Here is a 72,089-nt window from a genome sequence, read left to right as displayed (position 1 = left end):
GCAGAGGGATAGAGATGGAAAGGATGTGCAGCAGGTTAGAGTGATTAAAAATAGAGATGGAATGTGTTAACAGGTGACAGGAGGGTGAGGGAAAGATGGAATGAGTAATTTGAGGAACTGATGAATGAGGAAATGGCAGGGAGAGAAGAGTAGTAGAGGCAAATATTGTTGAGCAGGAAGTAGAAAGGATTAGCAAGGGTGAAGTTAGGAGAGCTTTGAAGAGGATGAAGAGAGGAAAGGCGGTTGGTCCGGATGACATACCAGTGGAGGTATGGACGTGTCTAGGAGAGATGGCAGTAGAGTTTTTAACTAGGTTGTTCAGCGAGGTCTTAGAGAGTGAGAGGATGTCTGAGGAATGGAGGAGAAATGTTTTGGTGCCGATTTTTAAGAACAAGGGAGATGTGCAGAGTTGTGGAAACTACAGAGGTATTAAGCTGATGAGCCATTTAATGAAGTTGTGGGAAAGAGTCGTGGAAGCAAGGCTAAGGGGAGAAGTGAGCATTTGTGAGCAGCAGTATGGTTTCATGCCAAGAAAGAGCACTACAGATGCGATATTTGCTTTGAGAAGGTTGATTGAGAAGTACAGAGAGGGTCAGAAAGAGCTGCATTGTGTCTTTGTAGATTTAGAGAAAGCGTATAACAGGGTGCCAAGAAAGGAGCTGTGGTATTGTATGAGGAGGTCTGGGGTGGCAGAGAAGTATGTTAGAGTGGTGCAGGATATGTATGAGAGCAGTAGGACAGTGGTAAGGTGTGCGGTAGGTGTGACAGGAGTTCACGGTGAAGGTGGGACTGCATCAAGGATCGGCTCTGAGCCCCTTCTTGTTTGCGGTGGTGATGGACAGGCTGACAGATGAGGTAAGACAGGAATCTCCATGGACTATGATGTTTGCGGATGATATTGTGATCTGTAGTGAGAGCAGGGAGCAGGTGGAGGAAAGTCTAGAGAGGTGGGGGTTTGCTCTGGATAGAAGAGGAATGAAGGTTAGTCGCAGCAAGACAGAATACATGTGTGTGAATGAGAGGGATCCAAGTGAAACAGTGAGGTTACAGGGAGAAGAGGTAAAGAAGGTGCAGGATTTTAAGTACTTGGGGTCAACAGTCCAGAGTAATGGCATGTGGAAAAGAGGTGAAGAAGCGTGTGCAGGCAGGTTGGAATGGGTGGAGAAAAGTGTCAGGTCTGTTGTGTGATAAAAGAGTACCAGCAAGAATGAAAGGAAAGGTGTACAGGGCAGTAGTGAGACCAGCGATGTTGTATGGTTTGGAGACAGTTGCACTGAGGAAAAGACAGGAGGAAGAGTTAGAGGTAGCAGAGCTGAAGATGTTGAGGTTCTCTTTGGGAGTGACGAGGATGGATAGGATCAGGAATGAGTACATCAGAGGGACAGCACATGTGAGATGTTTTGGAGACAAAGTTAGAGAGGCCAGGTTGAGATGGTTTGGACATGTTCAGAGGAGGGAGAGTGAATATATTTGTAAAAGGATGCTGAGGTTAGAGCTGCCAGGCAGGAGGCCTAGAGGAAGACCAAAGAGGAGGTTTATTGATGTAGTGAAGGAGGACATGAAGGTAGTTGGTCTGAGAGAAGAGGATGCAGGGGATAGGGCTAGATGGAGGCAGATGATTCGCTGTGGCGACCCCTGAAGGGAACAGCCGAAAGGAAAAGAAGAAACTAAAGCATGTCATCCAACTGTATTTTGTTCCATCATTTGTGCAAAATAGCAGTGTAGGCTTCAGCCTAATGTTCTAATAATTTAAGCCTTTTCTAACAGTGACTGTATGATGTAAATAACTTTAAGAAACTTATACACAACTATTACAAAAGATACTGATGCTCAATCAGGTAACATTATACAGTATATTAAGAATGCAGTGTATGTAAATGATCAAACAGAATGATCGTGTGAGTTGAGCCTTGAATGTTTCATTGCATTTCTTCCAGAGCACAACACCTGTAGCCAAAACAAAGGAAAAACAACAGAATTAACTCCTTATATGAGCATTAAAATGTTTACACAAATCACGGAACCTCTAACCATAAAGATACTTACTGTAATATCTAAGCTATGTAAAGTGTCTTGTGTCTGAACAGAGGCATCTGCATATGAGACACATATGAGTAAAGAGCAAATAACACAGTTCCTATAAACATGCACACAACAATGCCAAGGATGTGCATTGAGTACAGAGAATCAGCAAGTTAAAGCAAGTCATATTTTATAAGTCTAGTGAGTGAAGTTATACGACCCATTTACCATGGTTTTATTACAGGAGCCATAGTTTAACCATGGTATATGTACTACAGCTATGCTAATACAACAGGTAAATATACTGTATATAGCATATTATACAGTGAAAGTGTAATAACCATTTCGTTTTTGGCAGATTGATTACCACTTGCGTTGTCTGTTGGCCTGTAGAATACATGTAGTAGCCATTCATACTGCTTAAAAACCACCGCATTTATTGATCTCTAAGTTCTTTAACTTGAGCAAACATGTTAATATACATTTTAGTTAACAAACAGAAACAAAACACAGGTTTAATTGTAAAAACAATCACCTAGACACTAGTGTTGTCACGGTACCAAAATGTCAGTAGTCTGTACCAATACCAGTAAAATTCCACAGTTCTTGGTACCAAAGCAAAACACAAGTACATGCTAATTGAAACACAATTTTATTAATAAAGCTCATTATTAATATAAATGTATAGAAAGCAATGCCATTTGTATACATGAAGTATACAAGTTAATTGTTGTTGAAACGGTTGTGTGCTCACAAACATCCTCCTCAGTCTGCTGCTGTATAAGACAAATAGAATAAACTTCAGTAAGTCAACTGACTGAACAAACATGCATATGCAATATTAAAACAAACCTCAGTTTTTATACCGCATTTACACAAGATTACTTACATTAGGGTAACTGTATATTAAAATAATAAATGCAACAGATATATTTTTCTTTAGTTTAAATGTGGCTTTTTAAACCTAATAGAGTTATCTATCCAAGACATACACATTGCTAGTCATACAGTTAGTATGCTAGTTTTCTAGCACATAGATTGCAGATAGGCCTATATAAAATAGGTACTGTAAACCCCATCCTGTCCTCCCATTAATTTTACCCCATTACAGTTATAAAAGCATTAAATGGTTAATAAGGACACTTGACTGGATTAGCATTGGCGCTAACAAATTAACACGCAAACAGGGACGTTTGTTTTAACGTAACCTTTAATTTTTTAAATTTTTTAACGTAACCTTTGTTTTAACGTAAAGCTTGAACTTGTTAACTTAAATCCGGATGCTTCCTCGTTTCACCACAAAACTCTGTTCGTTTTCTTCGTGATATGACTTTAATCTGAAGTATTTCTGTGCGCATCTCTTGTGGATCGGAGCCGCGCTTATCCGCTCATCACGTCGTGTGACAGCGGTATGGATTCCTTTGCATTTTATGAAAGACTTCAAAAATTTCTCTTAAAAGGAGAAATTCCTGACTGTCCTACAGAGCGTCGGAAGGTGAACCGGGCGTCTTCGAATTTTATCATCAAAGGTAATTAAGTTGCGTTAAGCGATTTTATAATTAAAAGGAGAACTGACAATCTGTTACAACCTGGGTCATGTGCTTAATTTACAAAGTTATGTTTAAAATATCGAGCTACATTAACTGTACTTGTTAAATTCCCGTATAGAATAAGAAAACGATAGAAACCTTCACAGAGATGCTTATGGTTTACATTAAAATACTACTATGAACCATTAGCTTTTACCATTAAAACCATTACAAATGTCTTTCTTTGTAGTGTGATTTGGGCATTATTCCTGTAGGATTGAATTGTGTTATTAGTTACCATCTGCAAGATGACATTACACCAGCAGATCCCAACACACAGTAAAGACCCACAGAGACCATTATAGTTTCCATTACAACCAATACAATTTCCATTGCAATCATTACATTTATAATTATAAAATCAATTTATATATAAAATTGGTTAAATTTATGTGATGTTTTTATTGACCTTTATGGAGTTTAATTTTAGTCAGATATCAGATAATATGATATTTCTTTTAACTGCAACTTTTTCATGCTTTTTTTCTTCTTCAAACAGGCGACAGACTCTTCTACACCGGCCCAATTAAACAGTACATGCGGCTAGTTGTCCTGTCCGAGGAAGACAACCTGATGGTTTTGGAGATAAGACTTACAGAACCATATTTAGGTTTAGACTTAAGATAATTTACTGGCCTTGTTCCAGGCATGTTATTTGGTTACAGTTTCCAAAAGGAGCCTCGTTCTCAGGCTTCAAGTTTGTATAGAGCCTCGTTCACAGGCTTCAAGTTCATCAAAGAGCCTAGTTCTCAGGCTGCACACCTGATAATTTAATTGCACGTTATGTAATTTTGTGTTCTCTTTGGAATCCCAGACACATTGCAAGCTTCATTGACCCAGGATCCTGGACTGAAAAAACAGGAAGAGACCTTGAGGTATGTTTTAAATGATGGAATTGTGTCAAGCAAATGTATGTATATAACTAAACATGTTTATTCGACTGTGCTCTGGAATACTTGATTCTGATTGGCCAGTTGCAACATTCCAAGGTTTGATATTCCCAGATAACAAGCACACAAAACTAATAACACATGGTAACCCAGTCTTTATCACACTGTCAGGCTTTATTCTGCGATAACAACCTGCTGCCTGTACATCATCCCTTACCTAAAAATTGCAGTTGTTTTTTAAACTAACTGTGGATGCACTTTTCCTTTTCCAGTTTTTTCCTCAACAGTCCAGTGGGGATTCTTGTGGTGTCTACATGCTGATGGTAAGAATGTTTAATTTATCAAAGCTGTTAGATAATAAAACCAAAGTCTTACATTGTTATTTGTGTTTCACAGTATGCTCTCAGCATCTGCACATCATGTCCCTTAACATTCACAGAGGTAAGCTGGATTTTCACACAAGTATGTCATTGAACTACTGGGATGTGTAAAATTTTTTTGTGTGTTTGTGTGTTTTAGGAGGAGGTGCCATTGATTCGCCAGTGGTGGTGAATTAACCTCATGGAAAGATTTTGCCTAGAAGGGTATGATAGATTCTAAAGATATAATTCCAGTATCTTGGCTGTATTAAGTTAGCTAAAGCTATTACATAGAGTTCATATACATTTACATATATTTTCAAAGGCATGGACATAGGTTTGCATACTGGACCGAAGAAGCATCCCAACTCCTTCAGGGGATCGTTGAGCCTGTGTTTAGGGTGTCGAAATTCACCACCACCAAACTGTCACCCAGCAGAAGAGTTGTGGATGACAAGGACATTGATAAGATTAATGATTATACAGTAGTGGTTATACATGAAGCATTTGCATGATTGCTGAATAAATAGTATAACTGTTGTGCCATTTTACTATGTAAGGAATAAATGACTATAGGCCATTTAATTAGTCAACCAATTAGAATGAAGCATAAACTTCATTTACTTCAATAGGTGCAGCAGCCAACCATTGTCCGAGACCTAAATACAGCGTGGTACTGGGTACAGAATCACAGACACTTATTCCGTGGGGAGGTGACAGAGCCTGCCTTTTTGCAGATGAACAGGGGTGATCAACAAAATGCCATCAAGAACCTCTTGGGGGGTCAATTCTCTGAGGCGAAGGATGCCTTTTTGTTTATATTTCATTACCAAGAAGACATGGACACATTTTTGTCGTACTGTGTTGATGACCAAGGCCTAAAGGTCAATGCTATGTTCTACAAAGAGAAATGTAGTGTGCGAGTGTGTGTGCGTGAGTGAGTGTGTGTGCGAGAGTGTGTGTGCGAGAGTGCGTGTGCGAGAGTGAGAGTGTGCGCGAGAGTGAGAGTGTGTGCGAGAGTGAGAGTGTGCGCGTGAGTGAGAGTGAGTGCGTGCGAGAGAGAGAGCGTGAGAGAGTGTGCGCGTGAGTGAGAGTGTGCGCGTGAGTGAGTGAGAGAGCGTGTGTGAGTGAGAGTGTGCGCGTGAGTGAGTGAGAGAGCGTGTGTGAGTGAGGAATGGAACAAATGAATAAATAAATTGAAAGAATATATATATAACTGTATTCTGTGTGTTTCTTAAATGCAGTTAAATGTCTAGAACAGTTATGTAGAACCTATCTTTAGAAAATGAATAGAAAGAAAACACATCTGTATGAACATCTGTATTTTCCAAATTGTGTCTAGCAAATTTAAACAATTCAGTTTAATTTGACCATTTATTTAATTCAATTAAGTTAATTTGTGCCAAATTAACTGCACCTCTTCTCCCTGTAACCTCACTGTTTCACTTGGATCCCTCTCATTCACACACATGTATTCTGTCTTGCTGCGACTAACCTTCATTCCTCTTCTCTCCAGAGCAAACCTCCACCTCTCTAGACTTTCCTCCACCTGCTCCCTGCTCTCACTACAGATCACAATATCATCCGCAAACATCATAGTCCATGGAGATTCCTGTCTGACCTCATCTGTCAGCCTGTCCATCACCACCGCAAACAAGAAGGGGTTCAGAGCCGATCCTTGATGCAGTCCCACCTTCACCGTGAACTCCTCTGTCACACCAACCGCACACCTTACCACTGTCCTACTGCTCTCATACATATCCTGCACCACTCTAACATACTTCTCTGCCACTCCAGACCTCCTCATACAATACCACAGCTCCTTTCTTGGCACCCTGTCATACGCTTTCTCTAAATCTACAAAGACACAATGCAGCTCTTTCTGACCCTCTCTGTACTTCTCCATCAACCTTCTCAAAGCAAATATCGCATCTGTAGTGCTCTTTCTTGGCATGAAACCATACTGCTGCTCACAAATGCTCACTTCTCCCCTTAGCCTTGCTTCCACTACTCTTTCCCACAACTTCATTGTATGGCTCATCAGCTTAATACCTCGGTAGTTTCCACAACTCTGCACATCTCCCTTGTTCTTAAAAATCGGCACCAAAACATTTCTCCTCCATTCCTCAGGCATCCTCTCACTCTCTAAGACCTCGTTGAACAACCTAGTTAAAAACTCTACTGCCATCTCTCCTAGACACTTCCATACCTCCACTGGTATGTCATCCGGACCAACCGCCTTTCCTCTCTTCATCCTCTTCAAAGCTCTCCTAACTTCACCCTTGCTAATCCTTTCTACTTCCTGCTCAACAATAGTTGCCTCTACTACTCTTCTCTCCCTGCCATTTTCCTCATTCATCAGTTCCTCAAAGTACTCCTTCCATCTTTCCCTCACCCTCCTGTCACCTGTTAACACATTTCCATCTCTATCTTTAATCACTCTAACCTGCTGCACATCCTTTCCATCTCTATCCCTCTGCCTCGCCAACCGATACAAATCCCTCTCACCTTCCTTACTATCTAACCTTGCATACATATCCTCATAAGCTTTCTGTTTGGCCTTTGCAACCTCTATCTTAACCTCACGCTGCATCTCCCTATATTCCTGTCTACTTTCCTCCGTCCTCTCACTGTCCCACTTCTTCCTAGCTAACCTCTTCCTCTGGATACTCTCCTGAACTTCCTCATTCCACCACCAAGTCTCCTTGTCTTCTTTTCTCCTTCCAGATGATACACCTAGCACCTTCCTACCTGTCTCCCTGATCACTTTGGCTGTAGTAGTCCAGTCATCTGGAAGCACCTCCTGACCACCTAAAGCCTGTCTCAACTCTTCCCTGAAAACAACACGGCACTCTTCCTTTTCCAACTTCCACCACTTTGTCTTCTGCTCTGCCTTTGCTCTCTTCATCTTCCTCACCACCAGAGTCATCTTACACACCACCATCCTATGCTGTCTAGCTACACTCTCTCCTACCACTACTTTGCAATCGCTAATCTCCATCAGATTACAGCGTCTACATAAAATATAGTCCACCTGTGTGCTCCTGCCACCACTCTTATATGTCACCCTGTGTTCCTGCCTCTTCTGAAAGTACGTGTTCACCACAGCCATCTCCATACTTTTAGCAAAGTCTACCAACCTCTGTCCTTCTGGGTTCCTTTCCTGAAGACCAAACCTGCCCATCACTTCCTCATCCCCACTATTCCCTTCACCAACATGTCCATTAAAGTCTGCGCCTATCACCACTCTCTCACCTCTGGGAACACTCTGCATCACTTCCTCAAACTCGCTCCAGAATCTGTCTTTCTCCTCTTGCTCACAACCTACTTGTGGAGCATAAGCACTGACAACATTCAACATCACACCTTCAATTTCCAGCTTCAGACTCATCAACCTATCTGACACTCTCTTTACCTCCAGAACATTCTTCACACACTCCTCCTTCAGGATCACTCCTACTCCATTTCTCTTCCTGTCCGCACCATGATAAAACAGTTTAAACCCTGCTCCAATGCTTCTAGCCTTGCTCCCTTTCCACCTGGTCTCCTGGACACACAGAATGTCGACTTTCCTCCTCTGCATCATATCTACCAGCTCTCTGCCTTTACCTGTCAACGTACCAACATTCAAAGTCCCTACTTTCAGTCTGAAACTCCTGCCTTTCCTCTTCTCTCTCTGCCTACGGACACGCCTTCCTCCTCTAACACACCTTCCTCCTCTCCTTTGACCAACAGTAGCCCAATTTCCACCAGTGCCCTGTAGGTCAACGGCACCGATGGCGGTCGTTGTTAACCCGGGCCCCGACCGATCCGGTATGGAAGTCATGTTAGTGATTCGCATATTTGATTTGGCAAAAGTTTTATGTCGGATGCCCTTCCTGACACAACCCTCTCTATTTATCCGGGCTTGGGACCGGCACAAAAAGTACACTGGCTTGTGACCTCCTGTGGCTAGATTGTGATAAAGACTGGGTTACCATGTGTTATTAGTTTTGTGTGCTTGTTATCTGGGAATATCAAACCTTGGAATGTTGCAACTGGCCAATCAGAATCAAGTATTCCAGAGCACAGTGTAATAAACATGTTTAGTTATATACATACATTTGCTTGACACAATTCCATCTTTTAAAACATACCTCAAGGTCTCTTCCTGTTTTTTCAGTCCAGGATCCTGGGTCAATGAAGCTTGCAATGTGTCTGGGATTCCAAAGAGAACACAAAATTACATAACGTGCAATTAAATTATCAGGTGTGCAGCCTGAGAACTAGGCTCTTTGATGAACTTGAAGCGTGTGAACGAGGCTCTATACAAACTTGAAGCCTGAGAACGAGGCTCCTTTTGGAAACTGTAACCAAATAATATGCCTGGAACAAGGCCAGTAAATTATCTTAAGTCTCAACCTAAATATGGTTCTGTAAGTCTTATCTCCAAAACCATCAGGGCGAAGAGAATCAAGAAAAAGTATCTCCCTCTTAGCTACCAACATAACCTGCAAAGGGTATTTTGTTAATATCTATGAAAATAGAACTCACTAACCCTATCTGTTGAATTTAAATATTAGGGCTAAAAATATTATAAAAAGAAACTTAACACAGAGCAGATAATGATCAGCTTCATCTGGCTGCCTGCTCCAAGCTGGAAATACTACGGCATCCATGGACCCCACATTTTCCTATTAGTATTGGAACAAAACAATATGCATGCACAAAAACATACTTCTGTGCCTGTTCCCAAAAGAGTTTCTTGGTTGATGAGTCTATGATAGCAAAAAATAACTTACAGGCAAAACATGCACTGGGTACATATTTTTGTTCTTCCAGGTTGGAACAACATAAAGGTCCATAATGTGAACACTTTTTCCCTGGTGGAAAGAACATTTAAAGTTATTAAACATGCATGTATCAAATAAAAATCTTTTTAAAAGATATAATAGTAATACAGTACATGTCTTCGTGCAGCTTCTTCCACAATTTTAAGGCAAGCATTTCCAATCTGAAATTAATTGCAGAACAATTACATCCCTGTGAAATCTGTCATGTGTAACATTATGCATTATCGGAGTAACACAATAAAACATACGCACATTAGATTCCATAAACTGGCTTAAACCCAGGCTCCAGAAGTCTTCTCGTGTAAGGCAAATTTTGCCCTGCTTTACAATCAGTTCTCCTGGTGGACGATTTTCATCCAACACATACTTTAACTAAAAATGAAGAATGTTTGATATGATTAATTAATGGTTATGAAGAAACAATTCAAAGATAAATAAACAGAATGCTTACCAGTTCATCTTGAATAGGGCTTTGCTCCTGAACAAGCATATGGATGATCTATCCGACATTTAAATGTTGAGTAACCATGGTCCTGGAGAAACCGCATCTCATTTGGTCCATCTGATGATACACAATTAAGTGACAATTGGTAACAAGAGGAATTACAGACACACATGCAATATTTTTTTAAATCTTGCATTTAATTGTAAACTATTTTATGCAGATTTTATTAAAATCTTACTTTTCAATCTGTAGTATGTCCTTAGTCTTGACACACTGACCCTCTTGCAGACTGACCCTTTTACAATGGTGGCCACACCTTTGGAAGAGATGTTGGCCACAGAATATGGTCCCTGGTGCTGACTTGTCAATGTGTCTCCTGTCCTCATTTTCTTGGGGTCCCCAGAGAGCAGAACATCATCGCCAGCCTCAACTGAACATACTCGCACATACTTGCGCTTACGATTTTGGAATGACTTTTGTTGCCTGCTCTGTGCTTTCTCTATGTTGCTAAGAACCTACAAATAACAACAATACCCAAAAATGAAAACTCATTGAAAACAAATGATCTGGTCTCTATCTTGATGGGATTTTTTGCAACCAACAGATCAATGGAGTCTCAGTCAAGCCAACTTTGAAAAGTATAAGGAACTGGTGATGGTATCTATCGAGGCAGAGAATGTATACAGTGTAACAGTGACATAACAAAGGCTAAGAGTTACATATAATGTAGAATCACAGCAAATAAAATACATGGAACAGCCTATGCCAAGGTCTAATTCCAATAGTAATTCACTACTTTATTTAGCTTTATTTGTCAAATACAGACCATTTCATTGAGACGTTTCATCTCATTGACTCTGATATCGATGTCATCTTCTGGGTCAGCAACTTCAAAATCATCTCCCATGGGACAGGCATTCATGACCTCTGGCAGACGTGGTTGTCGATGGAAGAGGAGGAAGTAAGGACTGTGTCGAGTGGAGTACTGATTACAAAGAAAGCATACCATTAACTATTTGATTTTAAATAAAGGCCCACTGTACGCCTCCATGAGATTGACTTTTCTCAGGAAGAATTGTACATCTGTATCTGTATTTTATGATAAAACTAAAGACTCTTTGGAGATATAAAGAATGCAATACTACTCTAGATTGCTCAGGATTAACATGAGATTGGCAAAAACTCTGTGTGTTACCCCCGCTTTAATGGTAATATTTAATAAATTCTTCAATTCAGTTTTACCATTGACAATTAACTGTAGATATTAAAAATATAATAAGCATGTTAAGAGACAACCTGCTTGGCAGTGTTGATCCCATACACCACAGCAGGAAGGTGGAGGTCCCAGTCATTGTGGTTGTCATTCACATACTTCCTGAGGGTCCGCTTGATATTCTGATTGGTTCTTTCATCCTGTTAAATCAATGTATTTATAAAGTTGATGAATAACTGCAAGACAACAATGGGACTTCCAATAGACATACAACCAAAGAGTTACCTGCCCATTGGTCTGGGGATGGTAAGCACTGGAGACGGCATGTTTGATTTTCAGTGCACTTAAAATGCTGTCGTTGAGCTGCAGAGGGATCATCAGTTAAATTTGCAAGACTAATTGGAGACAACAACATATACGTTGAGACTAGAGTGGGGGGAAACATAATGAAACCTTTACAAAACTTCACCTTGTTAACAAACTCCTTCCCTTGGTCAGTAATGATCTTCCTAACAATGCCGAACGAGTACAATTTTGTGGTTATTATTGCCGACACCTCAGCTGCTGTCTTAGACTGCATTGGTTCTGCAATCACCCACTTGGTGTACAGGTCGGTCATGGTAAGGACATACTTGTTGGTACATGCTGTTTCTGGCAGAGAAATTAAATCCAAACCAAGGACTTCCCAAGCTTCTTTCACCTGCATGGCACAAAATTAGCATCAGTCAAATGCTGGTAAAACTGTAAACAAGGTTATTGTAAGCAGTACCTTAATGGAATGCAAGACTGGCACAACAGTCTTAAGGGGGTCATTCAGTTGGCAACGGTGACAAGAGCTCACCTAAAAAGCAACATAAAAAAGTCTAGAAAAATAAGCCAGTTGAAACAAGTTGGTGAGGATGACAAATATTAGTGAAAGACCAATATATTGCCTTGGCCAATATATTTTTACAAAACACAATATTTTTTATTTTTGGCCACCATACAGCACATTGGTATTTTATTAATAAAAATGCCACTAAGATATAAATCAGGCATTTGCTACTTAGCAATGTAATATGGCTATAGTAAAATTGGTTGTGTAAGGTGGATGAGATACAAAAATTGTATGGTAAGTATAAATAATATGTTTAAAGTGCTTTTTTAACATATCGTTATTGGCATCAGCCATTAAAAAAAACATTGACCACTAATAAATATAACTTGTCAATCAAAAAGGTATACAAAAACCAGAGATGGCAAAAGTTCTTAGCTATAGATACTTGTACAGAAAAAAACAGGAAAAATTAGAAAAGTAAAGTACCACCTCTGTAGTATATTACCCATTCTTTCACATCATGGATTAATGTAGACCAGTAGTAACCAGCAACAACCCTGTTTTGAGTGCCTCTGATGCCACAGTGATTGCCAGTTCCAGGGTTATCATTGCACTCCGCAATAACAGACCTCTTCTCTTCCTCGGACAGGACAACTAGCCGCATGTACTGTTTAATTGGGCCGGTGTAGAAGAGTCTGTCACCTGTTTGAAGAAGAAAAAAAGCATGAAAAAGTTGCAGTTAAAAGAAATATCATATTATCTGATATCTGACTAAAATTAAACTCTATAAAGGTCAATAAAAACATCACATAAATTTAACCAATTTTATATATAAATTGATTTTATAATTATAAATGTAATGATTGCAATGGAAATTGTATTGGTTGTAATGGAAACTATAATGGTCTCTGTGGGTCTTTACTGTGTGTTGGGATCTGCTGGTGTAATGTCATCTTGCAGATGGTAACTAATAACACAATTCAATCCTACAGGAATAATGCCCAAATCACACTACAAAGAAAGATATTTGTAATGGTTTTAATGGTAAAAGCTAATGGTTCATAGTAGTATTTTAATGTAAACCATTAGCATCTCTGTGAAGGTTTCTATCGTTTTCTTATTCTATACGGGAATTTAACAAGTACAGTTAATGTAGCTCGATATTTTAAACATAACTTTGTAAATTAAGCACATGACCCAGGTTGTAACAGATTGTCAGTTCTCCTTTTAATTATAAAATCGCTTAACGCAACTTAATTACCTTTGATGATAAAATTCGAAGACGCCCGGTTCACCTTCCGACGCTCTGTAGGACAGTCAGGAATTTCTCCTTTTAAGAGAAATTTTTGAAGTCTTTCATAAAATGCAAAGAAATCCATACCGCTGTCACACACATTGAAAGGGGTTTGGCTGCACGACGTAACTGAGCTGGTCCCAGGTCGAGAAGACTGTCGTAAAACGTCGGAGATAACAGGAAGAGACATCAGTTTCGCGCATGCGCGGAACAAATTGTGTTTCCGGGACGGGTCGGGTAGCCACAGGCGTGTTGGGAAGAGAATTCGGCCTGAGATTTTGGGTGTTTACGCGGAATTGCGTGTATGATTTGGTATGTTGATGATTTCGTACAATATTGTCCGCGTGAATAACTTAGTGAAAGTTTTGAGTTATGTTTTGTGTTCCAAATGCTGGCGCAGGAACGTGTGAATGTGTGTGCGTTAGCACTAAGCTAACAAGTTCACATGTGCATCTGAGGCCTGTTCTTGTGGCTTAACTACCAGATTGGCGTGTGTGAAGAGGGATGTTTATTTCAAAAGTGAGTAATGTTTACACTGACATTTAATGTGTACATAATTGTATTTTCTTTTTTTTGTCTATTGGCAGTGTGATTGTAAAACATTTTGTTTTATTCCTAGAGTTGCCACTACCGTATTGCTATTGTTATTGTTGCATAAAGACCTTTATTTTTATTTGTTCACAACTGCACACCAAATAGATAACTGGAATTACTGTCATCCTTATTGGCCTTTGTAATACTATTAGTTTTGAGAGGATTTTCCAAAGCTGGTCTCTTGAGGATTTGATTGTTCTTATTACAGCCAAAAATATAATACATTGATAAAAAATAAACAATTAAGGAATAAACAAAGATCCCAATCAGTGGTTGGTCCTGTGTGACAATTTCCAGCGGCCACAATTCGGTACCAGGAGTGGGGTTATTCCAAGTTGCAAAAAGCAAGATATTTCTATGGTGTGGGCAATGTAAAATGAAGAATACGGTAGTGGTGAAGAGTGGATTGAAGATTCTGGGAGAGAGGGAGGAACTACTGCTGCAAAGATAGTGACAGTCCGTCGTGGGGCTTCACCGAGATCCAGCTTGAGCTCATCAGCCACAGACTTTGAAGGGACTCTGAAAACTGTTACACTACGTCACAAGGACATCAAGCCTTTGAACAGAGACTTTTAATGACTGAGTTTTCACAATGTCAAACCCAGATGATGTTCGGAGTGAAACTAATTTGTCAGCACAAATTACAGAATTGCAAAGTAAGCATGATGAAGCAATGGCAGCGATTTCAGAGTAGAATCAGAGATCTTATGTCTATGTCCCGAGAGATAGGCACATCGCACCATTTTGTGGTGATATCGAGAGGGATGGTCGATCAGTCAATGATTTTATAGAGGAAATTGAGCGTGTACTTCGGGCTAGACATCAATCTGACCAGGAGCAGTATGATTTTGTTATATCACTGTTAAGAGGGACAGCCCTGGAAGAGGTACGTCTACGTAGTACTACTGATGATGATGTTAGTGAGTTGTTTGAGTACCTCAGGGAAGCATTTAGAGACAGACTTAGTACACCTCAGCTTTTACACTGTTTTTACAGCCGTAGACAACTGGAAGGGGAAAATCTGAGAGATTTCTCGCATGCTTTGGCACAAGCTCTCAGTTTGGTTACGAAATGTTCCTCCAGTGCAGTAGCAAATGAGGGTGGGGGCGTTACGGGATCAATTCATAGAGGGGATCCGATATACTTCTCTTAGAAGAGAGCTTCGCAAATTTGTGCAAGACCACCCTAGATGTACAATGATTGATGTACGCGAAGAAGCACAACTGTTGTCGGTAGAAGAGCCCTCCGTAAGTTTGAAGGTAACTAAGTCCCGGTGCAGTAGTAACATGGCCCAATGCTCTGTTCTAAGGGTGCAAGAAACAAAGTCGGTTACCTTAGAGGATGTCCTTGAAGTGGTTGCCGAGCAGGGCAAAGCCATAAATGAGCTGACCCAAGCTATTAAGAATCTGGCTGCACGGGGGGTAGTGCAAGGGTAGATACCTATATGCATAAATTGCCACCAAAATTCACAGATGATGGGCAACCGATATGTTTCAAGTGTCAGGTTGTTGGTCATATAGCGAAGAATTGCCCACGGAAGCGAAGTTCTAGAACAGCACAGTCTATGCCCTCTGACTTGCAGGGAAACGGGGACCCCCGGTTGTAGTGAGTCAGCCAATACGGGGAAGATCTACAGACTCAAAAGATGTGCCAGGATCCTGTGACCTGCTGTTGAAACTTGCTGTCGTTTCATGTCCCATAGTTGACCTTTTGATTTGTGGGGTTACTACCCAAGCCCTGTTGGACACCAGCAGTCAGGTGAGCACAATAACAACAGTTTTTCAGAGATCATCTGTGTGGTGATGATGGTGATATTCTCTCTATGACTGGGTTGCTAAAGCTTATGGCCGCCAATGGGCTAGACATACCCTATCTTGGATATCTAGAGCTGGATGTGGAGGCCATGGGAATTAAGATGCCTAGTTGTGGCTTCCTAGTGGTTAAAAACATGTCCAGCCCTGAAAAGACTGTGCCATGTATTGTAGGTATGAACATAATCCGGCAGTGTAGGCAGCTGGTCCAAGCAGAATTTGACACAACTTTAGGGGGAAAATTGGATTATGATTGGAGACAAGTTTTCCAGAAAACACAGACATGTGCTATAGATAGGAAATCTGTTGTACGTGTAACTAGGAAATGGCCAGAGCGAATTCCTGCTGAGTCCGTTGTGACCATTATGGCAACGGGACTTAGTAAGGGAGACAGGGAAGGGAGTCCTATGTTGTTAGAGCCCCTTAGCACTCCCTTGCCAGGTGGGCTGGTAGTTGTACCCACACTCATTGACTCTCACAGTCCTCATATACCAGTTAAGGTTCTGAATTTTTCACAAGAGGATGTGTGGCTGTCACCCAGGACCCGGCTGGGTCTCCTGTCTAAGGTAGTGTGTGTAGACAGCACACAGCAGTGTCAAGTACAATTTCAGAGAATCTCAGCTGACGTAGAACAAGTAAGTGTACATGTGGAAGATGAGAGTAGCAAAAGCGGTGTGCAGGCCATCTTGGACAAGACTGATGTTGGAGGGAGTGAGCAGGAGCAAGCTCAATTTAGGTCATTGTTAATGAAGTACATGGATGTATTTACTGTAGATGATAGTGACTTAGGTTATACGGACAAGGTCAAACACGAAATTCACTTGACTGACAATGAGCCTGTCACACAGCCCTACCGTCGAATCCCGCCCAATCAGTACTACGAAGTGAAAGAGCACATCTCAAAGCTGATAATGAAAGGAGTAATACAAGAGAGTAACAGTGCCTATGCATCACCAATAGTGCTGGTACGTAAGTCTGACGGTAGTATTAGGCTTTGTGTAGATACCGTAAGCTAAATCGGAAAACGAAAAGAGATGCATTTCCACTCCCCCGTATCGATGAAAGCTTTGATGCTTTGCGGGGAGCAAGCTATTTCTCCACAATCGATTTAGCAAGTGGTTACCATCAGGTGGCAATGGCTGAAGGGGACAGGCATAAGACTGCCTTTTCAAGCCCTTTTGGGTTGTACAAGTACTTACGCAGACTAAGTACTTAGACTGTGCTAAGAAGGTTGCAGGAAACTGGACTCAAGGTGAAATTGGAGAAATGCCATTTTCTTTAGTCAAAGGTTGTGTTTCTGGGTCACCAGATTTCCAGAGATGGTATTAGTACAGACCCTCAGAAGGTAGCAGTCGTGAAACAGTGGCCGGTTCCCTCGACTCTAAAGGATTTGAGATCGTTCCTTGGGTTTTGTAGTTACTACCGTCGATTCATTCAGAGGTTCTCTAAAATAGCAGGTCCTCTCCATGATGTAGTAAATGCATGTTCAGACCGTGGAAGTGCGACCAGAGCTAACGCCTTGTTGAAGAGCCTGTGGACTTAAAAATGTCAAACTGTGTTTGACACTCTTAAAGTTGAGCTGACAAGCGCACCGGTTTTAGGGTTAGCAGACTTTACGGCACATTTTATTGTAGAGACGGATGCCAGCAGTCACGGTTTAGGTGCTGCGTTGTATCAGCTACAAGGGGGCGTAAAACGCGTTATTGCTTTTGCAAGTAGACGTCTGAGAGATGCAGAGAAGAATGATAGAAATTATAGTAGCATGAAACTTGAGCTACTCGCACTCAAGTGGGCAATCACGGAAAAGTTCCGAGGATATTTGTTGGGGTCCAGATTTACTGTAATCACCGACAATAATCCTTTGTGCCATTTGGAAACAGCCAGGTTAGGGGCAATTGAGGAAAGATGGGTCTCCCAGTTGTCCATCTTTGATTTCAATGACCAGTACCGTCCGGGACATCAAAATACAGTGGCTGACTCACTCTCCAGGCAAAATTTTGCAGGGGAGCCTGAGCCTGTATCAGAGGATGCTGAGTTTGATGGGTGTGTAGCAATCTGCGGTTGGATCAACCGAGGTACAGACTTAGACCCAGCACTTGTGGAAGTAGGGTTGTGTAGTTGTAAAGTGAGGCAGATTCGAGCGATGCAGTCTAATTCTGATACAAGTAATGAGATAAGTCAGGAAAATACACCTACCTTTCAAGGTTACTCTGTTAATGATTGCATAACTTCCAGCAACAAGATTCTGTGCTCAGTGTATTCCTAAAGTACTCGGAGCAAAAGAGAAGACCCTGTGGAAGGGAACTAAAAACTCTACCAAAACCTGTTCGGTTAATGCTGAGATACTGGGACAGTGTCCGGGAGCGTAGGGGGCTGTTGTACCGTTATATTGAGGATGTCAGGCATGGAGAGTGCTACCAGCTTCTGTTACCTTCCAGCTTAAAGAAGTCAGTCCTACAGTCTGTGCATGATTCAATGGGCCATCAAGGTATAGAGCGTACCTTGCATTTGTTGAGGCGCAGATGTTTTTGGATGGGTATGCACAATGATGTAGACAACTGGATTAAAAATTGTCAACGCTGTGTGATGACCAAGTTACCACAGCCAAAAGTGCAACCTCCCATGAAAGCCGCCTTGGCTTCTAGGCCATTGGAGGTAATCGCTGTGGATTTTACGGTGTTAAAACCAGCGTCAGATGGTAGAGAGAACATCCTCGTTAATACAGACGTCTTTACCAAGTTCACGAAAGCATTCCCGACCTGAGATCAAAAAGCAAATACTACAGCTAAGGTGCTGCTCCATGAATGGTTCATGAAGTACAGTGTACCCGAGTGCTTGCATTCAGATCAGGGCCGTAACTTTGAAAGTGAAGTCGTAGCTGAACTTTGTAAGCTGTACGGAGTGAAAAAGAGTCGTACTACACCGTATCACCCGACTGGTAATGCACAGTGTGAGCGGTTCAACAGGACACTACACGATCTATTGCGTACTTTGCCTGCTGAAAAGAAACGCCGGTGGCCAGAATACCTACCAGAATTTATTTATGCGTATAACGCAACACCTCACTCGACCACTGGGTATTTGCCACATTATTTATTGTTTGGTGTTGAGCCCTACCTGCCAGTAGATGCCCTCCTAGGACTGGAGCAGATTTCTGAGTCGGAACATGACTGGTTGTTGTTTCACAAAAGGCGATTGAATGATGCACATGCCTGAGCTAGGGAATATTCTGAACAGAAGGCGGCTGAACGCCTTGCCTTGCAAAAAGACAGAGTATACTGTCCCGAGATTAAGGTCGGAGAGCTAGTGTATCTGAGAAACCGGCCGGAAGGCCGTAACAAAATTCATCGGGTTGTAGAGGTGGTCGACAATACCTACACAGTAGAACCCTTGGAGGGCGGGCCCAAAAAGAGGGTTAACAGAGTTGATGTTAGGCTTTGCGTGGGTCCTCCTACTCCTGCACCCAGGAGGCTGGAAAAGACTCGAAAAGAGAGACCTTAGCCTAGTAGGGAAGTAGTAGAAGAGCCTGAAGATTGTCATGAGGATATTGTTGTGATGGTGAAGGGCCCTCCGACTGATGCTGTGCGGGTTAATAGAACTCTGTCAGTTGGTCAACAATATGTAGATCATAAGACTGAGGTTGAATCAAGTGAAGAATCTGTTGATCCTCACCAAGCCGAAGGTGTGGCGGAGCCTTTTAAGTCTGTGGAACCTGAGAAAAATCCAGAGGCAGATGTCAGTGTGTTAACTATACGTGTGGCTGCACCACGCAGACGTAGCAAGAGGCCAAATGCTGGACAACATTCCAATGTGTACCATGAGCCGAGGCCTGTCAGTACTTTTATAAGTCCAGCCACGATTTCACAAATTTTAGCTGATTTGAGTTCTTTTCTTTTTCGAGAAGCAGTCAAGGAGATAAAGAATACTCTGGTTACAAACCAGTAATCGAGGACGCTTACCTTGGTGCAGGGGAGAGTGTGACCAGGTGGTGTTTACTAGCCTTTATTTCTTTTATTTTGCGAAAGCATATCTTCATTTAATAAAGGGAAGGTTCCTTAAGAGGTACGATGATGTCATCGCGTGCGCGAGCAGCTCAGACAGGGAGCGCATGCGATAAGCAGAGGAGAAGAGGCATGTTGGGAAGAGAATTCGGCCTGAGATTTTGGGTGTTTACGCGGAATTGCGTGGATGATTTCGTACGTGGATGATTTCGTACAACTTGATATTGTCCGCGTGAATAACTTAGTGAAAGTTTTGAGTTATGTTTTGTGTTCCAAATGCTGGCGCAGGAACGTGTGAATGTGTGTGCGTTAGCACTAAGCTAACAAGTTCACATGTGCATCTGAGGCCTGTTCTTGTGGCTTAACTACCAGATTGGCGTGTGTGAAGAGGGATGTTTATTTCAAAAGTGAGTAATGTTTACACTGACATTTAATGTGTACATAATTGTATTTTCTTTTTTTTGTCTATTGGCAGTGTGATTGTAAAACATTTTGTGTTTTATTCCTAGAGTTGCCACTACCGTATTGCTATTGTTATTGTTGCATAAATACGTTTATTTTGATTTGTTCACAACTGCACACCAAAGAGATAACTGGAATTACTGTCATCCTTATTTGCCTTTGTAATACTATTAGTTTTGAGAGGATTTTCCAAAGCTGGTCTCTTGAGGATTTGATTGTTCTTATTACAGCCAAAAATATAATGCATTGATACAAAATAAACAATTAAGGAATAATCAAAGATCCCTATCAGTGGTTGGTCCTGTGTGACAATTTCCAGGGGACACAATACGACCCCTTTAATTATACAGAAGTTGTGAAATGTGTGGCAGGTGAGGCAAAATATGCAAATACCAAAGTTTGCTATATTGGTCATTTTATTGACCCATGTCTGTGTAAAATGTATGTAGAAATATAAAACGGTTTTGTTTATAAAGTAAGAAAATTCTTTCAAAGATTTCAAAGAAACACTCAGCCATGATTGAAATAACATAAGAAATGACGGTAATTTTAGATCCATATGTTGTGCATTTTGTTACAAAAACTTTCAAAAAGTAAGAAAGGAAAATAAGGATTTGTGAATACTGGAATGATGATATTAATTTCTTGCAAAGATACAGAAAATAAAAACTCTGACGGTCACTTTAGACTAGGGCTGGGCGATGTCTTTAAAAAAATGATCGATTATCGACTTTAAAATCATTGCGATGTCGGGTGTGTTTGACTTCATGCAACGCAGACGATCAATCTGCGGATACGGACTGGGAGGGAGTTTGTTCCGGACCAGCCAAGTGCCAAACAAACACGCGTGCACACAGGCGCACAAACCAGTGTTGCAGTGGCTTCTTTCATCAGGTAAAGCGCGTAGATAAACCATAAAGCTTTTATGCAGTAGAAAAATGTTGCAGGTGTCCTGAAATGTCATCCTACCCGTCAGATTATCCTACCAGGCATGCGCACATCAATGTTACATCATTTTTTGCACTATAAAATCATCCTACTTGTTTATTATGTTGGCTTGACAGAGCCAACATACTGATCTTGTATCTAAGCTTATTATTATTCCGATTCTTCTTCTGATCCCCAAAATTTCTGACTGCTGCTCCTCCTAGAGCTTTCAAACTACATCCACCAAACTTTCCACAAACCTTCAGTCTGGTCTGACTTGAGTTGCTATATCTTTTCTAACTGATCCGGATTCTGGTTTTCGAAAACCGGACTCTCAAAACCACCTAATTTCCCATAGACTTAACATTGAGACAAACTTTGACGGCTCATAACTCAAAGCGAGGATGTCGTAGAAACTTACGGGTTACCACATTTGAAGAAGCTGACAGGCTCTGTAAGAACTTACCTCACAATGGGGTGTAAGTTGTACCTCTGGGGCGTAAGGACCCCCCAAAATTCCCCATTGACTTATAATGGGACAGGAAACATGCCCATATAAGGTGTCATAACTGTCCCATGTTGAATAACTTCGCAGTACAACCACTTAGAGACAAGGGGGTGGGCTCATTTTACTCAGGCAACCAATCAGTCTTTTAAGATCATCATGACGCTATTAAGCCACGTCCATAGCAACCATTTACAGCAACCTAGCAACCGCTCCCATAGACTCCCATTATAAAAAGTCCAGATGGATATCTTTGCAACACAGTGTCGTAGAGACAAGGGGGTGGGCTCATTTGGATCAGGCAACCAATCAGTATCCCTGAAACTTCATTAAGCTACGAAGCCACGCCCATAGTAATAAAACATGTTAACTTAGCAACCATTTAACAAGACCTATATCTCTGCTTCAGAACATCGTAGAGACATGGGGGTTGGTTTGTTTCATTTGGGACTTGAAGCATCATCAATTGGTTTCTACTAAGCCACGCCCATAGCAACAAAACAGGTTAGCCTAGCAACCATTTAGCTACACTTATATCTCTGCATCAGAACATCATAGAGACATGGGAGTTGATTCGTTTCACTCATAGCTTAGAGTATTATCGAGTGCAGATGCCAAGCCATGCCCATAGCAACCAAACATGTTAGCCTAGCAACCGATTAGCAATATGTATATCTCTGCATCAGAACATCGTAGAGACACGGAGTTGGTTTGTTTCACTCATAGGTTAGAGTATTATCAATTGCAGATGTCAAGCCACGCCCATAGCAACCAAACATGTTAGCCTAGCAACCGTTTAGCAAAGCCTATATTTCTGCATAAGAACATCGTAGAGACACGGGAGTTGGTTCGTTTCACTCATAGCTTAGAGTATTATCAATTGCAGATGCCAAGCCACGCCCATAGCAACCAAACAGGTTAGCCTAGCAACCATTTAGCAACACCTATATCTCTGCATTAGAACATCATAGCGACACAGGGGTTGGTTCGTTTCACTCATAGCTTAGAGTATTATCAATTGCAGATGCCACGCCACGCCCATAGTAACCAAACAGGTTAGCCTAGCAACCATTTAGCAACACCTATATCTCTGCATTAGAACAGCATAGAGACACAGGGGTTGGTTCAGTTCACTCATAGCTTAGAGTATTATCAATTGCAGATTCCAAGCCACGCCCATGTGTCGTTATAATCATGCTAGTAACATGCTAATCATGCTAACAACATACTAAGCCCAGTTTTAACACACTGGGGTCACATTATTTTTTCCATCATGTTAGAAAAAGTTTAACGATGAAACCTTTCAAACTATTTCAAACTCTTCAGGACAGGCTTTGTCAAGCCAACATAAAGTTTTTACTCGAACTTTACTATCTAGTTTTATACTGCTACGGGAATATTATTCTACATATAGTACAATCTGATAGGGTGTTGCGCTGTAAATTAATCCTACATGTTTCTTTTATGCTGGTAGGATCTGACAGGGTATTTACGCTGTAAATTTATTTTATGTGTTTATTTTAAGATGGTAGGACTATCTGACAGGGTATTTTGCATTGTAAAATCATTCTACCTGTTTATTTGGTCGATGTGGTTTAGATTATATTAAGGTTTGCCCTGCGGTAGGAAAATCTGACAGGGCAATTGGAACACCGGTACAGCCCCGCGACGCGAGCGTGAGGTTTTGCTTTGCCGACGCAGCTCGTCTTTCTCTTGGTCTGTCTGTGCAGCGACCGGCAGAAAACAGCAGCACTTTCAACTGACCCAACAAAACAGCCTTTCCAAAATTCTGTCACTGTTACTGACTGCCTGGGCATATGAACATGAACGTTCATGCTAAAACCTACATCGCATGAAAATGTTATATAACACATATTTTCCATTATTATCGATTATCGTCTGGTATCTGTCTGTTGTAATCGACATCGGCATATTTGCGAGACATTGGCGCTATACGATAACATCGTACATCGCCCAGCCCTACTTTAGACCCATGTTGTTCATCAAAGGGTTAACATGCTTAATTTATGAATAAATAATTAGGAAATAGCCCATACCTGTCCATAAAACAGCTTTAAAGTCGACTGTCCAATTTAAACAGCTGTAATTCCTAAACCCTTCAGCCATTTTGGATGTGAAAAAATGCTCTAAATAAAGCTGAGAAGCTGAGTGTACAGACGTTAAACAAATTATCATCATATAACTGTAACTTTGATATATTTTGGTAAACAGCTTAAAATTACAAAAAATGTGCCTGTCCAAATATATGTTGACCTAACTGTATATCACTTACACTTACTTTTTCTATCACATCATGGGATACAAAAGTGCACTGACAAACTTAGGCGAAAGCATTAGAACATCCAGCTATTTCTCGCATTCTTTTTTTTTTGCATACTGAGGTTTCATTTCATTTGTCAATTGTCTAACTGGATTTAGTACAGCATGGATTACTGATGGTGATGGTTTTCAGTTTAACTGGATTTCAGTTGGATACACTGCAATGAAAAACACTCACAATGGCATTTACTCTAAGAAATCACCCAAAAATAAAAATGTGTTCATCATTTATTCCCCCATTATGTGGTTTTAAACCTGTATGTGACGCTGTTGAACACAAAATAAGATATTTTGAGATGTCTCAGTGGCTTTGTGTTATAAATCAAAGTTGTCTGGTTACCAACATTCTCTAAAATATCTGCAGAAGAAAGTCATACAGGTTTGAAAAGACATGAGGGTGAAATAATTTTGAACTATACTTTTAAAGTTTTACTCACTGGTTCCTACCACTGTAGGAAGAATCAAATTAATTACCTTCTTCAGTCTACAAAGTTGTTTGCACAAGCTGAATAAATTCGATAACTAATGGGAGTAGTTCGTCAGCATCACTAAGCTGAAGAACCCTCCCTCTAGCCCATCTGATGCTCCTCTGAAGGGTCTCCAGTCTAGGGAATTATCACAACACAATGACACTTGCAAACAAATCTAAATTGAAATTGTTATTTTAAATGAATCTAATATTTACAATCTCTATAGCCATCTGAGCATACCCTAGTGCAGGAAGATTATGGTTTTACTTTAGTAACCATGTTTTTTTTTAACTAGTAACTGTGCTCAATTTTGTAAGGGGTGGGTTAGGGGTATTGTATGGTCAATTTAATGTGGGTTACGAACATGTATTATATTAATATTAACTATATTGATTATTGACACAATATGACTTAGACTTTATCATAAATTCAAATGTTTTGAACACTTCTTAAATAAGTTACCGTACAGACCTCATGAAAAACACTGCTTTGGCTGTGCCCTATACTGTAAACACATTTATATGTAACGTTAAATGAAATTAAACAAAAAAATTTGTGATGCATTTCAATCACGTGAAACATTAAATAATACATGGGTCCTTTTCCGCTGCTTGATCACAATGTGGCATTAGTGTGCACTGTGCACTGTTTTGAAAAGCTTCGAGTAATTAATAATTTTACGATAAACTTCAGGGGAAAGCCTATGTGCTTCAGGAAGCCTAGTTTCACCATCACTAGCTATGTGACTCGGTTTCTGTGTGGGTGCTCTTGGACTTATGCTTAAATATAAATGTAAATATTTTCTTACTTCTGGAATAAATTACGAATTATAAATCCGAGACAAGTCAGAGACTACAGAAAAACGTCTCGAGTCCGGACTCAAGTACTAAAGCACTGACTGTATACAAACAATGTGCAGGTCTATCTAATCTGACCTTTGACCTGTCATTCTATCTATCTAGATATCTAGCTAGCAGCTCCCTGAATCCAACGATATCACATTTACATTTAGTCATTAAGCAGACGCTTTTATCCAAAGAGACTTTCAAAGTAGGGGAAAAAATAGAAGAGATTTGTGCAACAAAATAATATCAAGCACATCGTTTACATTTACCACACTATCCCTCCGTCTGTCTCTATAATCTGTTTTATGACCTCTATGGGGTTCCAAGGTTTAATTTTAACACACACACACAAACACTGGAAAAGACAAGAAGTTGAGTACCAAACACTTCAATTTATTTTCACACACACACACGCACACGCACACGCACACGCACACACACACACACACACACACACACACACACACACACACACAAACAAACAAAAATAAACATTTACAATTTGAGTAGAAACTAAAAAAAAAAAATGTGACCACTACTGACCAGGTCAGTCATCCAACCAGGTAACATCCCTCCCTTCTCTGTGGAACGAGGATCTACAGACACCATAGTCCCACAAGAGTTCCTCGTTCACGGCAATGTCCCGGAGCGTGAGGAACAGCACGCATTCCCTGTGCCCATCAGGAAAGTGCAGAGAAACTCTCTGGGGCCGCATGTTGTTCACCTTCTGCGAGTGATTCATCCTCCGGCCGAATGTGTCTTGGTCCGGGTGGCAAACGCAGGGGAAATTCTGGGCATCAATGCAGAGGGGTTTGCCGCCCTTGAAAAAAAAACAGGTATGACGGCCCCTCTGCGAGTGTCTCCAGCCTCCGCTCCTCTTCCTGCTTCGTGACGACCTCTCCATGGTAGTCGCACACCACCTGGTTCCTCTTAAAAGGCATAGTGGTGATGACCCCTGCACAAAGGCAAACGAACATGCTTTTGAGCAAACAGCCACCCCCTTTCCCTGGTTGGTATTCAAGGATTCAAAGTGTTTATTGTCATGTGCCCAGTGAGGAAACAAGTTTCCATGAGCAATGAGATTCTTACTTTGCTGTCCACAATGAATGCCAAGACAGTGCAAAGCTATACACACACATACATACATGGGTACAATGTAAGAAACATAATAATAAGAACTATGCTGAAACATAATAATAAAAACTAAACATAGACTATGTGTATAATATCTATATATGCAAATGTACTGTATCAACGTATGTGCAAAAAACAATAGTGCAGTATCATACGCAAAACATTGACGCACCTTTGCCTTTCCCCTCAAAGTGCTTTATGGAGAGGCCTTTCCACTTCTGAAGGACGAAGATATAACAAGAGGGTCATCAGAGACAGGGGACGGTTCCTGGCAGGGCACCCACGCCTGAAGAACACTTTCCACAGACGCCAGGTTGGTGGTCCAGGCGTTCTCCCTCTCGAGGGCACGCCGAACACGTGATGCCGGGGGGTATTGGCCGGTCCGGTCTGTGGACTGCTCTGGAGAGAAGGCCTTGGGTGAGTTTTATCTAAACAAAACGCACACATAAATTAGACTGTAAAGTGAGCGGCATCATTCTAAACACTTACCAAGAATATACTGCACGCGCTGCCTGTGCTGTATCCGCTCCAGTAATGGCAATAACTTCAGTCCTCGAAGCCTGACCCTGCTCCCGCCTCCTTCGTCGGAAGCTTCCGTGAAGGGTGACCGGAAACAGGTCCTCAAACGCACCCCAAAACCTGGGAGCTGTGACACTGCAGTAGGTGGTGACGTCCTGTAAAAAAACAAGTACGTTAGAGCACGGTGTCTTTATGAGTTGGGTTGAGAAGTAGCTCTTTATGGCATATCAATTATTCCAGTACAGTGTGCACATGTATACATTTCGGTTTCAAAAATGCAGTGTGAGCAGTGCACCTGTTTTGGGGTCCTTCTACGATTTAGTTAGAAGGTAAGTGGTTGCATTGTGTTAGAAATGTGAAAGATGTATTACCTTCTAACTAAATATTACACGTGCTTAAATACAGCGTTATTCGTCAGTAATGTAGATCTTGAAATATGTGGGAAGTGACTACAAATCAAAACTTAGGCTGAACAGGAACCTCAGGTTGGTAATCTCTTACGATTAAAAACCTTGCCCAAATGAGCTGAATTCACACTGTACCTCGCCTCCTCCTCGTCAGATGTGCTTGACCACCTGTTCGGCTTGCGACTCCAGTGGCGGTGCAGCTCTCTCCTGCAGCCTCGTGATATACTGTACCTATTGACATTCATCAGACAGAAAAACGAAGGTAAGATGTCAGTCGTGGCCCGTCACGAGACCCAATCTTGTCTGCGCAAAGCACAGACTACAAATGACGCAGTGAACACTAATGGGTATAAAACACTTTATTTTGTGGGGAAAACACCATCTCATTGCAATTAACCATTAAAAAAGATAATTTTAGATAAAGTTAATTTATCAAAATATACAACTTCAGTTTACAACTGCTTCAAAATGTAATACATATCTCTTAAAGTAATCTGTCTGTGCATCGTTTGAAGTGTTCCTGACATTTTAATAAGGTTTTAAAATTTGTCATAATCTTCAAGCAGCGGTAAAAAAAAACTATGGACGTAACTGCGTCTTTTGACGTAACAACCAGTCAATAACTGCGGTCAAGCCAGCCGCCACTTCGAAAACGACAGTCAAACTAGCCCTCACTCGGTTTTGTTATGTGCGCAAGTACTGCGCATTACGGTAAAAGCGGCTTTTTGGATTTCAAAATAAAGCGATCTATTTCTAATGTGGTTTCAGTCTGTCGATTGTGAATTAATTAAAATACAAATGCATTTAGAAAATTAAATATATTTATATATAATTCTACCCATAAAACGATGTATGGTATTGAAAAAAGAACCTCAATTGCACTACAATTGAAGCCTTTAACCCAGGCCAAACGGGAAAGATTGACAGTTATGTTGCTAGGTGGTTGCTAGGCTTTTTAAGCTGTTTTTAAACTGCTAGGCAGTTTTTATATTTTTTACAACAATCTTATCCCACCTCAGTGTGTCACCTAAACAATATCAGGACTGTTCAATGTGGATTTTTTAATGTATAGTACTTTAAAATAGCCTATTATTCCTATAACTTCAGATCATAATTTAAAGAAAACTGTCCGATTGCACAGACTCATTCCACTTTAAAATGAGAGTAGACCACCTCAATGTGTCACACAAACAATATCAGGACTGTTCAATGTGGATTTTTTAATGTACAGGCCTTCAAAATGGCCTATGTGGCCTATTATTTCTATAACTTCAGATCATAATTTAAAGAAAACTGTCCGATTGCACAGACTCATTCCACTTTAAAATGAGAGTACACCACCTCAGTGTGTCACACAAACAATATCAGGAATGTTCAATGTGGATTTTTTAATGTACAGTACTTCAAAATTGCCTATATGTACTATTATATCTATAACTTCAGATCATAATTTAAAGAAAACTGTCCGATTGCACAGACTCATTCCACTTTAAAATGAGAGTACACCACCTCAGTGTGTCACACAAACAATATCAGGAATGTTCAATGTGGATTTTTTAATGTACAGTACTTCAAAATTGCCTATATGTACTATTATATCTATAACTTCAGATCATAATTTAAAGAAAACTGTCCGATTGCACAGACTCATTCCACTTTAAAATGAGAGTACACCACCTCAGTGTGTCACACAAACAATATCAGGAATGTTCAATGTGGATTTTTTAATGTACAGTACTTCAAAATTGCCTATATGTACTATTATATCTATAACTTCAGATCATAATTTAAAGAAAACTGTCCGATTGCACAGACTCATTCCACTTTAAAATGAGAGTACACCACCTCAGTGTGTCACACAAACAATATCAGGAATGTTCAATGTGGATTTTTTAATGTACAGTACTTCAAAATTGCCTATATGTACTATTATATCTATAACTTCAGATCATAATTTAAAGAAAACTGTCCGATTGCACAGACTCATTCCACTTTAAAATGAGAGTACACCACCTCAGTGTGTCACACAAACAATATCAGGAATGTTCAATGTGGATTTTTTAATGTACAGTACTTCAAAATTGCCTATATGTACTATTATATCTATAACTTCAGATCATAATTTAAAGAAAACTGTCCGATTGCACAGACTCATTCCACTTTAAAATGAGAGTACACCACCTCAGTGTGTCACACAAACAATATCAGGACTGTTCAATGTGGATTTTTTAATGTACAGTACTTTAAAATAGCCTATTATTTCTATAACTTCAGATCATAATTTAAAGAAAACTGTCCGATTGCACAGACTCATTCCACTTTAAAATGAGAGTAGACTAGGGATGCACCGAATGTTCGACCGAATGAGTCTGTGCAATCGGACAGTTTTCTTTAAATTATGATCTGAGTTATAGAAATAATAGGCCATTTTGAAGTTCTGTACATACAAAAATCCACATTGAACAGTCCTGATATTGTTTAGGTGACACACTGAGGTGGGATAAGATTGTTGTAAAAAATATAAAAACTGCCTAGCAGTTTAAAAACAGCTTAAAAAGCCTAGCAACCACCTAGCAACACAACTGTCAATCTTTCCTGTTTGGCCTGGGTTAAAGCCTTCAATTGTAGTGCAATTGAGGTTCTTTTTTCAATACCATACCCTGATAGCACACATGCATCTGGTTTACGTCTATTTGACGTCTGCATTTACATCTGCAAGACATCTACAATACATCGTTTGCTCATATGCAATACGTCTCGGAGATGTCTGCTGTCAGACATCATATAGACATCTAGTAGATGTCTGTAAGATGTTTATGATTTAGAATGGATGTACAACAGCTCTTTCTAAGATGTTTAGCAGATGTTTTTAAGCAGCAGATCTCCAGATCTTTAGCAGACGTATTACAGACGTTCAGACGTCTCCGAGACGTATTGCAGATGAGCAAACTATGTATTTAAGATGTCTTGCAGATGTAAATGCAGACGTCAAATAGACGTAAACCAGATGGATTGTGCTATCTGGGATACATCGTTTTATGGGTAAAATTATATATAAATATATTTCATTTTCTAAATGCATTTGTATTTTAATTAATTCACAAACGACAGACTGAAACCACGTTCGAAATAGATCGCTTTATTTTGAAATCCAAAAAGCCGCTTTTACCGTAATGCGCAGTATATGCGCACATAACAAAACCGAGTGAGGGCTAGTTTGACTGTCGTTTCCGAAGTGGCGGCTGGCTTGACCGCAGTAAACAATAGCAGCGCTGCTGATCACTAGTTCTTCTATCGATATACCTGTATGCTGCCTTTCCAAACAGTGCGTGGGTGTGCAATGATCCCAGAGAATTAAATCCAGATTTACTAATCGTACACAAGAGGTGCGTTCCAAGAACTGAATTACCCAGATCACGATTAGCGGGATTAGGTCATCTCAGATATTTCAATTGATCTTTGATGTTGTTAGCGAGGTACGAAAAACGGGCCCCAGAGCAGGAAAAGTGGGGGGATACGTAACAGAAAAAATTAAGTTGAATAAGTACATTTTTTAAGGTATTCAGCTTGTGTAACTTTCAACTCGTACATGCAGTTTTTCGATACTATACACTATTATAATTTATTTCTTGCTTAAATTGTGAAGTTTACACAGATTTGTGTGTTTTATGTATGATAAATACATTTTCATGGAATTTTTGTATCTGTGTTATTCATTGTTTTTATTATATGGTACACAATATTTTAATAGAGAGTCAGACTGGTCAACCAGTTTGAGCTGGTGTAGCTGGTTTTTCCAGTAGGGGAGTACTTACCAGTGGAAAAACTTGGGTAAAATGTTGTGTTATGGCTGTGCTTATTCGTCCATGACCATCAAAAGTTCGGAGCCGCGATCACGGTCCCATAATGCAATTCGAAAATGTATATAAACGGAAAAACACCCGTAACACGTTGTATGTAAAATTTCCGTTAAAATAATAATAATCATTTAACTGTCAATACACCGATTTTTTTTAACAGTGTAGAGTGTGGTCATATTGAAAGTGAAAGTGCTTCTGTGGAATATAAAAGCTCTGCTGCAGGTTCAGACCAGTCAGAACCGGATCGGAAGAGCATCAAACTGAGATCGAGCTGCATCACAGCACAGACTGCAGATCTTCAGATTAAACACAGGTAAGAGAAATATATTGTATACATATGAAAATAACATATATAATAACATATACAGTATATGGAAAAATATTCTAAAATATGTAAGGAAAATCCGATGACACACCCGAGGTGGTAATGGGTCATTCCTGGTATTTGGTGCCTTTTAGGCTGAATTTACACAACGAGGCTGAATCCAGCTTCTTATTCGTATGGAGCCAGAAATATGACAAAACAATCTGAATTTGAATTTTGTAAATCTGAATTTTAGATAAGTATAATTGCACAAAACTGAATATTTCCTGACATTCAATATAGTTCTGAATTTGATTTTTAATATTTTAATATGAATATTTAATATTAAATGTTTTAAATTGAGTATAGAACAATTCAAAACGCAGAAATTCAAATTCAGATTCAAATTCAGATTCAGAAATGGTTCAGTGGGTAAGGTTAGCTTCCGGGTTCGACAGGGAAGAGTAGAAGATCTGGGAAAAGTCAAACGGAGCGCTTTGGCCACAATGGCCAGTTATTTTTTCTTATTATCCAATCAAACTCCAAACATGCTGTTTTGGAGAGTGGGACTTCTTACATTGCAATAAAAAGGATTTAAAATTTTCAAATTGCGACCACGCCCACAAGACTACGCGGGTTGATCGTTTGTTGCTGCAGCATAGCCAAGCTCATACCGCTGCAATCTTAGGCAGCTGCCCGGGATGTGTGCGCTCACTGCCTGCGTTTGTGCCTGCTGCCTCCACTGTTTGCGCTCACTCCCAGTGTTTGCTGTTGGTGCTTTTACCCACTGTGTGCTTAGTGCACGCTCGCTGCCAGCTGCCCCACTATGCGCGCTGGCTTCGAGCGTTTGTGGGTGCATATATATTTAATATATTAGACATGTATACAATTTTTATAAAGAACGTTTGTGGGTCCTGCAAAGTCAATGACATACGTGGCATGCTGCAATAAAAGTTATGTATAACATTTAGTGCTACAATAGAGAGAAAATGAATAAACTATGTAAGCTACAGACTGAAATAATAATTTTTGTAATAAAAAATAGTGTGTAATAGTATTTAAATGCTATAACTTTGATCCAGGACACAGCTGAAACAATCTGGACACAACACACGTAAAGATTTTTTCTTATGACTAGAGCCGATTCCAGTCTTTGTCAGTCAGAAAGGAGCACACACCTAACTGCTGTGCCAGACCACTACACTACACATTCAACGACTGGACGTTCTGCTGAACCAACAAATCTATCGATCTATGTTATATTCCCGTTTTATCAGTAAAGCAATGATGTTCGTGTTTTTGTATGGTTATGCACTTTCTGTTTCATGCAGATTAAACATTTTGGTAACACTTTACAATAAGGTGCTATTTGTTAACAATTATTTAATGCATTAGCTAACATGAACTAACAATGAACAATACTTCTACAGCATTTATTAATATTACTACATGTTCATTTCAGCATTTACTAATACATTATTAAAATCAAACGTTGTCACTGTTAACATTAGTTACTGCACCATGAACTAACATGAATAGCTGTATTGACATGAACTAACATTAACAAGGATAAATAAATGCTGAAAAATGAAATTGTTCATTGTTAGCTAATGTTAGCTAATGCATTTACTAATGTTAACTAATAGCACCTTATTGTAAAGTGTTACCAACATTTTGATAATGATAACAAGAGAGCATTTATTCCTCAATTATTTGACATGTAAAAAATAACTTACCTGCATATTTTCGATAAAGGAACTCAGGATATAATGTAAGTTTGTTGTGGATATAGTTCACTATAAATAATATGTCGAGTAATATATGACTGAAAACGCCATACCTTAATATCCAGGTGCATTTGCTGCATTCGTTTTGCAGGCTACTGTATAGTAGATAGAACATGTGTTTATTTTTATTTCATTTAGACTGTATTCACTAAAACGCATAAACTGATAGCTTTTTTATTTTGCGTTGACAAAGTAGGCTATATTTAACTTAAGATGGAGGTGTGTTCGTTTGCTAAAGGAAAATCTTTTTGTTTTAATTGTACCTCATTGCTACTTGTACTTCATATAAATAAATTAATAAAAGAACATTAAAACTGCAGTCTTTGTCATTTAAAAAATCTACATAGAAATAACCCAACAATAGCTTTTATATTTTTCTCATTTCTCTATCTCATTGTTTGTCTGTCTTTAGCTGTGAACACATATCTGCCCAATATGAACAACTACTGAGCACAACTGGGGCATTGTCAGCCATTACGATCAAATTCCATTCATAATAAAGTGAAAATAAGATTTGATTAAACATGATTAATGTTTACGACTGGCATGCTCACTGCACTGACAAAAAAATCCTTTAGCCAAAGAATACACAAAAGAATAGACGAGTACTATTACACACTATTTTTATTCAAGTTTTTATTTCAGTCTAAATGCAGCTTAAGTTACGTAGTTTATTCATTTTCTCTCTATTGTAAGCACTAAATGTTATACATAACTTTTATTGCAGCGTGCCACGTATGTCATTGACTTTGCAGGACCCACAAACGTTCTTTATAAAAATTGTATACATGTCTAATATATTAAATATATATGCACCCACAAACGTTGGAAGCCAGCGTGCATAGTGGGGCAGCTAGCAGTGAGCGTGCACTAAGCACACTGTGGGTAAAAGCACCAACAGCAAACGCAGGCAGTGAGCGCACACATCCCGGGCAGCTGCCTAAGATTGCAGCGATACCCAGTTTCCTATCTATCCCTTGACTATCACCAAGCAAAAAAGCAGACATTTTTACTGTAGCATTTTAAAGTTATGGACCCATGAAGTTGGCATATGTGTCAATACACTTCAATGAGGCGGTGCACTCATGGGCCATTTTGAGTTGATATATCTCAAGAAACCTTAAGGATGCGTTGAAAATTTCACATTTGGGTTATACCCAGTGTGATTGACTATCATCATTCGAAAAAACAGACATTTTTACTGTAGCATTTTAAAGTTATGGACCCATGAAGTTGGCATATATGTCAATACTGTTAAATGGGCCGTTGCACTTATGGGCAAATTTAAGGTGCTACATCTCAATAACCTTTAAGGGTGCATTGAAAGTTTCACATTGGGCTTATACCCAGTGTCCTTGACTATCATCAAGCGAACAAACAGACATTTTTACTGTAGCATTTTTAAGTTATGGATCGTGAAGTTGGCATATGTGACAAAACATATAAATAAGACATTGAAATATTGGACCATTGGCGGAGCTTTATCTCAGCTGGCTTTGATGGTGCGTTGAAAGTGTCATTGCAGAGTTATACCAATTATTATTGCCTATCATCATGCAAAATAATGTAATTTTACTATAACATATTTTAAAGTTATGGACCCATGAGGTTGCCGTATATCACAATACTGTTCAATGGGCCATTGCACTCACGGGCCATTTTGAGTTGATACTGAGGTGCGTTGAAAGTTTCACATTGGGGTTATACCCAGTTTCCTTGACTATCACCAAGCAAAAAAACAGACATTTTTACTGTAGCATTTTAAAGTTATGGACCCATGAAGTTGGCATACGTGTCAATACACTTCAATGGGGTGGTGCACTCATGAGCCATTTTGAGTTGATATATCTCAAGAACCCTTAAGGATGCGTTGAAGATTTCACATTTGGGTTATACCCAGTGTGATTGACTATCATCATTCGAAAAAAACAGACATTTTTACTGTAGCATTTTAAAGTTATGGACCCATGAAGTTGGCATACGTGTCAATACACTTCAATGGGGCGGTGCACTCATGGGCCATTTTGAGTTGATATATCTCAAGAACCCTTAAGGGTGCATTGAAAGTTTCACATTAGTGTTATACTCAGTGTCCTTGTCTACCACCAAGCAAAAAAACAGACATTTTTACTGTAGCATTATAAAGTTATGGACCCATGAAGTTGGCATTCTTGTCAATACACTTCAATGGGTCAGTGCACTCATGGGCCATTTCGAGTTGATATATCTCAAGAACCCTTAAGGGTGCGTTGAAAGTTTCACATTGGCATTATACCCAGTGTCCTTAACTACCACCAAGTAAAAACAGACATTTCTACTGTAGCATTTTTAAGTTATGGACCCATGAAGTTGGCATATGTGTCAATACTGTTAAATGGGCTGTTGCACTTATGGGCAATTTTAAGGTGCTACATCTCAATAACCTTTAAGGGTGCGTTGAAAGTTTCATATTAGAGTTATACTCAGTGTCCTTGACTACCACCAAGCAAAAAAGCAGACAAATTCTACTGTAGCTTTATATTGCCCTCTTGTTCTATCTTTCGTGGCTGTTGCATTCATCATTTTGCTTCGCTCCTTATTGTTAAGTCTAGTTCGTCATTTTTGTGTACCTTATTAATCTAGTTTTCTTCTAGTTGTAGTTCAATATTTTCTTTGCTCTTTGTTGGAGTTACCTGGCCTGTTCAGCCGCTTGGACTCGGATCTCTCCCCACCATTTAGACATCCACCAGATTGGATAACGAGTTTTCTCTTCCCCCTGTGCTCTGTCTGCGCTTCGATTGACCCTTACCTGCTTCGGACTGTATGAGCCTGCCTTCTGTCCTGGACACTGTACCCACCTCGGCTGACCCCTTGCCTGCCTGAATTCCTTTCTGCCTCACCCAGTGGACTCTCTGAGCCTGGCTCGGTCTTTCTTTTGAGTTTACCCTTTGCTTTATCCCCTTATTGACTCAAAGTTTTTGTGATATCTCATCTGCTCTTGGGTCTGACTTTTCTGTGCTTGACATTGAGGCTATCCTAAGGTATCTATCGGTAAAAAATTAAAACATTTTGTAATTTGTTCCTTTCAGAGTAAATGCTAAAGGTTTGCCATGATTTCTGTCCAGGGTGCTGAAAAGTTGACTGTTTACTATGTAGAACAGGGCTAGTCAACTGGCGGCCCGCAGGCCAAATGCGGCCCGTCAATCATCTTTACCTGGCCCGCCTTAACATTTCAAATAAGTGGAGAGACTTTAAGAACGGTGTGCTTTAAATGCACGTCCTCTTTAGTCCAAGTCCAAAACGCTGCTACATTCAAAACGAAAGTAATTCCCGCGGCTCATAATGATTTACGTCTTATAAAGCGATTTGATCGGTCAGTCCAAGAAACTTAATGCTATTTACAACGTTATAATCAGCAATGCATTGCACAGCCACAGCCAATCGGTTTGCGCACGCGATAGGTCGCGTTCTAAAACGCGTTTTGTGCCCTTGAAAGTAGGCTAACTGTAGGAAGGGTACACCACGTGAACGGTTGTCTCAGATAAGGGGAAAACGGTGTTGTTTTTATTACTGCATTCATTATGAATAATGGCTATATTTACGAAAAACAGCTGTTCATCTCCCCCAGAACTCGCACTATACAAAGGCTCTGCCCTATAAATGCGTGGGGCATTTATGCGATTGGAATTCACCCGAAGATGTGATAATAGTGTTCAGTTCCTTGCACAGATCAATTGACTCGCTTTATAAGATGCTTATTTAACGTCACAAGGGGCAGGGATTACTTTTGTGTTGAATGTATTTGCGTTTTTTACTTTTAATGATTTAACTTTAATTCAACCAAATATCTTCATAAATATCTTCTTGAAAAAACAATGCCACCCACATCTCGATGTACTGGAGGACTGTGGGTGAGTAAATTAGTAGCAATTTTTGGGTAAAGTAACGCATTAAGGAATATAAAATACAATTAAAAAGACAATATCCCTTTTAATTTAATATCATGAAAAGGCACAAATACTGGATCAAATATTTGTGTGCATGTTTTAATATATGGCCTATAAGTAACAGCAACAAAAACAGTATAAAAGGAACAAAATGCAATAAATAACAGAAGAAATGAGGATATGGTAAAAAACTGGCCCGCATCTTATTTATACTTTTGGAATCTGGCCCTCAAAGAAAAGTAGTTGCAGACCCCTGATGTAGAATGTCATATATACATTTGACACAGTTTTTAAAAGGTTATGTATTTATGTTTTTTGACCGCCCCAATACAATGATTGGTAAAATGGTATTTAAGCGTTTAGGAAAAGTTGTATGTGTGTGCGTGCATGCATGTGTGTGTGTGCATTTACATGCAAAAGTACTTAATGCGATAGCAAATTTTTTATCTTTAAAATGCTACGGTAAAAATGTCTGTTCCCTTTCTGTCGGTCTCTCGACGTTGTGTCGAACCGACAGATGGGGTTCGTCCCTGAGAACCAATCGCTTCCGACTACTTAGAAAAGGCCAATGAAAATTGGCGAATGAAATTTGCATGCCGGACTCCGCCCCCGGAAATCCGGGTATAAAAGGGAGACGGCGTGCTTCATTCATTCACCTTTTGTTCTTCGGAGCCTTAGCTTGTGAAGATCAACTCTCGCTACTACTTAGCAACTCCAGATTGCCGGTGCAGTGGACGGTCCCTTCCTGCGGCGACTTCCCCTGGGCGTCTCGGCGGTTCCAGAGGTGTTCGAGCTAGCAGACGGTGCCACACCGTCTGCATTCTAAAAGAGCAAATTTCTCCAGCGTGGCATGTCCCGCTGTTCTCGTGGGTGCAACACACTCATCGAGGAGGGGGACGGACACGAGGTCTGCTTCCAGTACGCTGGGGCAGCCCTTGTGGATACGTCCTGCCCGCACTGCGGGCGGTTGATGATTCAGACGTTGCGTCACGGGTGGCTGTGTTCCCACGGGGCTCAGCCACCACCTCGTCTGCTTCCAGTTCTGTGACGGCAGGACTACGTCCCTGCCGCCTGCTACGGCGAGCAGCGAGGGTGATATGAGGATTACTGTGAGCGCTAATCCGTCAGCCACTGGCTCGCGGACCATTCACACCTCGTCTTGCTCGTCTGACCGTTCCCCATGAGACGGTCCGCCGTCTTATTCCTCAACCACGTATCGGACACGGTACGTGATGATGAGATGTCTGTTGCAGCATCGGAGGGTGAGTTACTGGCATCAGACTCCGACGATTCCTTGAAGCTCCCTCCCTCGGGGGGTCGAGATCAGGAAGAAGCGGACGTCGAAATGTCAGCCATGCTTTCCCGGGCTGCCGGCGTTGGGTTGCAGTGCCTGCACTGCCTCTCCCAATGCGAGGCTGGATACATGGTACCTCGGGTTTGAGAGCGGCTCCATGCCGTACTCGCCCCAGTGCCGTGTTTCCCCGGAAGTGCATGAGGAACTTAGTACGACCTGGAACGCCCCCTTCGGCGCGTGCACGTCAACTAGTTCCATCACCCTTTCTTCCCTCGATGGTGGGGCAGCTAGAGGATACGTTGAGTCCCCCTGGGGCTCGACCTAGACTCCCGTCCAAAGCAGTAGGCTTTTCGGCATCCAGGATGTCGAGAGCTTACTCTGCTGCGGGCCAAGCTGTCCCCTCTCTCCACGCTATGGCCATCCTGAGGCCAAGGCGTTCAGAGAGCTCCACGAGGGTAAAACCGACCCAGCGCTTATGCAGGAACTCCGCGCCATCACCGACCTCGCTCTACGGGCGACCAACGTGACCGTGCGGGCCCTGGGTCGGGCGATGTCCACACATGTGGTCCAGGAGAGACACCTCTGGCCAAACCCTGCACAGATGGGTTGCGAGAAAGTCCGCTTTCTCGACGCACCCATCTCGCAAGGGGGGGCTGTTTGGTGATACTGCCGAGCCACAGTTCTCGACAGTAAAAGGAGCAGACAGAGGATATCAAGCATATCCTCCCCCGCCGCGACTCGGCCGCCCCCTGGCTGTCGAGATCCCGTGTACCCTCTGCTTCCCAGCAGCCCTGGTCCTCTTCGACACTCCGGTTCCGGTGCCCCCACTCGGTGGCCCCCCAGAAAACGTCGAAGAGGAGACCACCACCCCATCAGCAGCCGCGGCGGAAGCCGTAGCGGCCCTCATGGGAAGACCCGAGGGAGATCGAGAACACCTTTTGGGCCCAACCCCAGCCATTCCATTGCTGGTTGGTCGATCCGGGATGGTTCCTGCCCCGTCCCAACTACCCACTTCTAAAGGTTTTTCTCTCTCTCTCTGGGTGTTTATCACAGCCGCTCTCACCCTCTACACGACGGTGTTCGGCAACTCGACTTGCGTCTGGCAGGCCAACATCGAATGTACATTGCAGCCCTCAGCACTCTCAAATCGATGGTGCGTGGAGCTGCATGCCAGGCAGGCGAACCAGCAGAGCCAGTCTTCTTCCCGGGGGCCGCCCCCGGCGAGAGACCCGCACTGCCAGCCATCAACCACCCCCCGGGGGGTCGATGAAGCAGATCGTACCCTTAGTCCCCCTGTCGCGGTCCCTGGGAGCTTGGCTCGAGCTTCCCACACCGTCACGGTGGCTGAGGAGAACGATCCGTCTCGGCTAGCGATCCAGTTCGCCAGAAACCCCCAAGTTCCGGGCACCTCACACCGGTCAGCCGAGCTCCTACTGGCGTCCTGGCGAAGGGTGCGATCGAGTCCGTCCCCCTAGCCGAGATGTCCAAGGGGTTTTACAGCCCCTACTTCATCGTCCCCAAAAGAGGCGGGGATGCGCCCCATCCTAGATCTGCATACCCTGAACAGACACCTGCACAAGCTGCCGTTCAGGATGCTCACGCAGAAGCGCATCCTGACATCTGGCAGATGTCAGGATTGGTTCATGGCAATCGACCTAAAGGACGCTTACTTTCATGTCTCGATTCTCCCTCGTCATCGCCCATTCCTACGGTTCGCTTTCGAGGGTCAGGCATATCAGTACAGAGTCCTCCCCTTCGGTCTGTCTCTGTTCCACGAGTCTTTACGAAGATCGTGGAAGCCGCCCTCTCTCCCCTCAGGGAGAAGGGTGTGCGGGTACTCAACTATCTCGATGACTGGCTTATCTTGGCACACTCGCGAGATCTGTTGTGTGCACACAGGGACCTGGTGCTCCGGCACCTAGATCGATGGGGGCTACAGGTCAACCGAGAGAAGAGCAAGCTCTCCCCTGTGCAGAGCATCCTCTATCTTGGTATGGAACTCAACTCTGTCACCATGGCAGCACGACTGTCCACAGCACGCGCCCAGTCGGTGTTGAACTGCCTGGATCATTTCAAGCAGTCAGCGGTTCCCCTGAAACTATTTCAGAGGCTCCTGGGACACATGGCATCCTCGGCGGCGGTGATACCCCTCGGGTTGATGCACATGAGACCGCTCCAACACTGGCTTCAGAGTCGAGTTCCCTGGAGAGCGTGGCACACCGGCAGCAGGCGGATGGTGATTACGCCTCGCTGCCGACGCACCCTAACCCCTTGGTCTTCCATGACCTTCCTTCGGGCAGGGGTACCCCTAGGGCAGGTTACGAGGCATGTCGTGGTGACGACGGACGCCTCCCTGCAGGTTTGGGGTGCAGTGTGTCGGGGCTTTGGACGGGCTCCCGCCTGCGCTGGCATATCAATTGCCTAGAGTTGTGGACCGTGCTACTCGCACTGAAGAGGCTGCAACCTGTCGTGCAGGGCAAGCATGTGCTGGTCCGGTTGGACAGCACTACGGCAGTAGCATATATCAATCGTCAGGGTGGCGTTCGCTCACTGCAGTTAACACGACTCGCCCGACGCCTCCTCCGGTGGAGTCAGCAGGTGACCCGCTCCCTGCGTGTATATGACTGTGCTCTCTCGACAGTTCACGCTCTGCGGAAGATGGCGACTCCATCCCTGCACGGTCCAGCTCATTGGGAGCAGTTCGGGCAGGCACAGGTTGTCCTGTTCGCCTCCCTGCGCACCTCCCATAGCCCGCTTGGGTACTCCCTGATCGAGGCCCCCCTCTGCACGGATGCCTTTGCGCACAGCTGGCCACGCAACAAGCGGAAGTACGCCTTCCCCCAAGTGAGCCTCCCCGAACAGGTACTGTGGGGAGCCAGGGAAGAGGAGCATCAAGTTCTGCTAGTTGCGTTCCATTGACCCAGCCAGACTTGGTTCTCGGAGCTAACGTTTCTGATGACCACTCCCCCTGGCCGATTTGCCTGAGGAAGGGCACGGTTTGGCACCCGAGACCAGACCTCTGGAACCTCCATGTCTGGCCCCTGGACGGGACGAGGAGATCCTGAGTGACCTGTCTCCCGCGTTGTGAGCACGGTCACTCGGGCAAGAGCACTAACCACTAGATGACTGTCGCTATAAGTGGCGCCTCTTCTCGTCCTGCTGCGCTTCCTGCAGCACAGGGTGCTCCGGTCGGTGTTGTGCTGTCCCCCTTCAGGTAAGTTTCTCGGACAGCACGACCTTATCAGCAGATTCCTAAGGGGAGCGCGGAGGGCTAATCCCCCCGTCCGCGCTCTGTACCCTCCTGGGACCTCACGTGGTCCTGGTGGGCCTGCGTAAGGCTCCGTTCGAGCCCCTAGAGAACCCGATCTTCCTCTCGCATGATGAAGACGGTTCTCCTGATAGCGCTCGACTCCATCAGGAGGGTAGGGGATCAGCATGCACTCTCCGTGTCCAGCGAGTGCCTAGAATTGCGGGTACCCCCTCGTGGGCTAGACCCCAGCCTGGCCACATGCCCAAAGTCTCCACCACTCCCATCAGAGACCAGGTGGGGAACTTGCAGGCGCTCCTCCCTGGGAGGAAGACCCAACCCTAACCGTGTCATGTCCAGTACGCGCCCTGCACCTCTAGTCGGACCGAACGCAGAGCCCCCGACGCTCTGAGCAGCTCTTTGTTTGTTTTGGGGGACAGCAGGGAGGCTGTCTCCAAAATAGAGATTGGCGCACTGGATTGTGGACGCCATCACGTGGCTTACTGATCTCAGGCCCCTGCCCACTGGAGTGACGCTCACTCCGCCGGGGTGTAGCCTCCTCGTGGGCACTGGCTCAGAGCGCCTCTCTGGCAGACATCCACAGAGCTGCGGGTTGGGCTGCGTCCAGCATTTTTGCACGGTGTCGAACCGGGTCTTGAATGAGACCGACGGGCGGCTGTGCGTACGCCTGCGAAGCGCCTTCTCCCCTCTTCAGGCGAGTAAGCGTGCTACTCCAGCCTCCCTATTTCCTCCACTGGATGAAGTATAGGCATTCCATCCATCACTAAGCACTTCAGGTTTACGAGCTCGGTGGAGCAGCTCGTATTCAAGCCCAGTATATGTGAGTTTCCCTCACAAGGTGGACCCTTGTATCTGAGCTAGTGCTCCACACATAGTGACCGTCTGACGCTTTCTCACTCTTGGTTCCCCTGTGACTCCACCGTTTCTGTGCACCCCTGGTTGGGGCCTCGTACTACTACTCCCATGAGATCTCCCCACTGGTGAGACCGTGTAAGTATTTCCACGTATTATCTCCCTTCGGCAGATGTGGTCTCCGTAGCGCTCCCCCCCCCCCTCAGGCAAGGGGGTAGCGCTTCCCAGTGGTCCTTACGGTGTCGGGCGGCCATCTTGCCTCTAGAGTAACAAGGCCACCGCCTGTGCGGCCGGTAGTAAGAGCCTCTCTCGTCGTGGTCACACGAATTGATGCCTTACTACACCACTGGATGGTTACGATTCGCGAGGACGCTCACTTGTGACTCGCCCAGGCCGGTCAGTGTCGTTCCGCTCGAAATCGAAGTATTTTCAGAAGTATAATCGGAGATGATAGGTTCTCAAGTCAAACCCCATTCTGTCAGTTTCGACTGAACCGAGGTTACATCCGTAACCAAGACGTTTTATGATGCCTTCACCAGCTTTCGGAATTATCGTAAATACAATTTTACCTAGGTAAAAAATGCACATGAATGCCCTCCCATTTCATACTTAAATGCGATGAGCTTATAATTACGAATTCAGAAGTGTGAAGTATCAAATTTCCAATAGCTTGTGAAGGCAGCATAAGTCCATTTTATAATAATAAAATATTAATATTAATAAAATGATAACAAAAAATATAGCTGCAAGCAGCAATCATCTGGTTCGAGCAGTTTAAGACCTCTAAGGTACGTTTGCTGTCGTCGACTAGGCTCAGGAATCGCACCATAACACATCCACAACGGATGACAATCTCCCACACCAAGAAAAATGACAAAAATGTTCAGTAACGTTTAATACAGACTGTGCATGCTTACACTCATATGCAAAAACAGGTGTAAACTGACGAGTGAAATTAACCAATTCTCATGTCTCTATGATGTTCTGTTGCAGAGATATAGATCTTGCTAAATGGTTGCTAAGCTAAACTGTTTGGTTGCTATGGGCGTGGAATGGCACCTGCCAATTAATAACACTAAACCACAAGTCAAACGAAAAAACAACACCAGTGTCTATATGATGTTATTCTCGAGAGATATAGGTCTGTCTAAACGGTTGCTTAGGTAATGTGTTTTTTTGCTATGGGCGTGGCTTGTCACCTGTCATATTATAATACACTTAGCCATGAGTAAAACGAACCAACTCTTGTGTCTCTATGACATTCTATTGCAGAGATATAGATCTTTTTTGTTAATACAATGCACATTCTTCAAAATAGCCTCTTGTGTTCTGAAGAATTTATATTAACATTAATACACATGCACACTCTCATTCACACACGACACTATGAGTAGACAGTGCACGCACACTCTTATGATAAAGACGGAAATAATATGCATAAATACACACAAGCTCACACTCACACAGCGCACAAAACACACACTCAGTGAATGCAAACAATTGCGCACAGAACACAGGCACACAACACACATGCATAAAACAAAGACACACAGATATGCACACAGCACTGCACGGGACATTACATGCACACAATGACACTATGCACACCAGATAAGAGAAGATAAAAGAAAGAAATATATGGTAACATGTTATGCAGAACATTAATTCTTATATGAGTAGTAAATAATTCAACAAAAATGTTATATTTACGATAATGTTAATAAGTACAACATTCTAAGGCTGATGTCAGGAGCCCATCGGCGCGCAAGGCACCTTTGTCGTTACATCTAGGCTGAGTGCTCACACCTTAACACATCCACAGTGTATAAAAGTCTTCCCCACACAGAACAATTTCAGGGTTGGTCAGTAATATGTAATACAGACACACGTATGCACATATAATACACACTGCAGTGCACCAGACTGCAAGGCCCTACAGTGGACAGTGAACACATTTGCAAAAATAATTTGTGTCCCTTTCCCCTTTATCCTGGACATATTTATTGTTCCTTCAGCAAAGCCACGTGCATTGTGATCTGGTGACTCTGAAGGCCATTGGAGTACAGTAAGCTCCTTGTCATGTTCAAGAAACCAGTTTGAGATCATTTGAGCATTCTGACATGGTCCATTATCCTGCTGGAAGTAGGCATCAAAAGATGGGTTTTCTGTAGTCATTAAGATATAGACATGGTTGGCAACAATCCTCAGGTAGTATGTGGAATTTAATATATCCCATCCCATATATCCAATTTTTTCTCCATTTTGATGCACGGTTTGAAGTTCAGCAAGTGGTGTTCACCACGTCTACATGCCAAAATGGATTGAGTTTGTTCATTGCTTGCTCGCTCTATCTGGTTCCGCGCCACTGGTTCTGTCATGTGCGAACCAGTGGGCGGGGCTAGAGAAGTAGTTGATGATATTTTTCTGTGGAGGCGGTGTTCAACCTATCAATGTCATCATAGATAAATGCATTCCAGAACCTGGCGTTTGTTGGGCCTGGTGTCAATAACAGATGTAATCTCAGTAACAAGGGCGTTTTCAGTTCTGACACTTACAGGATGTTCGCGTGAATACCATTCCCTCTTATATAACAAAAGCTTGGGTTAAAATTGTGATTTTAATTCATCACACCTTTAAATGGATCGTTTTGTTATTTTTCTTGCTGATTATCAAGTTTATGGTCAATAAATGGCTTTTCTGAGGTATAATGTTACATGACATTCTTTGCAACTGATTAAGACGTGATACAGATTTCAGTAAGCTACTGTATCTTTCAACATATTTTCTGACTCTCATTCATGTTTATTTCATTTGTAAATTAGTAAAGAGGCAGGGATGATCGCGTTCACTCTCGATCCATGATCCAAGTGTTCAAGATGAAAACTGAAAAGTGACGTAGTCTTTGTTCAACTGTCTTTTCATAATATAAATAAATGCATAGCCTAGGCCTATTTGCTTATCCTGTAAGTTTGTGAATAAAAATGAAAACATGGATGAAAACAGAAGCTATTAAATGTCTTATTATCATTAAAATATAAAAATTAAAATAATTAAAGTAATAATTGATTATGACGTGTGAAAGTCTAACGCGACCTCTGGTAAGCACATGTAACAGCCCAATACCTACAAATAAAAACTGAAATCCCAACAGGAAGTGAGATATTTTGAGTTTTGTCTGCAAAAATGTTGCAGTTTTTGCCATTTCTAGACGTTGTACTTTAACAAACTCCTCCTAGAGCTTTAATAGGATCAACATCATATTTGGTAAGTCTAATCTTAGGGCCTTAGCGATGATAAATATCAAAGATCTTGAGTTTTCGCTGAAGGGCGTGTCCGTGACGGCCTGACAAATTTAATTAACGGGGGCTTGGGGCAAAAATGCCTCCAAAAATTAATTAAAAAAAACATAATTTTATGAATGCCCATGCGCATATTTTCACTTTTGAAGTAGCGGCAATTCGGAGGTGACAATTGCGTGAATGGTGGGTGGGTTCATTATTATTCTTAATAAAAAAGACAACAACAAAACAGTACAATGACAAACTCGCTTAAATATGCACGTTTACATATCGTTTGGCAACCAAATCTTCGACCATTGTCTTGTCATTCAAGAAAAGTGAGGCAAAATGGGCGAAAAAAGGTGAAATCTGACTCCTGCTGCTGATCTGTGCTGCAACTCTCATTCATCTCACGCTGAATTGAGCACGTTCAGTTAAGTCTCACTATCACTATAAAGCCCCTTTGAGACGTAACAATTTCTAAAATAAAAAGCTGAGATTTTCCATTTAAATTCATATTTGATGTATTAAGGAGACCTTAAACTGTTAGAAATGCATGTTGGTCAAGCTGTAGTGCTTTTTATAAATCAACTGCAAGCAGACAATGTACGAGCAAACCACAAAATATGTCCACCCTGTCATTATAAAATGTAGATTTTCAGTAAGATACTTGGTCCCTTTCTCAACAATACATTTTAATTAATCAGAAATTGCTTTGATAATAATGAAACTACTCAAAAATATTTGTATCCCTGTAAAATATGCAATAGTTGCACTTTATTTTCTAAATAACGTCTTACAACAAAGATATCTGTTCAAACTTTCAAACAATATTAACTGGCCCTCTTTTCTTTACAGAGAAACCATACAAAATGTTTTGCTAACTTGTTAAAATAATTTGCTAATCTTCATAAAAGATGAAGATGACAGGGTGGACAATGACAGGGTGGACGAAGACTTTAATGGGTGAATAAAATGGGAATGTCAGAGAAACAACAGTAACAAGAAGAATCCCTTAAGCAATATATGATATTCTTAGTATTAAACTAAAACTGCTCACTTGATTCATTTAAAACCGTGGTTTCATTCATAACGAATTACTGCTTTGTGTTGCTCAGAGACGCACAACAGTTCTGGTGTGGTTTTGTTTGGAACTATTTTTGTTGGCAAAATAGAACGAAAACAGACAATATTGACAATACTGTGTTTATTAACGTCTTGGTTATTTTACTGTTGTATAAAATAAATATGACATTTTCCAATCGAGCAGATATTCAGGAAAACAGCACTTTTTCTTGTGTGATTGCTTACCTATATCATATGATATAAATATAAGACAAAAACCATTTTTTATCCTCATATCTTGAATTCTAGGCACATTCTAACTACATTTTAACAGGTTACATCACACAGTGAGTCATTGTCATACATCATCTTCCATCACTACACTCAACAAATTGATTTGTTGAATTTATTTAAAAAAACTGCGTCAAGTGGTTCCACGCAACAATATTATGTAATTTGAACAAATACAACTTTAGTTGTATGAACAAAATAAATTTAAGTAATGTTGACGAAACTTTTTTGAGTAAATCCAAACCATTCCGATTGTACCAGTAATTTTAAGTTAATTGAATGACTGAGCGATTCTGATGAGGACACCAAAGGTACTTATATTGACCCAACTGCATCTGTTCTCTAACTGAACTAAATTATTTTTATTACTACAAAAAACGACGTTGGGGCCGGTGCCACGGTCATGGTGTGCAAGTGATGTAACCAGTGTTGCGGCTGAACACCTGTAACACAGTCTATCGCAGCTGTTTCTCAGAGTATTGGTATGATTGCATATGTGGTACTTACTGATCTGACTGAAGTCTAATAATCGAGCTGATATTAAGTGACTTCAGCCACAATACTGTCTGTTTTTGCTCTATTTCGTGAAAATAGTATCAAACAAAGCCACACCAGTACTGTTGCGTGTCTCCAAGCAACAGTGATTCTGAACGAATCTGCGTTTTGAATTAATGAATGACTCGCACGTTAAGATTTACCTCCCCCTACTGGCGGTTTTGTTTTCATATTTACATTTCTTTTCATATTTACACTTTACATAGACAGTTTTTACTTAAAAAATATCAAACTTTTAAAGTTTTTTTTTAACATAGCCTATTTATAAATTCGAAAAATTACATTTACGAATGAGCTGCATGAAAATCTATGTCTATGTAAAGTCTATGTAAATGTGTCTAAATAATACCACTTCAGATGGAGCTTCTGTGCCACTTTTTGATGATTTTTTTTGATTGGTAACTGTCTGATTGGATCTTATTGTTTTAACTGAATTTATTTTTTAACATTTAAAAAACAAATTTTCTATTTTTATTTAAAGGCGCAGTTCTTGAAAATCAGCGGCCACTAGCGTTGTATTATAGTTTTGCAACGAATCTCCCTTTCGAAGTACGACGGTGGCCGCAACAGTAAAAAAAGATGTCGTCTACTGAGACAGCAGATAGCAGTGATACAAGGAACGGTGTTTCTTTGCAAAGGTAAGGCAATATATTAACGTAATTAATCATTTAACATGTATTCTATTGCGAAAGTTACTGTTACAATTCTATAATTAGATATATTTCTTGCGTGCTATCTAGTACACGTTGAGAGTAGTGAAGTAACTAAAGTTAGCTAATCGTAAATAGCAACGCTGTTCAAAGCGTTTGATCTGACAGCGACATAGGCAGTTAGGTGTAAGTTAGTAGACGTTTGTCTCCCCCTTTGTAAAGTCAGGAACAACCGGAGTACGTACCGCAGGGACGGAAAAACATTATTATTCGGAGGTTATGGCCATTTGTATAAAATGCTAATGTTACCGTTTCAACAAAACAGTTGTTTGGTAAACATTGAAAAAGTGGAAACATTGAAAAAGTTACAACTGGATACAACTGGTGTATTCTAAGGTAATAAAAACATTACTTTTCATTACGTAAGGTTTTTATACACATCTAAAGACACAGTTTTGTATGTTATATTGCATTTCTGTTAATAGATCATACAAAACATCCCGCACTGTACCTTTAAGAAATTGACGAACAATTATGCATACATTTAATAGGTTTATAAAAACATACTCTTATATTGTTAGAAATGCCCCTGGAAATTATTTTAAAGAGGCACATATAGCTCTGTAATGGGAAAGTTAATGTCTGTTATTGATCAGAAAATGCTCATTAAGAAAAATGTTTGCGTAGAGCCCTGCCTCTCTCTGTGTGCAATATTTCAAAATGTTTTATCTTTTATCACCTAGCCCTTTGTTGGCCAGTGTGGGACATTAATCTTCTGGGCTGAAAGTTAACCCCACTCCGGCTTTAGTCTTCATCAGCAGAACATTTTGCTCAGTCTATGCTCAAATATTAATTAAAGAATAAAGCAAAGCGTCTTCTCATCTGTCCTCTGTCTTCTACCTTTCAGTATACCTTCTCAGATTTCTGCTCTCTGCTCAGAGGATCAGGAGGACACAGAGGCCTTCATCATGGCCACCGCTGACCAGCTGCTAGAGCTTATTTTCTGCTGGATCGAGGAGAGGGAGCACTTCGCAGACAATCTGAGGAAACTGGCGGAGGAGCTGGAGTCACTCAGAAAAAAATGCAATGTCGCTGAATGTGTTGGCAGCTCATTAACGGTGTTGGGAGCTGCAAGTTTGATCGGGGCCGGTGTGGCCACTGTATTTACGTTTGGAGCTGCTGCTCCACTTATGGGTTTGGCATCTACATGTACAAACATGGGTACCGTTGTTTCTCAATGTACTAAAATCATTGAGGCCTTATTATCCTGCAGCATCATGAAGAAGTTGCAGGTTATAGAAAAGAAGAGCAACGAAATTGCAAAAAAAATACAGCAGATACTGAAGTGTGAGAAGAAGGAAGTAAATCCCTCAGCAGAACCAGATGAATTGGAGCATCACATCATGGCTGAAATTCTGAGAGCCATTGCGAGACAGATTGGTCTAAATATTCAAATCATCATTGACTCAATGATCAATGACAAGCTCAATCACACAGAGTTTCCTCGGGAGAAGACCAGTGATATGCAAAGTCGCGGAGCTAGTGGAGGGGGTTCTTCATCAGCAGGGGTGGGACGACGATCAGAGGGGCACTTTGGAGATCGGATGGGCCCTTTTGACAGCATCGCTTCCCAGAGAAAAGAGACATGGCTGAAAAAATGTGAAATGCTGATTTATTCTTTGGTTCTTTCATCTGTCGTGAATCCTTCAGGTGTCTTAAATATTATTCAACATAAAAGTAAATGGCAAATTAAATTGAGTGATAAGGTACTTTTTAGATCAGCTGGATTTCAAACAACCCTTATAGGAGGTGTCATGGTAAGATCCTGTACACATGTACATATTAGATCACACATATAATTGATTATTGGTGAATTTCATTTATTATTAGTGATTATTGGGTAACACTTTATATTAAGGTCCTTCTAATAAGCATAAGTTAATAGGTAATAAGGCCCTTATATATGCTTAATAACAGCACTTACTTACAACTTGTTAATAGGTTAGAGTGTTTAAGAAAGTTAATAAAAGCTTTATGAGTTTCTTATAATTGTTTATAATATTATTAGAAACACATTTTTTGAGATTAACTTGCACTTTTTTTGTGAAGAGTGATGTATTAGGCACTACATGTGTTTTTTGTGGTGAAGCACATAAACACTTTAAGAAAGTGTTTTTCTTAAAACGTTTTTTTTTTGCTTTCCATTCCATTATTTTGAGGTAAATATATATTTTTTATGAAACAGCGTCAAACATTTATTAATTTATTAGACAATTATTACAATTACAGTTTCTTTCAACATTGAGGTAAATTGTATATTGAACAAGACATTCTGAAAATTTCGCAAACATAAGAAAGTGCTATTATAACATAAAAAGGTAGGTCTTAAAAAAATTATTAAACAATGTTTAATCATTTATATTGCTGTATTTGTAGTGTATCAATGCCTAGCAACCGCTGTTTTGCACATATCAGTTTGTCTCTTTCAACATTCACATTTTAATGAGGGCTGCACACTTTATCTCATGACATGAAAAATTTTAAGATGTGATGTCAGCTAGTCATTTCCCATCATGACTTTAGGCAGCGCAGTCAGGGAGAGCAACTGCGCTGCTTGGCACGGCCGCCTCGCATGACATCAGAGCAAGTTATCGGACACATTATTTACCGACATTTATCTCATGACTAGCACTGGATTTTGCTCATCCCAAATGAGCCTATTGTCCAGATTCACAGATGACAACGATCACATGTTTCATGTTATTCTTACACCTTTTGTTTCACTAATTCACAAAAATCCATATGCTTATTAATGTATTAAACAACTCTGTTAATGTTAATGCAAACACTGCGTGAGTCGCCGTGATTGCCTGCTACAAACCTCCAAGTTAAGTTAGGCAACGTGGGGCAGGTAACGTGAAGAAGATATATGTAACTTCTTCAAGAACAAAACAACAAGTATCATAACAAGAAATCACGAAATATAACATCAACCAAATTAAATAAATACCTAGCTGTCTCAGATCTAACATACACCACACAACCAAAGAACTAACAAATTAAAAAACACAACTAAAGACACTAAACAAAATAAACTACAAAAAGACATTGAAAAGGGTCTGGGCTCACCGCCACCCATTGGCCTTAAGAAAACAGTCATTTCAAAGTGCCACACTTCCTGCTGCCAACAGGTGGCACTTTGACTGTAACTGAATATTGCCATGTAGATGTCTTGAGGCCAGGACCATTATCAAACATGTGAAGTTTGGAGCAGATCAGACATCGAATGCCCGAGTTACAACAACATCCTGTTTCATGGCGAAACATCAAATTTGTCAGGCTGCCACGGACACGTTTTATTCCTTCAGTGAAAACTCAAGATCTTTGCAATTTAACATCGCAAAGGCCTTTAGATTAGACTAACCATATATGATGTTGATCTGATTAAAAAGTTAATTCAAAAGATCTGACTTCCTGTTCGGAAGACTTTTTTGTAGGTCTTGGGCTGTAAAATGTGTGTACCGAATTTCATACCTGTACGTGACATGTAGCACTAGGGGCACTTCTTTGAAAATTTATAGGTGGCGCTATCGAGCCATTTTGCCACGCCTAATTCTGCGACCCATAATAGACTTAAATTTTCACCACTTCTGACACGTGTTCAAAGCTTCATGAGTTTTCGAGCACGTTTAGGCCCTCAAAAATGTAGGTGCACGAAGACACCTAAACACACACTTGGAAACAGAGAGAAAGAGAAAGTGATTATAAAAACAGGCATGCAAGAAGACCAAGACAACAGACCATAACATTGCCGTAGGTTCAGCACACAAATCACAACACAGGAAGCAGGAAGTGCTCATTTTCAACCCGTCTGCAAGCAGTAAATCTCGCCGATCAGTTAAAGCCAGCCGCAGTCAAGTCAGGTCAAACTCACTTAACCCTCTATGGTACGCATTACGTTCTAACCATGAAACACAGGAAGTGTCTGATTTGACGGCTCATTTTCAACCCGTCTGCGAGCAGTAAATGTTGCCGATCAGTTAAAGCCAGCCGCAGTTGAGTCAAGTCAAACTCACCTGAAGAGGGAGACAACAGATCAAACCTGAGTCCCAGCAGTTTTATTTCTAAACTGATTATCAGTGGTTACAGGCAGCCATGTTGGACGATATTAATAAGATGTATTATCAATACATTGTTTAATCTTTTTTTTTACAGTGATTATTCATGTTTTATATTACATTTTTAGGATGTATTGTTTGATATACAATTTACCTCAATGTTGAAAGATAATGTAATGATAATAATAATGGTCTTTTATTTGCAAAGGGCTGTCTTGAGGCTGTGTTTTATAGAACGTTCGGTTTGTGGTCGTATTTAGTGAAAATTATACTGGTGGACGGTGACAAGGGCATTGCTTTCATGCCTCACAGTGGGTGTCAAATTTCTTCAGTTCAAAGTAAAGAGGAACAGGATGCTTTTATGAAATGGAGTGGAGTAAAAGTTTATCAGGAAAAAAATACTTTGTCCAGATATAGTAACATTTACTTTAGTTACAGTAACAAGTAAAACTACTCAGCTACTGTCCACCAAAAACAAATAAAAGACGTGTGTGCTAGTCATAATGAAAAGAAATGTGTTTATAAACAACTACTAGAAACTCATAAAGCCTTTAAACTTTCTTAAGCAATCCATAAGCTGTTAAGTTTCTTATAAGTGATTATGATGGTCTGACAATAATGAAAATGAATCATGTAATGATTGGCTCTTATTGATCATCAGGTTGTTGGAGGACTTTATTTAATGAAATGTGCACTTCCTGAAATGATTGACAACTGGACAAAAATGATCAAGGGGAATCATGTGACTGAAGCCAGCCAATCCCTGAGAGACACAGCCGACGAAATCCAAAACGCCACTTGGACACAGAAGGAACAGATAAAAACAACCAAGTATGCTTTCAATTAAATACATAAAAAATGAGTTTCTACCCAGATTCTCACCTCCTGTAGGTGTGAAAGGCATCTGTAAAAAGTTTACATTTCTTTTCTGAGACAGCAACTGTTTGACTCATGTCAGATAAAATGTAACACCAGCATGTTTTTTTTTTTGTGGTCAAAGTATCAGAACATATCAAGGAACTTGTCCAAACCCCTTAAGATGTACAGCCAACTTTACTGTGCATCTGTATAATCAGTTCATTTCTTACAGTCTGCAATACAGTTGGTTCATTGCTACCATCTCATTGGCAAGGAACTTCTTTGCATCTTGCTTGAGATGGATAGCAAGAAAATTGTATCTTTATAATTCCTCTTCTTACAGAGCTTTGTAGTGTGGACCCTTGACACTTTATGAGTCGTCAATTCTCAGATGTTTTGTCAGTTTGAGGCCACAACACATCCAGGACAAACCCCAACATCCTATGGCAGGCCCCGCATCCACTACCAATCCTCTCCTTTTTTGAGTGAGGCGTTCTGGCATTCAAAAATCCTCTTTTAGACTTCATGCCATCCACCTCCTTTTTTCAAGGATAAAAAAGGATATGAAGCATCAGCATCAGCATTTAATCAAGGATAAGTACTTGGTACATCTCAAGGTCTTTTGATTCATCTCCCTTCAGGGACGGTTCTATGGTCAGAGGTTCTATTCATATGTACTTTGATGAAATATTAAAGTGAAATACACTATACATTAAATGTTACATCTTTAAGATAAGTAATTATGCACTATATTTTTAAGCATTACTAACACTAAAATTACCTGCACTCACACACATCATCAACACATCCCCTCTCACTGGCACTTTTCCATCCACATTCAAACAGGCCCAGGTCACGCCCCTACTTAAGAAACCCACATTGGACCCCTCCACTACCGACAGTTACAGACCTGTCTCTCTCCTCCCATTTATTGCAAAAACACTTGAAAGGGCAGCTTTCAACAAGGTGTCTTCCTACCTATCCCAGAATAAACTACTGGATGACAAGCAGTCTGGCTTCAAAACAAACCACTCCACTGAGTCTGCACTGCTATCGGTCACAGAAGCACTGCGGCTAGCCAAGGCGGAATCTAAATCCTCGGTCCTGATTCTGCTAGACCTATCTTCAGCTTTCGACACTGTCAATCATAAGATACTCCTAGCAACTCCGTCATCTCTAGGAATCTCAGGCACTCCTCTCCGCTGGTTCAAATCCTACCTCTCCAGCAGATCCTTCAGGGTGTCATGGAGGGGCTCGCTGTCCACTGCTCACCACATGATCACTGGTAGACATGTGCCCGGTTAACCGCGGTTACCACCAAATCCTGCTGAAACCGAGCTGGCTGCGTTACTGCAAGTATCGTTTATTTTATTGATGCGTAGCTTGTCCGTGAAGCACGGCTCTGGGATCAGTATAAATGCTGCTCGATCTAAAAGCAGTGCGAGTTTGAGTCGCTTATAACGTGCATTTAAAAAAGCAACATCCGTCAAACATGATCATTATAAATATACTTTATTATCATAAAAATACCTGAGGAGGCTTGAGGATCGGTGATAAAAACATGTCCTTAGGCATTTCCTACTACTTCGTGTGTTATGGTCTTCTTCTGCAGTGCATATTTGGAGTTTCGGATGCAGCAGCATTTTACCGTACTTCACTCACAAGTTGTGCATAAATCACGTGATATATATTTTTGGTTAACCGGGCATATGTCTAATCACTGGGGTCCCTCAGGGATCAGTGCTTGGACCGCTGCTTTTTTCCATCTACATCACATCCTTGGGACCCATCATACAGGCACACGGCTTCTCCTATCACTGTTATGCTGACGACACCCAGATTTACATCTCATTTCACCCAGACGATACCATTGTAGCAGCATTACAGCCTGCCTAGAGGACATCTCAACTTGGATGAAAGAGCATCACCTCCAGCTGAACCCAGCCAAGACAGAACTACTCGTGTTTCTGGCACACCCCATGGTGCAACACGATCTCACCATCCGACTTGGCAATACCACAATCACTCCTTCCAAAACAGCCAGGAACCTCGGAGTCATATTTGATGAACAGCTGTCCTTCAATGATCACATTGCAAAGACAACGCGGTCATGCCGATATGCCTTATTCAACATTAGAAAGGTTAGACCCTATCTCACTGAGCATGCGGCACAACTCCTTGTCCAGGCCCTGGTAATCTCAAGGTAGGACTACTGCAATGCTCTCCTTTCTGGTCTTCCTGCAAAGGCTATCAAACCACTCCAGCTGGTTCGGTACGCAGCAGCATGCCTCGTCTTCCAACAACCCAAAAGGGCTCATGTGACACCCCTTTTCATCTCTCTCACAATGGGGCGGATACGGTCAAAGGTCAACGCACAGTGGGCGGTCCCTTGCAACCTGGGTGGTCTGGAAGTAATTCAACCCCCCCCCGCAAAGGTCAAGGGTCACCATCAATCATTTTGACACAATGACCCCCATATATACTACTGATAATGACATAAACTCTCTAATCCCTTTTCAATTACATTTTTAAGCTTAAAATCTTCTACTCCCAACTTTCTGAGTTCAACCTTCATTTCCTCTCTCTCTTCTGTATACTTTTGACAATTACAAATAACATGTTCAATAGACTCCTCTATTCCACAATACTCACATAAACCAGTTGGAAGCTTATGTACTAGCTTTAATGTTTTATTCAACATGGAATGTCCCATACGTATTCTTGTTAAAATATTATATATAATCCTATTTCTCTTTGTATACTGTAAAGAGACTGCGGGGCAGTTGTGGTCTAATGGTTAGAGAGTCGGACTCATGACCAGAAGGTTGCCGGTTCGATTCCCAGGGCTGGCGGGTAACAACTGAGGTGCCCTTGAGCAAGGCACCTTACCCCTACTTGCTCCCCGGGCGCTGTAGTGATAGCTGCCCACTGCTCCGGGGGTACGTGTGTTCACTACTCTCTGGATGGGTTAAATGCAGAGGTCACATTTCGTTGCCTTGTACTTGTACATGTGCAATGACAATAAATTGAATCTAAATTGAATCTTGAATCTAAAGATGACGTCCTTTATTGCCTGTATCCCATTTCAACTGCCACTCCTAATTGATAAATGCTTTTATTATCGACGTTGCTTCCCCTTTACTAAATTAAATATTCATGCTTTCTATATCTTCCAAGGTTTCTTTTGCTAATCTATCCACTTCTTCATTACCTTTTATAGCTTTATGTGCTGGTATCCACATAAATATTACCATGATATTCATTTGCCTCTGCTATCAATTCTGCCTTTTCTTCATCGGATACTGCTACCCTTTCCCCTACTTTCATAACCGGGTATTTCCACTCTTTCCGGATTCCTCTCATGCGTTTAATCATATCTCTCCCACCTTTGTTGATCTACCAGTATTAGAACAAAAGGTCTGCCAGCTCTGTCTCTTTGCATAACGTATGGTTTTCCTAACTTTTGCCTGAATTTGTTTATACTTAATTTAATTGTCTAAATTATGGGATCTTCCTAACATTCTTAAAGCTTTATTCCTTTCTTTGACTGCTTTACTGCATTCTTCTGTCCACCAAGGGACCATCTTTTTCTTACTTTGCCCCCTACTTTTAGGAATTGACTCGTTTGCAGCTATCCTCCTTTAAATCTAATGTATCCATCTCTCTCTCACAAATACAACTAAATAACTCTCAATTTGCACAACCAAATATCCATTTCCTCATTCTTTTCTCTTGCCGTTTAATACTTTGCAACATTATTCTACAGAAGACTGGATAATCATCACTTCCAATTGTTGTTTCATCTTCTACCTCCCACTGACACCTCCCTGCTAAACTATTTGATACCAATGTTAAATCTAGAGCTGATATATTCCCTGTGTGAATATGCATTCTTGTCCCACTCCCATCATTTAAACATACCATGTCCATTTCCTCTAATAAACCTTCAATTACCTTCCCATTTTTGTCTGTTTTAATTCCTCCCCATAATGTACTATGTGCATTAAAATCCCCACTCATATTTCCATCTATTCCTTCCAATTCTATTAATGCACTTAACTCTAATTTTTTACAGGGATTATAATAATTAATAATCATAATTTCTCCTTCCTTCGTCCAAATCTCTATAACTATATATTCAAGTTCCTTTCCTATTCCTAACTCTCTAAATGTAATATCATCTCTAATAAAAATGATACATCCACCTCCTACTCCCTTCTTTCTATCAGATCTTACAAAATCATATCCATTCAGTCTAAAAGGTTTACTAGGTAGATCATCTATGTACTTTTTAAACTCTTGTCCGTTAGCCAACAAACTTTTAGCATTCCATTGCATCAAAAAGACCATTATTAATGCTATCTAACCCATACCTGTTCCTGACTAGCCTGCATACTGAGATTATTCCTCACTTCATCCCATGTCAACCCCCCTAGATCTAGATGATGTACTGCTACCTTTGTTATTATCTGAATTCTTTCCGTTTTGGACTTAACCTCCATTGTGGCATTATTTACCCCTGCAATGAAAATGACCAACTTCTTTATATCAACCAATACCATTTCCTTACCTGCCTGATCGGTTTCTTTTAAGACTTGTATTTCCTCTCTCTTTCTTTCATTTCTTCCTTTTTCCTGATTCACCACCTTCACTGCTTCTGCATATGTTATCCTGTTTTGAGTTCTTAACTGTAGAATTTCCTTTTCCCTTCTCATTACTTCACATCCACCATATGCCACACTGTGATTCCCCCCACAATTACAGTATTTTGGCTGCTCTTGACTGCAGTGCGCATATTCATGATTCTCTCTGCATCTAGCACATCTCCTTCTACCCTTGCACACATTGGCTGTATGACCAAATCATTGGCATTTGTAGCATCTGATTGGTTTTGTGATGTACTCTCTCACACTATAAATCATAAAACCCAAAGTCACTTTTTTGGGTAACACTTTGTCTCCGAAATGAAGTACCACATATTCACTATCTTTCCTCACTGCATCCCTAGTAATCCGAATCCGTCTTGCATCTTTCAGATCTCCTCACTTTATATTTGATGTTCAGCTCTTGGCTCATCTGAACATGTCAGGGATGTCGTGGAAAAGAACCCAATAGCAGACAGCAATGAAGGGATAACAAAAAGACTTTAATAAAACAAAAACCCTCGATGGGGGACAAACACAATAACCAAGGCTTTTCAAAAGGACAAAGAAACACTTCCCGCAATGGGGCAAAACAGAAACTAAGGCAAACTAATAAACTCACATTCGGGGACAGATGAAAGAACAAGGCAAGACGAAGACGCGAACACGAGGCTGCACGGACAATCACCGAGCACAGGACAATGAAACATGAGGATCTTTTATGGGGAAACAAACAAAGGATAATTAACACAGGGCAGGTGAGGGTAATGAAACACGGCAGGGAAACAATACAGGAAACGAGAGGGGCGGGGCCAATGACAAGACACGAGAAGGCACATGGAATATCAAAAGATAAATACCCCATGGCTTCTCACACTAAACATAAGGGATCTGTCACTATCCTGCCCCAAGACTAGAAAATCATGAACAAGAAGGCGGGACCATGACAGAACATTCCGTCAATGAAAGTCAATGGGATTTTTCAGAGTTTTTAGTCATTTTTAGGGAAAACGTAAGTCTGATCAGTTAGAAAAGATATAGCACACTAAGTCAGAACAGTCTGAAGGTCTGAGCAGAGTTTGGACTATGTAGAGTTAAAGCTCTAGGAGGAGATAGTTAGAAATTTTAGTCTCAGAAAAAAATAGCATAACAGTATGTTGGCTTTTTCAAGCCAACTTTATTATTATGATCACATTCAGTCTGTAAATAGCATATGTGGACATACATCCTGTCTATTTTTTCTATGTCTTAGTAATGTATATTGTATTGTATTTTACTATTGTGCTATATTCCATATCATTTATTGCCTTTATGTATGTCAGTACTTTTCTACACTGTAGCTCCTGTCACCAAGAAAAATCCTTGTGTGTGTAAACATACAAGGCAATAAAGCTTTTTCTGAATCTGAATACAGGGGGTTAAAATTGTAATTTTTAAAATCTAGTAAAAATGGTTAATAAAATAAATTATCTTTTTTTTTTAATAATCTTATTCAAAACTATTTTCTGACAATATTTAATAAAATATTTTAATATTCTTCTTTTGACAGCTGGATACCACTGATAGACTAAATCATCTTAATGGTACCTTCACTTGTTTTATTCACAGAAAAATCTTTCAAGAGATTAAACGGAAGCTGCAGAATACAAAAGAGATTGAACAGGAGCAGCAGAATACAAAAGAGATTGAACAGGAGCAGCAGAATACAAAAGAGACTGAACAGGAGGAAAGCAGCGAGGAAGAGACAGAGGATCCTCCTGCAGTGAATGTGGGGCTGCTCAATGTTCGTTCAATCCAAAAAAATAAGGAAAAAAGAATCAAGATCAAAAACATCATAACAAAAAATAACCTGCATGTCTTTCTGATGACAGAGACATGGTTAAAAGATAACACTGCATGTGAATGCCTTGAAGAAGCTTCGCCGCCAGAGTTCTTTTACGAGTACACGTGCAGGGATGTTGACAAAAGAGGGGGTGGTGTTTCCATTCAGTTTTCACAGAAGTTGCACTGTCAAAGAATTCCTTTTGACTCTAGTATAACAACCTTTGAATATGTGGGCACAGCTCTGAGACATAACAAATGGGACGAAGAGGTTCTGTTCATAAACGTGTATCGACCTGAAAGAAACACTGAGCAGTTCGAAAAATTCACTGGGGAGTTTCAAACGCTCTTGAAAGAGGCTTGCAAACGCTACGAAAGTATTATTGTGGCTGGTGATTTTAATGACCGTGCCGAGTATTATAACAAGATGCTTACAATTATGTTTAATATGATCCATTACTCTAGTGGCTTCGTTCAGCATGTAGATAAGCCAACACACAAAGCCGGGGGAACCCTGGATCTGGTTTTGAGCAGAAATGTTGAAGTCCTTAAACTCAACATCCGTGATGATGAGATTTCAGATCATTACACCATATATTTTAGCATTAGGCCAACTTTGCCACAGTCCAAAGATGCAAAAACTAAAGCAAATCGGTTTAAAAAGGAATAATAATCATGTAAATATGTGCAGTCATATTTAATTAGTGCTTTTCACAATACACATTATTTAAAAAGCAGTAATTATGTGGCAATGTTGCACAATATAATTTTAATTTAGGTTTGTAACGTCTAGTTGTAGAGACAAATCTTATTTCACACAATTATTACATCGTGGTATGTGTATTTTTTAGGCGAACAGCGGCACCCGGAATTTTTAAAAAGCGGTGTAAACATATTAACTTCACAAACATGGAAAACGGCGATAACGGCATGTACCTGTTGTTTGCAGTGTTGTGTTCTTTTCTCCGCCTTGATGATATGTAATACTGAAAGTTGTCATAGAACATTTTGTCTCTTAGACCCACTTTTTGCTCTTTAAATATGTATTCTCTCATATTTACTCTCCTATAGCTTTGACTAAAGAACACTATATACTATGTTTGCTGCATGAAAATATTTACCCAAACCTATTATAACCTTTTGAGTAGAAATGCATGTTTAAGTATATTACATTGCATATGAACATTTTCTTTTGAGAAAAGAAGACAGAGAATGTTCTTGTTGTAATAATGTTTTATTATGATAGAGTAGAAAGGCGAAAATCATGTATTAGGAAGAATGGCATCTGTTACCCGAGAGAACAGCAGATAAGGAGTTGTGTGTTGCAGGCCAAGCAGGGAAGAATCAGAAGACATATAACAAAAAAACAGGTGGCATTATATAGACAAATGATGAAGGCGTTGCCTAATCTCAAGATGACATCAGAAGAGTGGGGGCTTGAGAAACGGTCTATAAAAGACTGAGCAGAGATGATTTCATCAGATTCTGATTCTTCGGAACAGTCTCACCGGTGCTAGATGCCTACTGGGTTGCCCTGAGCATTAGATTAATATTTTCAGACTTTATGCTTTTATTAGTTACATATATATATTAATTGTAACCTTGACAATTGTTATTAATAAAACCTATAATTATAAAACTACAAGGAACTCTGTTGACTGACATCTTTGAAGTAGACTGAAGTATACAGGCAGCTCACGGAGGAGTCTTCTGTTTTGGGGAGTAAGTAAATTTAAACAGATACTTATAGCCTATGACAGATTTGACTACCTTTGTCTATCCTGAGAATAAATGGGAAAATTAGGGTAAATTACATATTTAACAACAGTTTACATTCCATCTCCGTTATCACGAAACCCATGACACACAACAAACACAGCTCCGATTGCGGCATCCACCAGTTTTTAGTGTTTGTAAATGCAAATGCTTTGTCGCTGTCAGCCGCTTCAAAGTTCCTATTCCCGGTGCGAATGCAACCAGGGACATGGCCTGGGGGAGAAATTAGTTCTCAGTTATAGCAACTAACCACTAGGATAGTTCTCCGAGTTCCTATAACTATTTGGTGCGAAAGCCCCTATTACAGGCGTTTCCTGTCATGATTCTCGGGTGAGACACGGACAGAGGACCCAAGTGCAGACAGGATAAGGGGTAAACTAGACTTTTAATAATAATAACAAAATACAAAACAAAGACCCACGTGAGGGTAACATAACAAAACAGGGGAACAAGAACAAGACTAACTAAACTAACAAGACTAGACTAATAACACATCACATAGCAACACAATAGACTAGACTTACTAACACGACAGGATCTCACCCACACGACAAACACAACACAGCTGCAATGATCCAGCACAAGACAGGGGACACAGGGGCATTAAATAAGGGGACAATCAAGAGGGAACAGTTGTGGGGCATGAAACCAATAACGAGCAATTAAGGAGACGAAATGGCGGGAACAGAGACGCGACACCGGAGAGAAAGAGAATGTGGAATCTCTCCACGTAAAACAAGAGGTTCTGTCATGGTTCTGCCACTAGGTCAAGAAAAAGCAAGACAAGATGGGGCAGAACCATGACAGTTTCCTTTATACTCTTGCATTTAACCCTAAAAAAGGGCAAGGCCATAAAGAGACATCAGACAATTTATTTATTGCTATTTTCCATCTTCTTAGGACACTACGTTTAGATAAAAAAAATCCTTTATTTTCATGTTTTGTTTTATTTATTTTTTTATGTTAATTATTGTAAATTATTTATTAATATTATTTCATTTAGATTTTTTATTTTAATGTTTAATATAGTATATTATAAATTAATTATTATACATAATATTATTTAATGTTAATATTAATGTTAATTATACATAATTTATTTTAATTTTATGACATTTTATTTTTGATTGTAATGTTTTTCTATATATAATACATAAATTGTTATAAATTATTCATATTAATGTTAATTATCATACATTATTAATGTAATTATTATGTATTAATGTGTAATGTAATTTTTATTTTAAACTTTAATGTTAAATATATATAAAATTATGTATTGTTTTATATAATTATTAATGTTAACTTATTTCATATTAATGCAAATTATTAAACAATTTATTGTTACTTATTATTATCTTTATTGTTTTAAAGGTCTCCTCAGACGACCACTTTTAACAAGTTGGTATGATTTATTAGGGTCTTCATGAAATGTCTGGAACATAATTTGCTTAAAAACACTCAATGGCTGTGTAAACAAAACCCTTCTTGACTCGTCAAAAACAGCTATGCTCACTTTAACCAGTTTTGGTGCATGTCTCTTTAAATGATAATGAGTTACAGCGAACCCCACCCCCTTCTGTCCGGCGTGTCAACACAACACACGTGTAGTACTGCCATGTCAATGGTTTAGCTAAATTATTTTTCCTGAACTCCTCTGCGGTTAGTTTCGTCTTAAACGTCTCAAATCATTCGTCCGGAGACTAAAAAAATCTGTCACAGCAAACAGCGCTCACGTTGTGCGTGTATGTTTGCCTAAAATCCACAGATTGCGCACCTGCAGATCTGCAGAATAACGTGGATTTAAGCGCTTGTCGTTGACAAGTTATAACGTTACACACACAACGTGAGAGCTAGTTTGCTGTGACAGATTTTTCAGCCTAAACACGAATGATTTGAGACGTTTAAAACGAAACTAACCCCAGTGTTCACCCCTGTTCATTTGCAAAACAAACAGCTTGCCGCAGCTAAACATATTAACGCACATAATGTATTAACATTCATACAGCTAAACTCCAAGTGTCCATCTGCACTTATATACAGTAAGTTTAACACTGGCTTTGAATGTTCTATATAGCCCGTGACTGACTTAGCTCCCTTCGCTATCATATGCTAACGTTATCCTCCTATATATACGGTACATTTACGTCAAATCAGACTGTTGATAAATATTACTTACATCGGCAGCTTTGTCTCGTTCAGTCGGTCTCGAGCCCTCTTGAGGAACAACTTTGAAGCTAATCCTGCTTGTGCTGTCCCAGGTTGATAAAGCACTCCGGTTTGAAATGATTCTCGCAAACAAGCAGGTTTTTACTCATGGTTTCTGATGGATTTCCACACAAAATAAAATAAATCCACTCCTGTCTCTTCCTAGGTTTGGACTCTGTGCAGCGACTACATTGCATGTTGTCCACAAACTTTAGCCATGGAGTCACTACACCACTGTCGCTTGTGAAAACAACAATAGCGGAGCGCAGTGGGTGGAACTGTGTAGATTAAGGGGCGGTAACATTATAATAAAATCTGCTTTGGACATCACAACCGGAGCGAAATCTGAACGGCTCGATTTCTCACATGCTTGCAGGGAAAGGCACACCAAAACAAACTTACTGGATTCTTATTTTTCACGTTTTCTGGGTTGCTATGCACCGGGGACCCGATTATAACACTTAAACACAGAAAGTGTGTTGTTTTCATATGATGTCTCCTTTAACTTGTTTTTTTTCCATGTTAATGCAAATGCCAAATATGACACAACAGGCTTTTGGGCAACATTTATTTGTCAATGTGTCAATTATCATTGAATTGCATATATGAGCTATAAAAAACTGATTTATGAAATATACATTCATACCTGATGTATGAAATATGAAACTCAACAAGACCCACACACACTGATCTATATCAGGATTTATCACACACATGTAGTCTGACATGATATTTCAGTCACACAGTATTAATGTAATGAAGAGACTCTTCAGGGTTTTTCCTGGCTGAAAATGAGGCAGAGGTGGTAAAATCCTGATCACAGCAGAAAAAAAAACTTTTACAAGCACGTATTTAAGGTATTTTAATATTAAGAGAATAAGATTTGTATTTTGAGAACAGTATCATATACATTATACAGTGTTTCCCACAGGATTGTGTGTTTTCTGTGGTGGTTGTACCTCTGTCCCTATAAGGGGGGTCCGGTGGCATGATCCCCCGGAAGAAAATTTTGTACATTTTAAAGTTAATTCATTAATCTGGTGCACTTTGAGAATTCAAAATTAAGAGCTCCAACCCATGTTCAGTGTGCAAACTGAACAAAGAAAATGTCTTGTACCTGAACTTTAAAGGGGACTCTTTAGGGCTTGTGCGCTAGATATGTGCGGATCAGCTCTAATGTCACCCAAATCCTCTGTTTAAAATAAATCATGCACCCTCCAACGCCCCAAACCTACCATACTCTCTGATTTACATATCTGCACCTGATCACCACAAAATAATTCTCAGTGTTAAGCATGATGACATAATAACATATGACACTTAAGTAGGCTGCTTTTAAATAAATAACTAAAATAAAAGCTCTTCTTTGGCAAGATTACATTTTCTTAATAGCCTACAAACAGGCTTTACTCCCTTCAAACTTAAATTGTCACTGTTTCATTACATCATTGTTGAAAAAACACTCATCAGAATCATTTCTGTTAAGCTTGAGTATATTTGTAGTTAAAGCTGAAGTTGTTAAGCAATATCTCAAGGTGGGGTTTTCCTTGGTGTTTTATATAATGACAACTAGAAGGTGCTCTAGGCACATTTTCCTTGATTGGTTTTCCCTGAATAGCAATGTGTTGTCATTTCAAACGAAAGTAAAAGAGTGACGCACATTCCTTGCGTTTAACCAAATGAGAGTGAGAGTTCCATGTCTTTATTAAAATCAACACATTAAAGGTGGGGTATCCATTTTTTCAAGTTCAGTTTCGAGAATGGACACATGCCGGGAAGCCGCAGCGGAACCATGGTAAAGGAGTATCTGAGCATGTGACTGCCTGGGTGCTTCTCAATTCTTATTTGTGCATCCTCATTTCCTTTCCTCGCGTCTTAGCTCAACCCCTTCAGAATGCGAGGGAAGGACGCAAGGAAAATGTCACGGTTCATGGGTCTGTGGGTTAATTTCTGTGTCTGTCTAGTGTGTGTGTTCGTTGCTCGGCAAACTGCCGCCAACTCATTAGCCTTACAGCTGCAGCGCATTGTCACTGCCCTTTATATAGCGGGCGTTTATGTTGTGTGGTTGTCGAGTCGTTACATTGTCTCTCTCTGTCAGCTCTTGCTGTTTCAGGCTCTCGTGGTTCAGGCTGTTCTTCCGCACGCTTGTTGGATTACCCACTTTTACCAGAGGTTCTGGTTTCGGTCTAGTGAGCAGTTGCCGAGTGAGCTGTTGGACTATTTACCCGCTGGAGATTTCTCTTGTTATTTCCTGTTATCTCATTTTGTGACGACTTAATAAACTTTTTGCATTTGCACTTGAATCCAGAGACTCTTTGTGACAGAAAATACTCAAGGACGGAGGAATCGAATCAAGTGTAATGATATCCTTGCTCCCTTTAGTGTCACTTCAAAGCGTCATCAGCTGCACTCCAGGGATCTACCCATATCTTGTTAAATTTTGGTTATTTAAAAAAATGATAATAAATATTAATAAAGCAAGATGCCCCATTGAAATATGTGAAATGTAAAGTTTATTTAAAATGCAAAAGTAAAGTGTACATTTAAATTATTTTGACAGATATGAAGGGGGAGGAGAATTTATACGTACACTATCCTCGCTCATGACTCCCCGGGAAGCTTCCTCACTCCTCGTTCCTCGCCTCCTTACGTTGCAATTAGAGAATTGAGATGTCCTACAAGATGGCTGAGGTCGATCTAACGATTTCCGGGTCATAGGATGGAGGACGGAGGAGTGAGGAAATGAGGAGGGATATTGAGAAGCACCCCCTGTCTGAGTTGTCAACACTCGACAGCCGGAGACGGTACGAAACTTGACAGTGGAGGCCACCCTGTAATTCTCTATGCAGGAAAAACCCTGCTCTATAACATCTCACTGTCACTGATTTATCATGAGCTCAAAGCATTATGGGTAGAATCTCTCTACAGTCTGTTCTGATTCATCTACAGTTTCACTGATGATCCAGTACCAACACCAAACCCAGGATAGAGCGGTTGAGTGAATGTGAATGAACTAAACTAAACAATGTATACAAATTAATTTTGAAATAAAAAAATGAAATATATACACTCACCTAAAGGATTATTAGGAACACCTGTTCAATTTCTCATTAATGCAATTATCTAATCAACCAATCACATGGCAGTTGCTTCAATGCATTTAGGGGTGTGGTCCTGGTCAAGACAATCTCCTGAACTCCAAACTGAATGTCAGAATGGGAAAGAAAGGTGATTTAAGCAATTTTGAGCGTGGCATGGTTGTTGGTGCCAGACGGGCCGGTCTGAGTATTTCACAATCTGCTCAGTTACTGGGATTTTCACGCACAACCATTTCTAGGGTTTACAAAGAATGGTGTGAAAAGGGAAAAACATCCAGTATGCGGCAGTCCTGTGGGCGAAAATGCCTTGTTGATGCTAGAGGTCAGAGGAGAATGGGCCGACTGATTCAAGCTGATAGAAGAGCAACTTTGACTGAAATAACCACTCGTTACAACCGAGGTATGCAGCAAAGCATTTGTGAAGCCACAACACGCACAACCTTGAGGCAGATGGGCTACAACAGCAGAAGACCCCACCGGGTACCACTCATCTCCACTACAAATAGGAAAAAGAGGCTACAATTTGCACGAGCTCACCAAAATTGGACAGTTGAAGACTGGAAAAATGTTGCCTGGTCTGATGAGTCTCGATTTCTGTTGAGACATTCAAATGGTAGAGTCAGAATTTGGCGTAAACAGAATGAGAACATGGATCCATCATGCCTTGTTACCACTGTGCAGGCTGGTGGTGGTGGTGTAATGGTGTGGGGGATGTTTTCTTGGCACACTTTAGGCCCCTTAGTGCCAATTGGGCATCGTTTAAATGCCACGGCCTACCTGAGCATTGTTTCTGACCATGTCCATCCCTTTATGACCACCATGTACCCATCCTCTAATGGCTACTTCCAGCAGGATAATGCACCATGTCACAAAGCTCGAATCATTTCAAATTGGTTTCTTGAACATGACAATGAGTTCACTGTACTAGAATGGCCCCCACAGTCACCAGATCTCAACCCGATAGAACATCTTTGGGATGTGGTGGAACGGGAGCTTCGTGCCCTGGATGTGCATCCCACAAATCTCCATCAACTGCAAGATGCTATCCTATCAATATGGGCCAACATTTCTAAAGAATGCTTTCAGCACCTTGTTGAATCAATGCCACGTAGAATTAAGGCAGTTCTGAAGGCGAAAGGGGGTCAAACACCGTATTAGTATGGTGTTCCTAATAATCCTTTAGGTGAGTGTATATTTTTAATAATTATTATTGTACTGAACGTCATGCGCTTCTAGCGGCTAGCCTCGTCTGCGTACAGCTAAACACAATTATGAAGATGACCACAGAACATTTCAATCTGAATGGGAGCATTTATATTTTTTGTTGAAAGAAATGGAAAACCATTCTGCTTGATATGCCAGATTTCGCTGTCGCATTTTAAGGCTTCAAAATCTTGTAAGCCATTTCTCCACATTCCATCCTAGCGTGGGCCAGGATTTCCCAAAGACAGTGAACTTCGAAAGCACAAGGTAAAAACGTTAAAACGTCAGCCAGAGAAGCAAACTCAGCTCTTTCAGAAATTTACCAAAGACCAGAGACTGTCACATTAGCATCATATCAGCTGGCATGGAATATTGCGCATGCTAAAAAGCCACACAGTGAAGGGGACTTCATTAAAAAGTGCCTCAATGATGTTATTGATGTTTTTTTGTCCCGAAAACAAACATTTATAACGTTCGGTAACGGATCTTCAATTGTCACGACTCACTGTTGAACAAAGAATATCGGACATTAATAACGCTGTTGAGACAAAATTATATTCAGATCTTCAGAAATGCATGTATTTCAGCATTGCTGTTGATGAATCCTGCGATCGACTTACTGTATCTGTGAATCACTATTTTCCACACTGAAACAAGTCAAATCAAAGCGTCGCTCTGTTCTTACTGACAGACAGACAGATGGTCAAAGAGTTACTGCGTGTTGCTACAACTGAATACAAGACAAACATAAAAAGTATTGTGAAAACAAAAGACTACCAGGTGTCACACTAATGTTAAAAAAGGTAGGCTTATAAAGGCTTATTTATGTAATTTTGTGTCAAAATTCTTGTTAGACAGTTTTTTCCACATATGTGGCTCTTTGCAGTGATAAGGTATATTTTTTGGCTTATCCTTCCAAACAGGTTCGCCACTCCTGCTGTAGACTGTTAGGGGCAGTCGTGGCCTAATGGTTAGAGAGTGGGACTCGTGACCAGAAGGTTGCCGGTTGGATTCTCAGGGCCGGCAGGTAACGACTGAGGTGCCCTTGAGCAAGGCATCTTACCCCTACTTGCTCCCAGGGCGCTGCAGTGATAGCTGCCCACTGCTCCGGGTGTACGTGTGTTCACTACTTGCTGTGCGTGTGTTCACTACTCTCTGGATGGGTTAAATGCAGAGGTCACATTTCGGTATGCGTCACCATACCTGACAAATAGGTCACTTCACTTTCACTAGAAGGACATAGTTCCAGCACTGTGAGCCACATACATCCTATTCTCCAGCTGATGGACTCTACAGGGAGATCAGTCTCTATCTTGTTGTGTCTGAATGAGTATCTGGAGGGAGAGCAGATCATTATATTCAAACACACACTCATCAGCAGATCCCTTCCTGCTGATGCTCTTATATGACACTGATATAAACACACGTACTCTCCATTCAATCTCCCAGTAAGAGCGTCGATCAAACACACTCTCTCTACTAGGGTTAGGAATTGAAATTTGATTCCAATTCTGGAATTGGATCCATAAGAAAGGAATCGGATCGTGGAAGGCACATTAAAGTGTGGCTGCATTTTTTGAAATCACAAAAAGACAAATCTAAGTGTAATTATTGTGAAACTATTATGTTGCAAGACGAGTGTCACCAGCAATATAGCAAAACATCTGCGGTTGGATCATCGTATCCAATTACAAGAATGCAACGTGTTTGATGCGTTGCACATCCCGAGTGCCCACACTGCCGAGTGCCAACTCAGAGTGCTCTTCATTTGCCGCTGATGACACTAGTGTGGGGACAATGCCGGAGCCATCAATGTTACATCATTTTTTTGCGCAATAAAATCATCCTACCCGTTTATTTTATACTGCTACGGGAATCTGATTGTGTATTTACGTTGTTAAATCATTCTACATATTTATTTAATACTGGTAGTATAATATGGTAGGGTATTGCGCTGTAAATTAATCCTACATGTTTATTTTATGCTGGTAGGGAAATCTGACAGGGTATTTACGCTGTACATTATTTTATGTGTTTATTTTATGCTGGTGGGACTATCTGACAGGGTATTTTGCATTTTAAAATCATCCTACCTGTTTATTTTGTCGATTTGGTTTAGATTATATTAAGTTTTGCCCTGCGGTAGGAAAATCTGACAGGGTAGGACAATTCGACAGAACACCGGCACATGATGTGTGGTGGTTTTTGGGGTGGCAGGTATTAACAAAACATGTAATCAATTGGTTTTGATATTAACAAAACATGTAATCAATTATAGAGTACATTAATGGTAGTTTTTAGGGTATAATACAAAACATTTAATCAATTGTATGGTAGATTTTAGGTTATTTTATTGAATTGGATAATGTCACACATTGAAACAGAGTCCTCGTGCCTTATGTTTAGGGCTTGGTATCATTCAATTTTTTTCGATATCGATCCCGATGCCGATACCTTGACTTCGATACTGGTTTGATAGATCTGGATAGAAACATACACTTGTTTCTTGTTTTATTTCATTTTATTATTCTATTTCATTTATCTCATTTATTACAATATTTATCTATCATATGTGTTCATTCATTTATTTTATTATTCACTTCTATTCGTATTATTTGTTTCTTACTTTCCTGTTGTTTAACCTAGTTGGGAGTTGTATTGTCTCTTATGCTGATATGAGTATCCAATGGTCTCCATCTAAAGGTTCATAATAACGTCATGAGACAATGTTTTGATACTGTAATCTTGACTGGTTAAAACACATATTGAATCTGTTTCTAGTCAGACGAAGTTTGACAGAGCTTGACTGAGCATTAAAGCACAACTGAGATTGTTCAATAAATCATTTTACAGTTTATTTAACATCACTTTGTCTCCTGCCTGCTGTTCTTCCCTTCAGCGCTGTATCTATTGACTCACAACGGAGTTGATATTTCTAGGTTTAATAAGTTCCTGACGGAGAGAGATCTAGTGAAACTGGACTCTAAATTTATGATCGAAAAGATCTACAAGCCATATCTCATAGTTGGATCTATCAAGTTCCTGAACGATACTTTTTCCGATACCAATTTCATGAAATGTAATGACTACATTACAAATTACTTGACATGAAACTTTTGAATAAATGAAACAGTTTCATTTTTTCAGTTTAGTGACTTTTTACAGACTCGAAGACCAAAACAAAAAAATAGCATTGTTTATATTTTATATATTTTTGTATATATTTTAAAATGTATAAAAAACTATTTTGGTTAAAAAACTACACCTGACCTGGCCAATAACCTTTACTGTAAAGTTACAACAACACCACTTAAAGCATACTTACCTCCACCATGGAGCCTCCACTGTAGAAAAAGGCAGCAAACCTTTAACAATGAAGTTTGTAACTGCCCTGTGGCACTCTTCTTGCTTTTCTTTGATCATTTTCAGATTTTTTTGTGAAAGTGTGAATGGATTGACACTTGATGTTGTCATCCTCATGTTAGGGTCAGCAGGGACAGATGCTATAACATTAATGTGAAGAGGAGAAAAAGTTAAACTGTTAATCCAGCCAGCCTTAAGGACAAACACATTTTAACAATAACTAGTTTAACTGTCAAACTGTAAATCAGCAACGAGTTAGCCAATTATCTATATTATCCATACATCCAAAAACTATTTACCACGTTATGTTGGTCCTAGTTTAGACGACTGTCACCGCAAAAAGAGACATACAAAAGAATACTAGCACTAAATTAGCCGATTTTGTTTGTTTGTTT

At 40.6% G+C, this 72,089-nt stretch overlaps 1 protein-coding gene and 1 long non-coding RNA gene across 3 annotated transcripts; one reads left to right on the top strand and one right to left on the bottom strand.

The window, feature by feature from the left end:
• Positions 1-26,729: 26,729 nt before the first annotated feature.
• Positions 26,730-31,498, bottom strand: LOC130571772 (uncharacterized). Its single transcript, XR_008965125.1, has 4 exons — positions 31,292-31,498; positions 27,612-27,707; positions 27,040-27,224; positions 26,730-26,949 (listed from the first exon to the last, which is right to left on the bottom strand). It is a non-coding gene; the product is annotated as an uncharacterized LOC130571772 (long non-coding RNA).
• Positions 31,499-31,535: 37 nt separating this feature from the next.
• LOC130571771 (uncharacterized) lies at positions 31,536-61,436 on the top strand. Of its 2 annotated transcripts, XR_008965124.1 has the most exons (6): positions 31,536-31,649; positions 48,438-48,594; positions 49,514-50,423; positions 53,386-53,555; positions 58,619-58,983; positions 59,834-59,946. XR_008965124.1 is itself a non-coding variant. In XM_057362925.1 (5 exons), the coding sequence occupies exons 2-5, from the start codon at positions 48,536-48,538 to the stop codon at positions 60,714-60,716; spliced, it is 2,022 nt and encodes a 673-aa protein (XP_057218908.1). In that variant the 5' UTR covers positions 31,536-31,649; positions 48,438-48,535; the 3' UTR covers positions 60,717-61,436. The 2 variants fall into 2 exon arrangements, 1 of the variants encoding a protein (XP_057218908.1); XM_057362925.1 differs by lacking the exon at positions 58,619-58,983 and having other exon boundaries at positions 59,834-61,436.
• Positions 61,437-72,089: the final 10,653 nt, after the last annotated feature.

Source organism: Triplophysa rosa, linkage group LG21 (genome assembly GCF_024868665.1).
Source record: "Triplophysa rosa linkage group LG21, Trosa_1v2, whole genome shotgun sequence".
In the NCBI taxonomy this organism is placed as follows: domain Eukaryota; kingdom Metazoa; phylum Chordata; class Actinopteri; order Cypriniformes; family Nemacheilidae; genus Triplophysa; species Triplophysa rosa.
The sequence above is the reverse complement of the archived record's forward strand: the minus strand, read 5'-3'. Positions and strand labels throughout refer to the sequence as shown.

Excerpts from the sequence above, each read along its gene's own strand:
- LOC130571771 (XM_057362925.1), top strand. The coding sequence starts at position 48,536 with ATGTCGTCTACTGAGACAGCAGATAGCAGTGATACAAGGAACGGTGTT. Across the intron at positions 50,424-53,385 it reads CCCTTATAGGAGGTGTCATG|GTTGTTGGAGGACTTTATTT; the intron begins GTAAGATCCTGT and ends ATTGATCATCAG. Across the intron at positions 53,556-59,833 it reads GAACAGATAAAAACAACCAA|AAAAATCTTTCAAGAGATTA; the intron begins GTATGCTTTCAA and ends TTTTATTCACAG.